Genomic DNA, 72089 nt, shown 5'->3' on the forward strand with positions numbered 1-72089 from the left:
AGAACTCTTTTGTTTATACAGCTCCAACAAGAATTTAGTAGGCTGCCCTTCTATTGTATTTCTAGGCACCCCATGATTTACTAGCCAATGCCACAAATCTCTGCGTGTCATATAATTTTGATGCCTCCTTTGAGTTTGTTGTCTATTATAATACCCACGTCTACCCTGTCTTTGGTGATTAAGTGCTGCCACCTGGCTTCTGCCAACTCGGGATCCTGTCATCCCCATTGTGTTTAAGGATTCCACCTCAGTGACAGCAGTTCCCACAGTAATATCTGACCTACAGAGAAGTGCAACCACAGAGCTCTTGAGGGATGATGGTGCTAGTCTCACAAATTTATTTCTCACTGTTCTGGTAAAAGGTGCATCCTCTGGACATTCCTGGGGTGTAAGAGCAGGCTTTGCATGATAAATCCACTCTAACATCCCAATCTCTCTAAGCCTCTGGATCCCCTCATCTACATTATACCAGGGCAGTTCTGGCATTTCAACCTCAGGTAATGTTGGCCACCTTTTGATCCATGTTTCAACCAACCACCCAAACAAGCTGTTAACACCTTTTCTAACTGCTCTAGCTATAACATTGAATGCAGAATCTCTGCTTAGTGGGCCCATATCAATAAATTCAGCCTGATCCAGCCTTATATTCCTCCCACCATTATCCCACACTCTTAAAATCCATTGCCACACATATTCCCCTGATTTCTGTCTATATAAATTGGAAAACTCACACAGTTCTTTTGGAGTATAACGTACCTCCTCATGTGTGATACTTTGTACCTCACCTTTAGGGGCCTGTTGGGACTTTAGTCTAGTTATAGGTCTAGATGAAATGAGGGGTGGTGGGGGTGGGTCATGAAAAGAATTAGAAATATCTTCCAAGCCATTTGCTTCAGGGCTTTCATTTGCAGTTTCATCTGGTGAAACAGGATTAATAACTCTAGGGCTAATCCCTTCAGGAGGAGGTTGGGTAGCCAATTCCTCAAGGCAGGCTGGAGGTGGGGCGGCTATGTCCTCAGGGCAGACTATTACAGGGTTATCTAAAGAAGGCTCAGCATGGTCTAGGGTTTCAACCTCACCCCCAACATCATTATCAATCCATATGTCGCCATCCCATTTTTCAGGGTCCCACTCCTTTCCAATCAATGCCCTCACTTTAACGGCAGACACCATGCAAGACTGAGATTTCAGTTTACGTTGTAAAGTTGCTACTCTAACAATAAGATTCTGAGTCTGATTTTCAGAGATCTCAAGTCTACGGCTACAGGAAATAAAATTTTCCTTCAGGATACTCATAGAAACCTCTACATCTTTCAGACGGCACTTAAGCTTCTTGTTTGAAGCCTTAAGCCCATCCCTTTCACCCTTTAATGTAGACAGTGTATCTAACAACAACCAACCAACATCTCTATAACTCTTATTTCTACAAAACTCTGTAAAGGTGTCAAAAACATTATCCCCCACTTCCGGAGAAGATGGCGGCTTAGTAAGACGCGCGGGTCTTAGTTCCTCCTCCAGAAAAGCAACTAAAGAAACAGAAACAACACGAAACAGCTCCCGGAGTCATGACAGAGACCAAAAAGACAGCGTACCCCATTCTGGAACAGCTGAACGGGCAGGGAGAATCTGCTGCGGTGAGATACCCGAGGGGCGCGCATTTTCCCGGCCGGGGCGGCTGGCGACTGGGGTCCCCTCCACGCACGTGGCTCCCCGGTCTGACTGGGAACGTTGGATAGCGGGGCCCTCCCGTCACGCTTGGCGTTTCGGGCCAGCTGGGCAATTAGGACCGGCACTCTCCCAAGCTGCGGCGGCCAGCGACCCCCGCCTCCACGCGCGGTTTCCCGGGCCGACTGCCGTGCAGACAGACGAGCGCCACGAGCGCCACCTACTGGGCAGGAAAAGAAAAACAGAGCCCAGAGATTTCACAGAAAAATCTTTCAACCAGCTGGGTCCCACACCCAGGGAAATCTGATCAAATGCCCAGACACCAGCAGAAAATAATGGATGACGCTCGGAAAATTGAAGATATGGCCCAGTCAAAGGAACAAACCAATAGTTCAAATGAGATACAGGAGCTGAGACAACTAATGCTGAATATACGAACAGAAATGGAAAAACTCTTCAAAAACCAAATCAATAAATTGAGGGAGGACATGAAGAAGACATGGGCTGAACAAAAAGAAGGAATAGAAAATCTGAAAAAACAAATCACAGAACTTATGGGAGTGAAGGACAAAGAAGAAAAAATGGAAAAAACAATGGATACCTACAATGGTAGATCTAAAGAGACAGAAGCCACAATTAGTGAACTGGAGGATGGAACATCTGAATTCCAAAAAGAAACAGAAACTATAGGGAACAGAATGGAAAAACTTGAGCAGGGGATCAGGGAACTGAATGACAATATGAAGCGCACAAATATACGTGTTGTGGGTGTCCCAGAAGGAGAAGAAAAGGGAAAAGGAGGAGAAAAACTAATGGAAGAAATTATCACTGAAAATTTCCCAACTCTTATGAAAGACCTAAATATACAGATCCAAGAAGTGCAGCGCACCCCAAAGAGAATAGACCCAAATAGGCGTTCTCCAAGACACTTACTAGTTAGAATGTCAAAGGTCAAAGAGAAAGAGAGGATCTTGAAAGCAGCAAGAGAAAAGCAATCTGTCACATACAAGGGAAACCCAATAAGACTATGTGTAGATTTCTCAGCAGAAACCATGGAAGTTAGAAGACAGTGGGATGATATATTTAAATTACTAAAAGAGAAAAACTGCCAACCAAGACTCCTATATCCAGCAAAATTGTCCTTCAAAAATGAAGGAGAAATTAAAACATTTGTAGACAAAAAGTCACTGAGAGAATTTGTGACCAAGAGACCAGCTCTGCAAGAAATACTAAAGGGAGCACTAGAGTCAGATACGAAAAGACAGAAGAGAGAGGTATGGAGTAAAGTGTAGAAAGAAGGAAAATCAGATATGATATATATAATACAAAAGCCAAAATGGTAGAGGAAAATATTATCCAAACAGTAATAATACTAAAAGTTAATGGACTGAATTTCCCAATCAAAAGACATAGAATGGCAGAATGGATTACGACCCAGCAATACCACTGCTAGGTATCTACTCAAAGAACTTAAGGGCAAAGACACAGACGGACATTTGCACACCAGTGTTTATAGCAGCATTATCTACAATTGCAAAGAGATGGAAACAGCCAAAATGTTCATCAACAGAAGAGTGGCTAAACAAACTGTGGCGTATACCTACGATGGAATATTATGCAGCTTTAAGACAGACTAAACTTATGAAGCATGTAGTAACATGGATGGACCTAGAGAACATTATGCTGAGTGAGTCTAGCCCAAAACTAAAGGACAAATACTGTAAGGTCCCACTGATGTGAACCGACATTCGAGAATCAGCTTGGAATATATCATTGGTAACAGAGACCAGCAGGAGTTAGAAACAGGGTAAGATAATGGGTAATTGGAGCTGAATGGATACAGACTGTGCAACAGGACTAGATACAAAAACTCAAAAATGGACAGCACAATAATACCTAAGTGTAATGTAACTAGGTTGGAACACTGAATGAAGCTGCACCTGAAATATGGTTTTTTGTTTGTTTGTTTGTGTATTTGTATCTTTTGTTTTTGTTTTTTTCTTTTTCCTTTATATATATATATATATTTTATTAGTATTATTATTTTAATTCTCTTCTCTATATTAACATTCTATATCTTTTTCTGCTGTTTTGCTAGTTCTTTTCCTAAATCGATGCAAATGTACTAAGAAATGATGATCATACATCTATGTGATGATACTAAGAATTACTGAGTGCATTTGTAGAATGGAATGATTTCTAAATGTTGTGTTAATTTCTTTTCTTTTTTTTGATTAATAAAAAAAATTTTTTAAAAAAAATGAAAAAAAAAAGAATACAAAAAAAAAAAAACAAAACATTATCCCCCAGAGTCTGGCTTCATACAAGCGAAGCATTAGGAGAATCGAATGATGATATTTTGACTATCTCCTTTGCCAACTCAGTCCATGGATTGGGAGTGTCATTCTGATTACGGGAATCAGAGTCCTTAGTGCCTCTGAGCCCAGTCAGAGTAGAAAACCATTCATAAAAACCCATTTTTAAGATTCTGTTCCTTAAGAACCACTCCCGGTACCAAGATGTATTAGTTAGGGTTCTCTAGAGAAACAGAATCAACAGGGAACACCTGCAAATATAAAATTTATGAAAGTGTCTCACGTGACCGTAGGAACACAGAGTCCAAAATCCACAGGGCAGGCTGCGAAGCCGATGACTCCAATGGATGGCCTGGACGAACTCCACAGGAGAGGCTCACCAGCCAAAGCAGGAATGGAACCTGTCTCCTCTGAGTCCTCCTTAAAAGACTTCCCATGATTGCATTTAGCATCACTAATTGCAGAAGACACTCCCCTTTGGCTGATTACAAATGGAATCAGCTGTGGATGTAGCTGACGTGATCATGACCTAATCCTATGAAATGTCCTCATTGCAACAGACAGGCCAGCACTTGCCCAATCAGATGAACAGGTACCACAACTTGGCCAAGTTGACACCTGTCCCTAACCATGACAGGTTCCTTCTTCATGGAACATCTTCAGAGAAGGGTTGTTTTGAACACACTTTGGAAAACATCGGATTAGATGATTTCTGAGATTCTTTCTGACTCTGACATCTGAAAAAGTTGTGAATTTCGAATGCAGTGATATTTATAACTACTGTCTATTGAATAGTTACCATGTGCCAAGCACTGAATTAAGCAGTTTAGATATTTAATGTCACATAATCCTCACGTCAACCCTATGACATTATTATCCTCTTTTTATAGTTTAGAAAACTGAGACACAGAGATGTTGAACAACTTGCCCAAGGTCATACAGCTAGCAGGTGGTGGAACCAGGCATGTAACCTCATCTGTCCCTTCAAAGCCCTGCTGTTGACCACTGTGCATTACCTTAGCAAGCATGTTGACATGGAAAATCTGGAAAATGGTCTTCTACTCTCAGCTCAGCACAGGCATTCACCAGATAGGTTTGGGCCTGTAACTGGATCAACATCCTGCCCTCTCCTGGAGCTTCAGCCCTCTGAGAGCATGAGCTAGGGGTTCCCTCGTCTTTGTTTCTCTAGCTTCAAACACAACCAAAGATCCAACAGCAACCTATTACTGCCGCTGCAAGAGTGGAAACCTGGGCTTAAGGGGCCCCTGGGGGCACGTGGTGGCATCTGCTGCCCTCTTGTGCCCATCCTGGTGCAGCACTAACAGCAGGACCTTCAAGGCAACTGGAGCCCTTGACAGGGCAGCAGTGGGCGCTGTCAGGGGTTGAGAGTGAGGAGGAGAGACACGGAGCCTCCAGGTGAATACAGCCGTCTTCCTGGGCAGCAGCGGCCCTCAGAGCTCACTTATACGCTTGAAAATTAATGAGGGCCCCAAAGACCCTTAGTTGCACAGGTTACTTCTATCCCATTATAAATCACAGATGAGAAAATATTGAAGTATGTATGTATCACTACCTTTAAAAATAACAATAGTAAATATGTCTTGGAACACTAATATATTTTTATGAAATTAGCTATATTAGGCAAAACAAAAAGAGCTTTAATGAAAAGTGGCATTTGGGGTGAGGTGACATCATGGACTTCCCATCGGCTCCTTTCTGTCCTTCATCAGTGAATGTCAAATTCCTCTCCAAGTATTATATTATACGAGGTCTCGGTACATAGCCAGACTACATGCTCAGCGGAAAAGAAGCCGCCCAATAGGACTTGCCTTTCTTATAAGAGTGGAGTTATAAAGAGAAAAAAAAATTATCAGGTGCATGATACTCTTTTCCCTTAAGGTAGCCTAAAAGGCTTTCTGCTCCTTCTAACCAAATAAACTAAGGCAGAAGCTGGCACGAGGGGTGCTGATGCCTGGCAAAACCCTCCAAGGGCATGTGTCCTGACTATGGCACCATGCCATGCTGGGGGACAGAAGCGGCAGCGAGCAGCTCTCTGTGCTAGGGTTGACACCTAGAGCCCATGACATGTGATTTGATTAAACTGCCACCTATGATTCTGGGGGGATTCAGAAATCGTATCCACCATGAAAGAGTATTTGGAGGACTCTGTTTCCACTGGTTACAAGAACAATTCAAGGTAACAAGGAACCCAAGGGTGGAGAGATGTGTTGTTGCAATAGAAAACGGATGGATTTTGGTCCCAGCTTATCCATCTGGAAATAGATGTAAAATTATTGTATTATCCTGTAGAAAACTTTGTGCCTTGGACCGCGCTGAATCTCAAAATCCTGTTTCAATTCGAAGAAGTTTATGCCTTTTATTTTCTGATATGTACTCTCAGAGTTTCACCTCCCACGTGATGTTTCTTATGGTATCTTCTCAAATAAATACACCTCCATTTTAAAGAAGAATTCTGGGGAAACTACTAAGGCAGACTTCTTTTCAGGGGATAAGCCGATTTGGGGTGCTGGTGGGAGATGAGGAGAGGGCATTGAGATATCAAGTAAGCAGAGATATCTAGCAAAGAAATATATATTTGAAGTTACATCAGGATTGCATTGTAGTCAGTAGTGGTTTAATCCAAAAGGAGTTTCTCTACCAGAAGAAGCCTGGGCTTAGACAGTCCACAGGTGGGACAGCTGCTCCAGGAAGCCACCAATTTCCCAGATTTCCTTTGGCTTCCTTCTCTGCCATGCTTAGCCTGTGGCTCTCATCTTCAGGGTCATAAGGTGGCTGTGGCACCTCAAGAATCACATATCTGTCCCAGGCAAGGAGAACACAGTAAGGAAAAGGGTGATGATGGTTTTTTAAAAATTAGGAAATAGTTTTTCTGAAAGAGCCACCCATTAGACCTGTTTGTCCCTCACTGTTCAGAACCATGTCATGTGCCCACCCCTGAGAGCACAGGCGTCTGGGACACCCGTCATGCCACAGGGCACACGGCCACCCTGAACCAGTCAGGGTTCTATAAGCAGGGAGGATCAGCTGCTGCATGGGGTGACCTTCAAAACCAAGTTAAGGACTGGGTGCCAAGGGGGAGGGGAGGGTGGATGGGATGCCTGAGTTTCTTCCTTCTTTCTTTTTCTGGAGTGATGTGAATGTTCTGAAAAATTGAAAAATGATCATGGTGATGAATACACAACTATGTGATGATATAGTGAGCCACTGTACACCATGTATGGAATATATTCATGTGATTTGTCTATAAAAATACTAAGAAAAAAAAAGTTAAGGGTGATCCTAGGATAAGAGTGGACAGTGAGCAGAGAAGGGGAAGCAAACAGAGCCCTGAAAATCCCCCACATTTGGGAGTTTAGGTATAAGAGAAGGAGTGGAGAAATGACTAAGAAAGGAGGGGCCAAAAGATTAGGGAACCCAGGAGAACAGGGTTTCATAAAGCCAAGAGAAGAAAGTACTTAAAAAAAGACATTGTCAACTGTCAGAATAAGATAGGTTAAGCTAAGGTTAAAAAGGAAACCTATTTAACAACTGGGTGGAGGTGTTTAAAGGTTCTTTCTTTGAGAATAGACCTGGAGTAGACCTGTCCTTTCACCCAATAAATGTTCCTACTGACATTAAACTAGGCATTTTCCTTAATTCCCTGATGGTAATTTCTATATTTTTATTTCCTCTGGTGCCCCTAATATTTGCAGATTGAACTTTAATGATCTATGTTCTCAGTCTTTCCATTTCTCTTGCATCAATTATTCTGTAGATTTAATCTTACTCCCCTTTAGAGTTGATGTGGTTTTTTTTTTTAACTTTCTTATTGTATAATATAACATATACTCAAAGCAGAGAAAGACAAAAGCAATAGTTTTCAAAGCACTCTTCAACAAGTAGTTATAGGATAGATCCCAGAGTTTGTCATGGGCTTGATGTGATTTTGATGCATTTTTTAGAGCTGGTCAGTAGTTTGCCCCACAGTCTCCCACCTGTTTTGAAGTGCTTGGTTGTATTTCCGTGCCAAGAGAAACTTTTGGTATAGACACACCTTACCCAACAGTGTGTGTGAGTGGAGGGGGAGGGGTGCGATCTTTATTACGTTTATTATTTAAAGTTATTAGCACTTGTTACTCAGGCAAAATTACTATGTCCAAATGATAGTACTTTTTTCTGTACATTAATGTCCTTTGATGTTGAAATATTTTTTGGTCTCAGACTTGCTGGTAATTTTTTAAAACTCTTTTTGTTAGTTGTGAGAAATTCTCTTTGCTCCAGCCATTTCCGTTAGCTTTGTCTGGCCTTACCACGAAGGTGCCACCTTGTGCTCCTAATTCCACATGCAGGGAGGCTGCATTGTGTCCTAGTTTAAAGCACATAGGTTTTGGCATCACATGCCCTGTGTTCGTATATCAGGGGCACTACTCATTCCCTGTTTGATCTTGGGCAAATTATCTGTTCTCTGTCTCAGTAAGACAGAAATAAGAATAGCACCTACCTCCTGGCATTGCTGCAGGGACAAAAGGCCTTAATCATGGAACTCATATGGTACAGTGCCTGGCACATGGTTGGCACTGCAATAGTGTTTGCTGGTATCATCACTCCCCAGGAAGCCCACAGCCACTAGTTTAGGGCCTTTTAAGAGGTGTCCCATGCCCTCGATCCCACAGTATCGGCAGCCCCTTCCAACATGAAAAAGGTAGAATGGGCATAGCCCAAATACCCCTAAAGAGTGGGAGAAAGATCAAAGGTGAAGGTGGAGCTATACAGAGAATATAGGGTTTAACAAATGAGTATGAGTGCTGAATCATTATACTGATACTTCTTTTAGCCTCCAATACCTTAGAGCAGTTAGAAGTAAAAACCTAAAGTTGTGGAACTGTAACCCAAACAAACTCTGAAATCTGTTCTACAACTAATTGCTGTGATATACTTTGAAATTTACTGCTTTTGTGCATATATATATTTAAAGAGGAGGAGGAGTATAACAGAGAAGACAGGATTTAACAAATGAGGATGACTGCTGAATCGCTGTATTGATATTTCTGTTGGTCTCCAGTGAATTGAACAGCTAGAAGAAAAAACAAAACTGTGGCACTGCAACCCATACCAGGCTTTAAAATCTGTCCTATAACTACTTGTTAAAATGTACTTGGAAATTTATTGTTTTTTTTGGTATATATGTTATATTTCACACACTCAAAAAATCCACAGAACATGAATCACACAAAAAAACAAAAAACGAGGTGACCCGTGTTCCCCTCCTCAGCCCCAAGCTCCCCTGCCTGCCCCCAAGGCCTGCCCTCCTCGCTAGTTTCCCCAGAGGTTCTGCTCGGCCCTCTGGCCACGTGCCTAGGCTGACCCTACCTCTACGGCCCCTACTCCTTTTGCCCGCACCCCAACTCTAGGCAGCCCAGCAGGCCGAGGACTTTATGCCACCTTTCCTGACTAGCTGAACCAAAGGGGGCAATTTATACAGCTCCTCCCCTCCCCATTCAACTTACAGGAACAGAAAATACATGTCACTGAGCCACAAAATACAGGCGCAGTTCTACATTTTGTAATTTGAGCAGCTCACAATGTACGTAGATGGTAAGGCAGGGAAATGGCCCAAGGGGCAGTGCTATACCCTCCGTAACCAGGAGCTACCAGCAGGCACCTGGCAAACACTACGGGCCATGAGGGTGGCTATGCCACCTCCACCACTCTCTCCCTCACTCTAACTCCAGGATAACAGTTTACCATAACCCCCACTTCTGTCATTTGTTTTCACCCAGGACCCCTTTTCACACTCTTTGAATGCATCAGCTTATGGCTCAAACTATCCGTCATGGCCCCATTTCTCCATTGTTTTGGTGACTTCATCATCTATGCTGGTGAACCAATAGATGCCATGACCACCTAACCTTTACCTTCTTTAGCTGGCACATGGCCACTTGAAATAAAGCTGTTTCTCAGTCTCCCACGTGACTAGGTGGGGTATGTGACTACATGGTCAACTGGATATAAGCAGAAGTGCTTTGTGCAACTTCCAGGAAGTGTCCTTCAAAGGAGGAAGCACCTCCTTTTCTATCTTCCTTTCCTGCTGGGTGGAACGTGGACTTGATGGCAGAGCTTGAACAGCCCACATGAACCACAAGGTGAAAATCACACATTGAAGCCTGCCAAATCAACAAATAGGAGCCTGGTCCCTGATATCATGAGCCATCATACTTTCCCTCACTGTCTGTTTGGACTTCTTTTATGTAAGAGAAAAAAGTCATATCTTGTTTAATTTAAACCACTGCTATTTGTGTTATAATGCAGTTGAACCTAATTCTTATTCTTAGGGAGTTTAAAAGGCTTTTTCCAGGTTACAAAGTAAGGAACTGGCACAGCCAGGATGTCAGCAGGCAGTTTCACTCCAGAGCCCATAAGGTCACACAGGGAAATGGCGTCTGCCCCTCTGAGGGGTCCCACCGAGGGGGTCTGCAGCCTCTGTGCTCGGACCTGCATTAAGAAGCCAAGTGACAGCGGGACAGTGGGAGAGAAGGAAGCTGGAGGGGCACCCAACTCAGGGGAGTGGGTAATATGTGTCCATCTGTATGTGTAGTATAGGGGGGCTCCAAAGAGGGAGAAAACGGCACTCGGGTTAAGCTACAGTTATAAGCCTATCATCAGGCTTTTAATCCAGTGGATATGGATGTTGACTCCTACAACAATTTCCAATGTCATAACTTTGTCATTTAATACTATTTTAAGAGACCTGGTATAATTTTAGATTTAATACCTTGTGCCTCTAGGATTCCAGGAACAGAAGCGCTCAGGAGGAGTTTCACTTCTCTTTTCAACACCTAAGTTTCTCTGCATAAGTCATCAGGTGAGCTACTGGCATGAGAGAAGAAAAGTACCAAGGGAATGGATCAGAGGCCCAGAAACCCATCCACCCGCTGATGGAAAGCTGGGGTAGGTCTGGAGAGCTCTAAAACCAGGAGGGAAAGGGGAGGGGGTACTAATCAATAGACATTTGATAATATCAACTAATTGGTAGGGCTTGGGAGAAAGTGGAACTCGCATATCGCTGATGGGAATACAACTGATTCAACTGCTTGGGGAGCAACTGGGAATATCCAGTCTGTTAGGGGTCTAGCAATTATTTTTAAACACACACACACACACACATATATACGTATATACACATATATAAATATATACACACAGAGATAGACAGCATGATAGGATATTCATTGCAGCATAGTTCTAACACAGAAACACTGCAAAAATCCAAAATGCCCATCAATAGCCAAATGGATAAACAATAGAAGATCAAACAATGGAATACTACACAATAGTTACAATGACTGAAACAGAACTACATTTATTCACATGAATGCCCCAGAATGTAGTGTTAAAAAAGCAAAGTGCCAAATATGTTCAGTATGGTGGTGTTACACATTGAATGTATCATTTCCCCCACAAAGGCATGTTCGGCCACAACCCCTGGTCCTGTGGGTGCAAACTCATTTGTAAATAGGGCCTTAGATGATGTCATTATTCAGATGTGCTCAAAGCCAGTGAGGGTGGGCCTCAATCCAACATGGTTGGATTCTTTACAAGCAAAGGAAATTGGACGCAGCAGAGATGCCAAGGGGAGTAAGAGGCTGGAAGTCAGTGGGACCCAGGGGAGAAAGGAGAAGTCAACGCCACGTGTACTGCCAAGTGATGGAAAACCCAAGGGCTGAGGGGTGCAGGCAGGATGCCCCAGATGCCCCTGTCTTTGGGGAGAAAGCATTGCCTTGTGGACGCCTAGATTTTAGACTTTTCCTAGCTTCGAAACCGTGAGCCAATAAATTTCCATTGTTTAAACCAAACCTATTGTATGGTATGTTTTTTAGCAGCTGGGAAACTAAAACAGATGCCACTTCTGTAAAGTTTTAAAAATATCAACATTCAACACTAAATTACAAGTGGATGAGAAGGCAACAGACTGATTCAGAATAGGGCTGGGGTGGGGGGCAAGAGATTGGGGAAGTCTATGAACGGGACTTCAAAAATAGAAGGTTTTATGTCTAAAAGCAAAAAGCAGATATGGAAAACTATTAAGATTCATTGATTGGTTAGATCCAGGGTACATAAGTGTCTGCACACCAGGTCCCTGTTCCAATCAGCACGTTGGGGTTGCATCTGTTTCTGATGCTCTCCCATCCAGCCTCCTTCTGCTGGTGCCCCAATGACAAGCCCCTGCAGGTGGGCTCTCACAAGTGTCCTTGCTCTCTCCCCATTGGCTCTTTTTTTTTTTGGCATGGGCAGGCACCTGGAATTGAACCGGGGTCTCCAGCATGGCAGGTGAGAACTCTGCCACTGAGCCACCGTCACACCGCCCTCCCCATTGGCTGTTACCCCTGTGTTTTCTCACATCAACTTCCCAATCTGAACAGATTTTCCCTTTACCAAGTGGCCCCTACAGCACCACCTCATTCTTCCTTCCCTGTCGATCTACTTAAATTAGGACCTCCTCCTGCTTGGGCCCGACTGTGGCCTCAGCCCAGAACACCCAGGCAGGCCTTTGGCAGACTACATCAAGCCTAACAAGTCCAAACACTCACCCCCTTGTCGTCCTTAGAAACCCCACCCTAAAACTCTTCCAAAGATAAACACTGCCCTAGCTGCCAAACTCAACTGGCTTCTTGCAGTCTTTCTTCCCCTGCACCTCCTCTCGGTGGCCGTTAACCTCAGTGACTAACCCTCATCTTAAAAACACTACCTAAACCTGTGACAGAAGCCCTCTTTCGGCTTTCCTGTGACACCCCCTCCCCCATACCTGACACCTCCTTAGTCTCGAGCCGGAGCCGGTCGTGGCGCCCACATCTGCAGAGGCCTCCCCTGCTTCACCACAGTTTCCTCTGCTCCCCCACAAAGCCCAGGAAAAAGAAAGCTCCTGTCAAGCATCAAAATGTAGACTTCTCTTATTCCTCTCATAATAAAGAGCCAGGACAGCCTTGTGTTAACTTCTGGAACAAGTAGATAGAGCTACTGGGACGGGCCCAAACACGGTGCCTGGGTCTTCTCAGTTCCATCCTCATCAGAGTGACAGGAGCCTGCTCTGCACTGCTTCAAGGGGCCACGGCACCCCCAAAGGGCATTTCTTTGATCCTCTGTATGTCCTGGGCCTGACTCATGTGCACAGAGAAGGGAAAAAGCCAGCCAGTCCACCCTCCCCAGCTCAAGTGCAGGAGCAAGATCGTGAAAGGAAAGGAGAGGCAGTCTCTGCACGCAGGTCCTCCCCGGCCGTGCGTGCGCTGGCTTCTGAAGACGGACACTTTGCTAAGGAAATCACTGGACATGTCGGCTGCCACCATGGCGTGGCTGACAAAGTATGAGCAGGCCCGCGGGAGAAGCCAGCACACATGGCTGGGCAGCACACCTCGCTGCTCTCTGCAAATGTTTGCTCAGGAAACTTTGTAGGGAAGTAAATTATTCAGAGTCGGGGACAGGTGAACCTCTCTGTCTCTCCCTTCCAGGGCCTGTAGCACACATCATCCCAGGGGCACCTGCACGGATGGATGCGGGAGAGGGGAGGGGTCTGCACTGACAAGCAGGAACAAATGCCAACATTCCAGAGAGTTGATCTATTTATTGGTATTAACACGAGGCCATTTCCCGGCAGTAATGGAGCTGTAACAAGAACAGGACGAGGTTCTAAAGGTGATACAGGACAGTGACATCATAGACAGGGTTCTGGGAACACTCCTTGCAGAGAACATGGGCTTTTCTTGTCTGGTCGGAGGAACCAGGTGCTTCGTCCAGTTTCCCAGGCATGTCCTCCCGGCCCCTGGCCCACGCTGGCCCTGGAGGCCTCCCGATGTGCTGGCCAGGCCACTGCCGCTGCCTCCTCCTCCTCGGGCCGCCCCGCCCAGAGGGCCTGACCACATACCCGCTTCCTCCCTCCCTGCAGAGAGTGCTGGGGGAGGGTGCTGCGAGGTGGAGACAGGACTAGCACCAAAAAGCTGGTTCTGCTTCATCTTCGTGAAGTAAACACAATCCTTTTCGTTATTCTTTCTTTTTTTTTTAAGGAAAGAAGAGTCTTAAAAATACATGGCACTAGAGTGTAAAGCTATCCGACTGCTTTGCTACACCCCCTCTGGCCTCCAGCTGCAGTGCCCCCGCCGCACTTCAGATGCAGAGCTGGTGGGAGGCCAGGGTGTCCATGAAAGGCTGCACCAGATTGTCCGTGGAGAAGTAGAAGATGAGGCCGAAGGTGATGGAGATGGGGAGGGCGGGCAGCGCTTTCCTGAACACGGCCAGCAGCAGGAGGGTCAGACACAAACCCTGCAGGACACAGAAGAGTGTGAAGGTAACGACCCCTGGAGCAGGTGCTGGGGGGCTGTCACTGAAGGACTCATTGATGGCCAAGCCCCTGCGGTCAGGAGCTGGTGAAGGACTCGTCAGGAAACTGCTGAATGCCCCACTGGATTCCCTGACCCTCCTAAGGTGCCTGAGCACAGACGTTCACTCCACTGTTATGGGACAAACCATGTCCCCCTAAAAGGATATGTCCAAACCTCCCAGGCCCATGAAGGTGACATGGTTTGGAAGGAGGGTCTCTGAAGACGCAGTTAGCTAGGAGGAGGCTGAGTAGGACAACATGACTCCTATTACAAGAGGAAAGCTGGACACACACGGGCAGAAGGCCACCTGAAGCCCGAGACAGAGTGGAGGGACGCGAGCCAACAGTCAAGAACTGCCGGCAACCAGCAGAAGCCAGAAGGGGCAGGGAAGGGCTCTCCCCTGCTGCATCAGGGTCAGGTGACCCTGCTGATGTCAGACTGCAGACTTATCAACTCCAGATTCGGAGGCAGCACCTTCCTGTCGTGTTACACCACCCAGTCTGTGGCACCGTGTTACAGCGGCTCTGGGGAGCTAACACACACTCGTCGCCCTGCACGCTGGAGGATGGGCCTGAAAGCAGACCTCGTGCACGCACCCTCCACTGTGTGGGGACTGTGTCACGTGGCGGGCAGGGTGCCTCCCCTCGCAATACGTGCATTCAGACGACAACGGGCTCAGCAGAAAGGCCAGTGAGGTTCTCAGAGCTCACACCAAGGAACCCCCGAGCCCTGCCCATCTGCCCGCTGGCCAAGGCCGACAGTGGTCAGGGTAGAGACAAGGACCAGAGGGCCTGCCCTGTCCTGGGGGAGCAGCAGGGCTCTGGGCCGGAGAGGTGGCAGTGGAAGGGCCTGGAGGTCCACCCTCTGTCCCTGACACACACTTGTGTGCTGACATGCAGTCTTCACATAAAAGGAAGCACCCACTTTAATGGGCCCTGCCCTGTAACGGCCAGGGTTTCCAGCAAGGAGCACTGAGTGTGGACTTCTCTGCAGCTCCACCTCCTCTAGTCCTAAAAGGAAAAAATTTCTGGACTGAAGTCCTAAGAGAATGTTTCCCCCCTCATGTGCACCTGGCCACGTTAAACACCCCTAGGGGACTGCAAATTTCACTGTTGGGGCTCAGGTGTCCAGGCAGCATGGAGAGGGCAGAAAAGGCACAGCGCCAGAGTAGGAGTCCAAGCCTTTAGTTTTGTGCCCAGGGACAGGGCCCCAAATCTAGCTCCTCCATCAACCTGGAGGACCCACCCCCACCTGGGACCCACCCCTACCTGGGACCCAACCTACCTGGGACCCACCCCACCTGGGACCCACCCCACCTGGGACCCACCTCACCTGGGACCCACCCCACCTGGGGGCCCACCTCACCTGGGACCCACCCCACCTGGGGGCCCACCCCACCTGGGACCCACCCCCACCTGGGAGCTCCCCCACCCACAGCACCATGAGACAAGCACCCACATCCGCCGCAGCCTGCGCTATCCGGGGAGGGCCCTCTGACAACCAGCCCTGCAGCCGCAGTGTGTCTGGAGAGTCCCCGGCCCTGCTGCCGTTCCTAGGGGAAGGCAGATCTATGGGTTCCTGGGGGACCCCGAGCCCACCGCACTCACGATGAGGATGGCAACGAAACAGGCCAGTGTGGTGTTCCAGTCCCCGCTGCCTGTGGCCGCCGCCTTGCCCACCAGCACGCTGTAGAAGATGAAGTCTCCGAGGCCGAGCTTCACGCCCCCTGCATGGGACAGACAGAGTGGAGCCCTCAGGGACCGCGGAGGTGGCGGGGAGGGGGCCGGAGCCCTGGGTGACCACGGAGTGGGAGTCCCCACCAGGCCCAGACGCTGGGCAGGGGAAGGGCTGCCCCCGCCAGCAGCTCCAGGGAAACGGGGTGGGGGTGGGGGTGGGGGGGTGGGAGGGGAGGGAGACCTCAGCTTTGGGTGGTATACGACCTGGACACTCAAAAGCTGGCATTTCTCATACCCAGGTAAAACCAGTGCTCCGCACTTAGGTGAGTAAAGAGGAAAAACAAGAGCAATGCGGGGGGCTGGGGCTGTTGCTGTAAAATCTAGCACCAAGCCTGAACTGTGATTAAGTTGAGGATATTACACCTTACTCCCCTTGAGAACAGGGATAATGCCTGGGGGGAGGTCTTCAGGAGACCCTGTCCTTCATGATAGGGAAACTTAATCTGTAAATAACGTGTTCAGTAGCGATAAAGACTCTTTAAATGCTTTCAAGTTCATTTGCCTCTGTACTCTACTCTATAGGATTATTTTGTTAACTGCAAACAGTAACAGTGTAAAACATGCCATTGCCAGGGCACCTGCCCTGTGCTGTCCCTCCCTCCCCCGCCAGGGCCCATTCCTCCCTCCAGCAGGCCCCCCCACCTGCGCCACCCTCCCCCCACCTGCTCCACCCTCCCCCCACCTGCACCTCCCTGTCAGCAGCTCAGTCCTCTGCACCTAATAAACATGTTCAAGTCTTGCTCGTTTTAAAAACAATTTTTCTCCTCCTGGTCCCTCTCTCACTACTAACCCTAACTCCTGCTTTCTTGCCCCCCCACCCCGCTTCCCTGTCTTCACTTTCAATTGGGAGTCTTAGGAAGTCCCTGGACCACTGCCCCCACCCCTTGCCCAGTGGGCGTCCAGGCCTCCCCCCCACTCCTGGCTCCCCTGCCCCACCTGGTCGCATGTGTGCGCCCACAGTGAGCCACCAGCTCCTCCAGGGAACGCCCTGCAGGCCCCACACGCCTGGGCTAGCCAGGCCATGCCCCCCGCCTGCGGGCGACCCCCAGGCCACCACCTCATTTAGCCAGTTGACCTGCTCCATGCCCGCTGCCCTCCCCCTGGCCCCCCACCCTCACCCCCACCTCCCACGCAGTCTGTGGCTGTGGCTCCAGAGGCTCCTAGCACTCCAGCCCCCAACTGCTCCCCACCGGCTGTTATCTGTCTAGAATGCAAATCTGCTCCTTTTAATTTCCAGCTTAAAACCCATACTGAATCCCCCACCATAGGACAAACCCAAGCTCTTCCCTGGGGGGCTGTGCCCTTTGACTCCAGACTCACCGTGGGCCTGGCCCGCCCCTCCCCTGGCTGAGGGCGCCCGCGGCACCCTCGGGTTACTTTATGCCTAACCGTTTCTCATCTGGGCGGACACCCCCCTGCAGCTGCTCCTGGGAGGAGACACATCCTTACACCATGGCACCCCCTTACACCGCGGCACCCCCTTATACCCCCTTACACTGCAGCACCCCCTTACACCGCAGCACCCCCTTACACCGCAGCACCCCCTTACACAGTGGCACCCCCTTACACCGCGGCACCCCCTTACACAGTGGCACCCCCTTATACCGCGGCACCCCCTTACACAGTGGCACCCCCTTACACTGCAGCACCCCCTTACACCGCGGCACCCCCTTACACCCCCTTACACTGCAGCACCCCCTTACACCGCGGCACCCCCTTACACCGCAGCACCCCCTTACACAGTGGCACCACCTTACACCGCGGCACCCCCTTACACAGCGGCACCCCCTTACACTGCAGCACCCCCTTATACCACGGCACCCCCTTATACCGCAGCACCCCCTTACACTGCAGCACCCCCTTACACCGCGGCACCCCCTTATACCGCAGCACCCCCTTACACCGCAGCACCCCCTTACACCGCAGCACCCCCTTATACCCCCTTACACTGCAGCACCCCCTTACACCGCGGCACCCCCTTATACCACAGCACCCCCTTATACCCCCTTACACCGCAGCACCCCCTTACACCGCGGCACCCCCTTATACCGCAGCACCCCCTTACACCGCAGCACCCCCTTACACCGCAGCACCCCCTTACACAGCGGCACCCCCTTACACCGTGGCACCCCCTTACACAGTGGCACCCCCTTACACCGCGGCACCCCCTTACACAGCGGCACCCCCTTACACCGCGGCACCCCCTTATACCGCGGCACCCCCTTACACTGCGGCACCCCCTTACACCGCGGCACCCCCTTACACCGCGGCACCCCCTTACACCGCGGCACCCCCTTACACAGCGGCACCCCCTTACACTGCGGCACCCCCTTACACTGCAGCACCCCCTTACACCGCGGCACCCCCTTACACTGCAGCACCCCCTTACACCGCTGTCCCAGTGCCTGCCTGGCATGTGCAGGGCAGCCGCAGATGGGCACTGACTGACTTGGTGTCTGAACCTCCTGGGAAAGAGGCCGCATAGTTCTAGAAGGCCCGGCCTGGACGCAGAGGCCCGCAGCCTGCCCACAGGAGCTGCCCTACAGGTTTCCCGGGATGGGGCAGAGGTCTGTGACACGGGACGGGCAGGCCCCCCCCACTTTCCAACTCCAGGGAGCTCTCCCATTCCAGCCCCCCAAAGCAGGTCCTCTGGACACGGGCACCTTACTTTCCTCCTCTTCCTCCAGCTCCTCCCCCGGGTAGCCAGGCAGTTGGGGCTCGAAGACATCTGGGAACGAGGGCTCCCCAAAACTGTCGTAGGAGTCCTCCTCTGGCGTCCAGAAAGAGGCGACCACACGGCCGTGGGGAGGGGCGAGAAGAGAAATGGAAGCGTGTTCAGAGGGCGCCCTGGTCTCTGGGGAACAGAATTCCAGGAGGGGTCCCTGAGCATCTCTCCTGGACCCCGCCCCCCCCACCTTGCCCACCACTACCCATGTGCAGCCCTCAATGCAGAGGGAATGCCTGCCCACTCCTCCCCGAGGAGGGCACCACGGTGGAGGCAGGGGGCAGCTGTCCAGGCCTCACCCAGGCCCTAGGAGGTGGGTGCAGGAGTCTGGGGTCCCTCCTCGCCTTCTCCGAGGCCAGGCCAAGCTGGGGCGCCGTGGAGAAGCACAGCTCCCAGGCGGGGCCGGCGTCAGGGCCCTCACAGGCCCCCAGACACTCACCCATCTCAGGGTCGTAGGGCAGCTGCAGGGCTCCCTGGGAGGAGGGATCCGGCTTGGCCATACCCACTGTCCAAACCATGGCCGCTGCGGGAGGGAGAAGAGGGTCCCAGCTCAGGAGGGGCGGCTGGGCCGGCCTCGGCCCCAGGAAGCAGGCCCGGGACCCCCGCCTGCCTTGGGGCCCTTGGGGGAGGGTCTGGGCTGGGCAGGCTCAGACAGACGGTGTCTCTCCTTTCTCTGTTCTGCCAAAGGCAATATCAACACAGTTCTGGAAGTAGTTCTCTGGTCTGGGACTTGCTCCCGAACTCACTGCCCTGGGAAGTTCTGACTCTCAGTTCGCACGGCCAGCGAGCATCTCAAACGGAAGAGGCCCAGGAGACACGCCCCCGCCCGCCCCCAGCCCGCCCCGGGGCTTCTCCCGGCGAGAATGAATGGGAGCGAAAGGAGTGAAAGGAACTCCTGCCCTTCAGTGGCTCAGATCATCAGCACAGAAGACATCTTGCCTCCTCTTTTTCTCACAACCCATCCTCTGGTCCTCCACAAATGCTGCCAATTCTGCCACCAGCACATCCCCAGCAGGCGCCCCTTCTTGCTGTTGGTACCGCCGCCAGGTCTCAACACCGTCTTCTCCCTCCCGGGTTCGTCTCCAACTGCCCTCCTGCCTCCACTCTTGTCGCCAGGCATTTTTGTCTGCACTCGGGCACCCAGGTGAGCTTCCTAAAGCATAATTCAGGTGGCCCATCTCCCCACGGCCTCCTGCCCTCTCAGGAGCAAGAGCCGATGTCCCACTGTAGCGGGCAGGGCTGAGCCTGGACTGGCCCTCACTTCCCCCGGGGCTCCAGCCTCACCACCTCAGGGCCTGCGAGCTTCCTGCTGTTCCTTCTGGCTGCAATGCTGTTGTTCCCCCAGCTCTCTCCCTTACCCGAGTCAGGCGTCAGGCCGAAGGACAACGTGTTACCAAGGCTTCCCTGACCTCCCTACACAGATGGCACTGCCCACTTCCCTCGGTTCCCAGGTCCTCAGCCTGCTTTATCTCTCCACACAGCACCTGCTGCCTCCTGACCTCATCTGCGTTTGCTTCCTATCTACCCCCCGCGTGGGACAGGAGCTCAAGTGAGGCCCTCATGTTGTTCACAGTGGCTCCAAGCTGCGGGCACTCCGCAGACGGTGAAGGCACATGCTAGGCACACTCACTCTAACTGTGAGGCAAGCCTGGTAGCCAAGCCTGGCTCTTTATTTGGATAGGAATCATCTAGCACTCTGCAGCCCTGTCACAAGCTATTTCAGACACCCGCTGAAATGGGTGGATACCAGAGTCCCCAGAGACTCAGGGCTGCTATCTAACCAGATTCCACCAACTTCACACCCACAGGGCAGGACTGGGAGCCACGAGGGAGGGCAGCAGCCACACAGGTACATGTCCCACGGTAGCCCCAATGCCCAGGCAGCACCTGCTGTGCAGCGGGGACTTGACCCCTATATAAATCCAAATCCCTGCATGTGGACATCCAGCCCAGGGCGGCCCTGCAGCCTTCCCTTCAGGGATGATTAACTTCCATCAGTCATGCTGCTGCCCACGGGGCCCAGCGAGAAACAGGAGAACCTGGACCCTGAGCCCAAGAGCCCCTCTCCAGAGAACCACCCAGGGGTCCCACGGGGGAAGGGAGGTGCGTGGGGCTCCACAGGCTGCAGGCGCAGGGTGCACAGTCCGCACCCACTGGTGGGTGGCCGGGGGCCCCTGCTGGCTCTACAGTCCCAATTTTCTTCCTACATAACAGCCGGAGCCAGGCTGCCTCTTCTCCAGAAGGGGGAAACCCCTATGGGGTCACCAAGGCCAGCTATTCCCCTTGGATACTGTCCTTAGTCAACCCCAAAAGCCAGGGGCAGTCCCCAGTTCCAGGAAGGCATGGAACCACTCACAGGAGTAGATCAGGGCAGGAAATATGGGCTCGTTTCTCTCCTGGGCAGTTTCCACCAGCATTCTCAGTGGCCCTTTGGGGCACAGTACAGCCACGAGATCTGCGAAGACAAAGAAGTCCTTGCCATGTTAAAAAAGACATTTACATTCCTCAAAAAGCTCAAGAGAATTACCATACAGCCTGGCCACCCCACTCCTAGGTATATATCCAAAAGAACTGAAGGCTAGGGCTCAACGGGTATTTTCGCCCCACTGCTCGCAGCTGCATTATTCATGATTGCCCAAAGATGGAAGCAAGCTGAGTGTCCACCAACTGAGGAACAAACAAATGTGGTACAGACACACCGTGGGATATTCATCAGCTGCATAAAGGAAGGAAGCCCTGATACATGCTACAACATGGATGCGCCTCAAAGATACCACGGCGAGTGAAATGAGCCAGACACGAAAAGACAGATATTGTATAATTCTACTTCAACGAAACACCTAGAACAAGCAAAGTCACAGAAACAGAAACTAGACCAGGGGCTACCAGCGGCTGGGACGAGGGTAGGGAGTGGGCATTTAGAACGCTTGCAGGGTATGGCTTCTGTTTGGAGTGACAGAAACGTCTTGGTAACAGATGGCGGTGAGGGTAGCACAACACCGCAAATGCGACTGAGCCCACTGAAGCGCACACTTAAAATGGTTAGAGTGGGGAACTCCGTGTCATATATATGTCAGCCTTGGTTTTCTAACTATCAAGTGAGGCTGTTAAGCCTGACTCTGCCTCACCTGACGGAGGAAAAGGGCAGGGTGAGGTGCGAAATGCCACAATAAAGATAAGGAGAGAAACTAGAAATGGGCATTTTGGGTGATATCTAGTGGCCTCTTCAGAGAACCATTTCAGTGCAGCAATGGGGCCAAAACCCAGACTGCAGAGGGCTGAGAAAAGAAAGGAGGAGGGACAGAAAGTAAAGGACGCTGCTGGGAAGCTAAACCCAGGAAGCTGGCGCGAGTGTAAACTGGTAAAGCCTGAGTGGTGGCAGGTCAGCCTCAGAGTGTGCTGCCTCTGCAATCCAGCAGTCCCACTCGTGGGACTTTTTTCTGAGGCAACAATTACAAATTCACAGGGGCCCTGAGCCCCAGATCTCGAGCAGCACATCGTCCTCTGTAACTGCACCGCTCCTACAGCACTAGGACGCTGCGCCAGCATCGACACAGGTGGCACAGCAGAGGCCCGGCCGACCTGCACATGTGAGCAGGAGCCAACCGCAGGCGTTCGGCTGCGTGGTTCCAATACATGGCACAGAATCTCAAGCCACAATTAAAAACATTCTTTTATAAATAAGTTCTTGCAAGAACTAACTCAAAGGTATGATTTGTGTACAAGGTGTGTTTAAGCCCAGGGTACGGGGGAAAACTACTATTGCAGGCCATGGGTGGCGTCTGTCCGTCGGCACTAACACAGCAACAGCAGAGGTAAATGATGGGGGGAGGGACAAGAGCTAAGGGGAGGGTTAGGTTTCCTATTTGAGGAGGGTGTGTTTTTTGGTTTTCTTTCTCTTGGAAACAATGAAATTATCTAAAATCGGGAGGGTTGATGGACTGTGGACTTGGGGCATTACACATGATGCCTAATGAATGCAGGTGGCTGAAGGATGCACTGAACGAGTAGACTGGCAAACGATGGTGTATACGTATGATCGAGTATTGTGCTGCTACAAAATGAACGAAGTCACAAGGCAAGCAATGATGTGACTGAACCTGTGGGACATTTGGTGAGAAAAATAAGCTAGAAACAAAGAACAATCATTGTACGGTCTCCTTTAGAAAATGTTTATAAAAAACAGGGGCCTAGATTGTAAGCTCTTATAGCAGACACATTTAGTCCAGAGTGGTAGTTATTATTTCTGGATTTTGAGAGGCTGATTTATATATATAACCTGATATTCAGGTCAGGATTAAGGTAATTCAGAACATAGGGGTAAGGAAGACGGTATCCATATTTTAGAAACACACCTACTCTATGAGACCAAAAGAAGAAAAGTCTATTTTGTCTGGAACCTAAATTTTCTATAGCACATAATCTAATTTTCAGCCTGTCTGGATAGTTCATTGAACAACTGAAACAGAGGGAGCTGAGAATAAGAATGAAGGCCTTTAATCCTGTATAGCTTAATGTAATGCCTGGATACATCCTAGAATATATTATGTAGATAATCAAAAAGTATTGGCAAAGTCCCTTGAGGGATGGGAGAAAAAATATGGAACTATTAAACTTTACTTCTGTGGAAACCTTGGATACTGTGTCAAACATTAGGGACACCCAAATCAATAGACCAAGACCTTGATCTTGAGGCTTGCTCTTGTGAAGCTTATGTAGGTAGCGGAGAAGCTTAGCCTTCCTATAGGTATGCCTAAGAGTTACTTCTGGAGGACCTCTGTTGTTGCTCAGATGTGGCCTCGCTCTCTCTAAATCCAACTCTTCAGGAGAAATCATTGCCCTCCCCCCTACATGAGCCGTGACATCCAGGGGTGAAAGTCTCCCTGGCGGCATGGGAGAGGACTTCCAGAGATGAGTCTGGTCCTTGGCACCATGGGATCAACAATTTCACCCTGACCAAAAGGGGGAAAAGAAGTGTAACTAATAAAGTAACAGTGGCTGGGAGAGTTCAAATAGATTCGAGAGGCCACTCTGGAGGTCGCTCTTACACCAGCTTCAGTTAGACACTACTACTTATCATAACTTGCCAAACCCCAACCAAAACCATTCCAGCCAATCCTAAAGAACACCTAAGGCAATATATAAGATTCTACAAAGGTTCCATGCACTAGGGTAACTTTCCAGAAACCTTCAACCTACAAATGGACCCCTAGACCAGGTAAGTCCTGAAACCTAGAGGGCCCAGCCTCTCCAGAACATCAGCTAGTTCCATCTCCCTACTCCATATTACTGACAGCCCTGTCCAACATGAAAAAGTTAGAATTGCCATAGACCAATCATCCCTAAAGAGTGGGACAGAAAGATCAAAGGTGATGGTGGAGTTATACAGAGAAGGTAAGGTTTAACAAATGAGTATGAGTGCTGAATTATTAAATTGATATCTCTTTTAGTCTCCAGTACCTTAAAGCAGCTAGAAGTAAAAGCTGAAATTGTGGAATTGTAACCCATACCAAATTCTGAAATCTGTTGTACAACTAATCGTTGTCCCATGCTTTGAAATGCAGTGCTTTTATATATATATACACACACATTATTTTTCACAAAAAAATAAAAAAGAAGCCGATCATGATGATAAAAAAAATATTCTTTCTAGCCTCTTATGTTCTGGGGCAGCTAGAAGGAAAATCTGAGAAGATCGTATGGTAGCCCATGACAAACTCTGGTATCTGTCCTATAACTACTTGTTAAAGAGTGCTTTGAAAACGAATGCTTTTTTCTTTCTTTCCTTTATATATATGTTATACTATACAATTAAAAAAAAAGTTTAAAAAAATCACTGTTCTATAGATGCTTAAATGTGGCAAAATCTGTGATTTGAGTTCTACTTTTCTGTGTCTCTAATTCCTTGTCTCTGTAATGGAAGTAATAGCTCTGGTAGTCATGCTATTATTAATCAAACAGTGAGCACTGTGGGTGCTCATCACTGCGAGCAGTGAATTCAGGTGGTTCTGAAGAGCAAAGGACTCAGCACGTGTAAGGCTGTACAATGCCTGGCATGAGGGGAATGCCCCGGTAATGCCTGCGTCCTGAGTATGCTGATAAGAGTGAAAAATACAGAGTGCACCACCTGCTGGGTTTTCTTTCTAGAATGGCCTGCATTTATGGGGCCCCATATGTTTTACCAAGGTGGTCCCCCAGAAGGGAGCCCACTGAGGCAGCCTCAGGCAGGGGTGACCCTCTCGGCTGGGGCACACCTGCACAGCAGCGAGCTGCCCCCTGCGCCTGCGCCCCTGCCCCCTGCACCCCTGCTCCTGCGCCCCTGCCCCCTGCACCCCTGCTCCTGCGCCTGCGCCCCTGCACCCCTGCTCCTGCGCCTGCGCCCCTGCCCCCTGCACCCCTGCTCCTGCGCCTGCGCCCCTGCCCCCTGCTCCTGCGCCCCTGCCCCCTGCTCCTGCGCCTGCGCCCCTGCCCCCTGCACCCCTGATCCTGCGCCCCTGCGCCCCTGCCCCCTGCACCCCTGCTCCTGCTCCTGTGCCCCTGCGCCCCTGCCCCCCTGCTCCTGCGCCCCTGCCCCCTGCACCCCTGCTCCTGCGCCTGCGCCCCTGCCCCCTGCACCCCTGCTCCTGCGCCCCTGCCCCCTGCACCCCTGCTCCTGCGCCCCTGCCCCCTGCACCCCTGCTCCTGCGCCCCTGCCCCCTGCACCCCTGCTCCTGCGCCTGCGCCCCTGCCCCCTGCACCCCTGATCCTGCGCCCCTGCGCCCCTGCCCCCTGCACCCCTGCTCCTGCGCCCCTGCCCCCTGCACCCCTGCTCCTGTGCCCCTGCGCCCCTGCCCCCTGCTCCCGTGCCCCTGCACCCCTGTCCCCTGCACCCCTGCTCCTGCGCCCCTGCGCCCCTGCCCCCCCGCCCCCTGTGCCCGCTCCCATGGGCCTGCCTACCATACACAGAGATGGCGCCCAGGATGACCCAGGCGGACCACTCCGGGAGGTATTTGATGAACACCAGGGCCATGAGTGCGCTGACCATGATGAGGTAGGCCTGCTGCAGCACCAGGGGCCCCTTCCAGTGGATGCACACCATGCCTACGGCGCCGAAGTTCCAGACGGCCAGCAGCAGGGTCGGGTAGTCCATGGCCACGTTGTAGGTCTTGAGCACTTCCCTGCAGGGCCGAGAGGGAGATGCGAGCGGGGAGCCGCTGAGAGGCCACCCCACACAGTCCAGCCAACCCCGGGGTCTGCTAGCCTCCGGCAGTATCCACTGAAATCCCTTTCCGCTTCCGCTGGCCCTATAACAACCACCGGAAGGGGGCCATGCTGGTGTGAAAGCGCTTTCCCTCCTCCCTCCTGGCTCTTTAGGCCCCTGGGTCAGGCTGAAATCCCCATCAAGAGATAACAGAACAGGTAATTTCTGCATGAGCTAAAGAAGTAAATGTAATTGATGCCACTGAATTGTCCAAAATTTCACTGATTTGTCCCCAAATTAGCATGTAAATCCTGAGGGGCACCCACTCCCTTTGGGTGCACAAAGCACCTCCGCCATGGTGGCTGTGTCTGCTTGTTTTAAACAAGGAACCAAACACACAGAGCCCCGCAGCACCCCAGAGGCCAGGAGGCCTGAGGAAGAGGGACCGGGGGTGGCCACGGCCAGGGGTGCAGGGTGGGGTGTTGGGGTCGGCCGAGGCCAGGGGACTGGGGACAGGCGAGGCCGGGAGTCAGCCGCCACTCACCCGAGATAGATGTACGTAAAGAGAAACAGCAGCATCAGCGAGGACAGGATCAACCAGCCGTGGATGAACTGGACGGAGGGACACAGAAGGTCACCAGGCAGCCCGAGCAACGGATGCGGGGGGTCTGGGCTCCTGATGCCGAGGCCAAGGCCAGACAGCTCTCTCAGTTCTGCTCCTTTACAACTAAGGCAGCTGCTTATGGAGGAGAGGAGGGAAGGCAGGAAACCTCTAGGACACCCAGCAAGCGTGTGAAGGTGAGGAGACCAGACTACGTCTGCTGACACCCAGACCAGTGCCCCCACCCCGAGTCTGCTGGTGCTGAGAAGGACATTCTGGGTGCCCGCCGCACGCCTGTGGCATGCCAGCCTCATCCCTGCAGATAAAACCAGCAGAGTCTCTGCCCACGTACACTGCATTCCAGTGTGGGGGGAGAGAGGGAATAAATGTATAAACAAATCTGTAACACATTAGCAGGTGGAGTAAGCGCTATGAAGAGGGAAAAACAGACAGGATAACTGACAGCGACTCACTGAGGATGCTCAGTTACAGAGTGGTCAGAATGGGCTCGAGACCTCCCAGGGAGCCTCTCCCTGCCTGGGGACCCACCAAGACATGGTCTCCGACCCCAAGCAAGGGAGGAACAATGGCATGGAGGGGCCGGTCCTTGGACAGTCACCAGAACGCTGATGTCCCCTCCACCAGCCCCACCCTGGGGACAGACCCACTGAGCACTCAGGCCACGAGGTGCCAGCCAGGACCTGGTTTACCTGACATGATGGTGGTGGCTAAGACCATGCTGTGAGCACAGTGACAGGCAAAGGGCTGCCTCTGGAACACGCTGGCCCTCTCCATTCCCCCCCAAGCACCCAGAGAGGGAGCTGGCACAGAATGGGTTCAATGAACTTACTAAACAGCCAGCCGGGCAGTACCAGGTTCCCACACATTCCATCCTATTTCTACCTTGTGTTCGTGCAAGCTGCATCCTCTGCCCAAACAAAACATCTTTCTACCTTGCTTCCCACCCCATGCCACCCCCAAAATCCTGAACACCCTGCCTCATTTACACAGTCACTTGTCATTTACTGGCGAGCTTCTGCTGAGGGCACCTTCTGGCAGCTCCTGCCCCGCTGGCCACCCTTACCCAGCTGGGGGGGTGGGGGGACTCCCCTCTCCACCAACTGCTTCTCATTTCCATCCACCTGCTCAGTGTACGATGGTCCTGAATAAGAAGTGTCGAGCATCTAAAGAGCTTTGGATTAGGTAATGCCTACCTTAACTTCCCTTCAGGCTTTAGTGTTTCAAAGCCCTCCTTGGGAGAAAAGCCTGGAAACCAACATCTAAAGCTTATGGCCTCCTTGGAGACAGGAACCACATGTGGTTTGGGCCAGAGGGGCCTCAGCTCAGCTACAGGAGGGTCGAACCCCAATGCCCCCAGGCCCGTTAGTCCAAAAGGGAGATAGGAGAATAAAAATAAATCTGGAGCAGAAGTATCAGAATGAAGAAAGCCCAAAATAGAACTTCTTGCTTCTTGTGAAGGAGGAGCAAAATTAAATTAACATCTGAATATGAGAAATGACAATGCAAAAAAGGAACTCAATTAAGTGGGGTTATGCGTACATTTAAAAAACAATAGTATTGGGTAATCCATGGCAGAGCACAGGGGTGGGGTGGGAAAGAGGTCCAGAAATCATGCCTATTTTGCAGAAAAAAGGAACTCTGAAAACGATTTTTTTTAAAAAGCCACTGCTCGCAGGCCGGGGCCTGGGGGTGGCAGTGGCGGTGGCGGGGGCCGGGCCTCACCTTGTAGCAGCGGTACTTGTAGAGCGCCACCAGGAAGATGGTCATGACCACGATGACGCTGATCATGATGAGGGTGTTGAGCACGGAGTTGAGGAGGCGCTGGCCCACCGACGGTGTGTCCTCAGTGAAGGGCGTGTAGATACTGAGGGGGAGGGACAGGCGGTGGTGCAGGCCACCCACCGCCCGCCTCCGTCAAAAGCCCCGGCCTCTGACCTGTCCCTCGACCCCCTGATGGCTGAGCCCTAGGCAGCAGGGCTCACTGAGCACCTCTGCCCTTGCCCACCCTCCCCTTCCCTGGACCACAGACAATGGAGAAACAGAACGTGGCCTGGCCTGCGGTGGCGGAGTGGGGCTCTGGTCAATGCTACAACGTGGAAGAACCTTGAAAACCAACGCTAAATGGAAACAGCCAGACTCAAAAGGACAAATAGTGTATGCTTCCACTGATACGAAATGTCCAGAATAGGCAAATTCAGAGGCAGAAAGTAGACTAGAGGTTAGGAGAGAGGGGTAATGGGGAGGGACTGCTTAATGCGTAGAGTCTCTGTTTGGGGTAAAAAATTTTGGCAATAAATAGTGGTGTAATTAATGCCACTGCATTGTACACTTAAATGTGGTTAAAATACTTTATCATCAGGGAACCCTGATACTGTGTCAAACATTAGGGACACCCAAATCAACAGGCCAAGCCCTTGATCTTGAGGCTTGCTCTTCTGAAGCTTATGTAGGTAGCGGAGAAGCTTAGCCTACCTATAGGCATGCCTCAGAGTTACTTCTGGAGGACCTCTGTTGTTGCTCAGATGTGGCCTCACTCTTTCTAAGCCCAGCTCTTCAGGAGAAATCATTGCCCTCCCCCTACGTGGGACATGACATCAAGGGGTGAAAGTCTCCCTGGCAACGTGAGAGAGTCAAACTCCCAGGGATGAATCCAGCCCTGGCACCATGGGATCAACAATTCCATCCTGACCAAAAGGGGGAAAAGAAGTGTAACTAATAAAGTATCAGTGGCTGAGAGTTCAAATAGAGTCAAGAGGCTACTGTGGAGGTCACTCTTATGCTACCTTCAGTTAGACCTTGCTACCTATCATAACTTGCCAAACCCCAACCAGGACCATTTCTGCCTATCCTAAAGAACACCTAGGAGAACATATAAGATTCTACAAAAGTTCCATGCATTAGAGGAACTTTCCAGAAACCCACAATCTCCAGATGGGTCCCTGGATCATTTAAGTCCTGAAACCTAGAGGGCCCAGTCTCTCTAGAATATCAAGTAGTTCCATCTCCCTACCCCATATTACTGACAGCCCTGTTCAACATGAAAAAGTCAGAATGGCCATAGCCCAAATACCCATAAAGAGTGGGGAAGAAAGATCAAAGTTAATGGTGGAGTTATACACAGAAGGTAGGGTTTAACAAATGAATATGATTGCTGAATCATTAAATTGATACTTCCTTTAGTCTCTAGCATTTTAGAGCAGCTAGAAGTAAAAGCTGAAATTGTGGAATTGTAACCCATACCAAACTCTGAACTCTGTTCTACAACTAATTGTTGTCCTGTGCTTTGAAATGTAATGCTTTTTTGTATATACGTTATTTTTCATAAAAAAAGAAAAAAAAGTGGATTGTAATGATAAAGAAATATTTATTCCTTCTAGTCTCCTATGTTCTGGAGAGCTAGAAAGAAAAATTTGGGAGCATGGTACGGTAGCCCATAACAAACTCTGGGATCTGTCCTATAACTACTTGTTGAAGAGTGCTTTGAAAACTTGCTTTTTTCTTTCTTTGTTCTGTATATGTTATATTATACAATAGAAAAGCTTTAAAAATATGGTTAAAATGGCAAATTTTATGTTGTATTTTACCAAAACAAAGCTGTTTTTCTAAAACCTTATCATCCTATACACCTTCTGAGACTTGCACTTTTCCCCGGGGTTCTTAATAAAACAAATAACAAGCAAGGCTGGATAATATTTTACACCAAAGAATGTCATTTCTGTATAGTGCCTCTATTGGATGTGCCAGCAAAGACGGTAAACTAAGCAGTCTGTTTTATAAACAAGCCATCTTTGAAAATAAAAAGTTACAAGAACAACCCTTACAGACTCTACTTCTCTGCTCTGTTCTGCAGACCCAGCAGCCCCCACCCACCCAGGTAGCCCACTCGCTGTACTTGCTGCTTATAAACTCAAGACACAAGAGCAGGAAGCAATCTACTGATGCCTCACTCTCCAGTGGGAGCTGCCAGAAGCGAACCCGTGCCCAGGTTCTCCTAGTGCTTTTCCCTGCGCTGTTCTGAGTTCCCCACCAGACCATAAGCTTCCCGAGCACGGGGCCTTTTCTCTCCTTTCCTCAAACATCACAGAGGTGACTGGAACTCGGAACGTGTCCAAACCTGTGCCCTGTGTTACAAAAGCCAGGCTGCCCGAGCACTTTCTCCGTGGTGGGAACTGGCCTTTATGGTACTAACTCAGTTCTCTCGACAGCCCATAAACCCACTATACAGACAAGGAAACTGAGGCAGAGAGGGGTTGAGGAAGGAGCCAGATGGGCCGCACAGCTCAGCGGCAGGGGAGCAGGGGAGCAGGGGACCGTGGGCCACCCACCCTCCCCCTCGAGCTGCCCAGGTGGTTAGTGGGGCCCACTCACAGCTGCCCGCTCTTCTCCGTGTAGAAGCGCACGGACTTGATGGTGGCCACCACCACGGCCATGCACAGCGTGACCGGCACGAACAGCATGATCACGTGCTTCGCCCCGTACTTGAGGGCCAGCTCCTCGTCAGGGCCCGGCGGCAGTCCCGGGAGCCCACTGCACACCGGCTGGTCGGGGTCCTCGGCGCCGTCCTCCTCCCCGTCCAGGCTTCTCTACGGGAAGCCACATGGTGAAGGCCGCAGGACACCCGGGGGGCTGCCCAGGGGGTGAAGGGACGCGCGCTTTCTGGTGCTTTCTGGGCTGAGAGCCAGTCACTGAGCTGTTGTTCAGGTAGGCAGGGGCCTAAGTTTTGAGGACAGTTCCTGGGTTCGTGAGGGGGTTTGGGACTGGGGACAGAGAGGCTGTAGCACCCATGGGAGGCGCCCACGGGTGGAGGCACCCTGAGGAGGCACCCACAGGAGGAGGCACCCATGGGAGGCACGTGCTGTTCCGCAGGGGAGGCTAAGGACTCTGGAGAACATCAAAGGAGCCTTCCCCTTCCCAGGTGCAAACTCCTCAGATGTCACTCAATTCTGCTCACGCATCCGCAGGGGTAGGGAGGCGGGCTGGGTGACAAGAAGTGAAGAGACATGGGACATTTCTGGCCGATAAATCACAAACTAGGAGAGTGAGTATGTGAGGGGATGGGCCTTGACTATGGATGAGGACACAGAAAATTTGCAGAGGAAGAAAGTTCCTTGAATTATTGGCCCCACAAAGCCAAGCATACAAATTTGGCAGCTCTAGGCTGGACAGGCTGAGTGGACATTAGGCATCTGGGGGGTGGGCTATTGGAAGGGAGGGGGTACAGAGCAGAAGCCAGGGGGCAGGAGTGGGGAGCCTGCCAGCTCATCTGTGAGAATTTCTGGTTTGGAATTGTGGCAATTGAGGGTCACTGGCTGTCTTAATTAGATTCAGAGCCAAAGAAAAGCCAAATTAAAACAAACACTTAAAATGTCACTTCAGCAGCAGTTCTTTGCAGAGACAATTCCAATCTAAACATTTAGCTAAGAAAGGAAAGGAAAATGGTTAATGAATAGGAGTTGAAGCAAATAAAACTGTACAAAAATTCCAGGCAGTAGAAGATTAAGATGCCAGCAAGAAAAGGCTAAGGAGTGCCTTTGCAGTGGCTTGAGCTGGTGAGATTTTATCCCATGCATAAGGGAGAAGGGGTTTCTGCTTCTGCGGAGAACAGGTGAAGAAATGAACTCATATTTCAGCAAAGGAGGGTGGCTGTGGTTAAGGCTGGCCAGAAGCAAAAATGCCAACAGGAAAGGTTTTTCAATACTATGATGGCCAAAACAGAGACTAGGGTTCAGGCAAATTCAGGAGTTCCTTTGCCCTGATGCGGGGGAGGAGGCAGGCTCAGCGACTGCCCAGGTCCCTTACTTTTCACAATGTCACAGCCTGCCCTGGGACTGCGGAAATCAGGCTCCAGTGCAGCCCATCCACCTCCAGCCCAAAACCCAAACACCAGTGAGATACACTCATCTTTTGGTGGTCGTGTCTGGCTATCTCCCCAAAATCATCCCCCCCAGCAGCTTTCCACCCTCCATCCCCCAATGTCTGTGCTACCCACCCATGGCGCTCCCTGTGAGCTGCGCCCGGAACAGTGAAGCTGGGGGCGGGACAGGGCAGGAAGACACTGACCCCTTCCAGGGCCAACGGAGACGGTCACCAGGACGGTCACGAGGACGGCCACCGTGAGGCCTCCTGGATGCGTCCTGGCACACCCCCACCCTGTTGGTCAACCCCCCTCCCTCTCACATCAAGGAGTACCTGCCGCCACCCCCCACCCCCAGCCATGGGAACCTACCCATGGGGCGGTGTCCTCAGCACCCTCCTGGCGGGTGCGGGCCGTGGGGCTCTCAGCCGACATCAGGGACGTCCGCTCGGTGCAGGCTTCCTCCTCACTGTCAGAGGCCATGAACGCAAGCATGGCGCTGACTCAGAGCGCTGGAGAGGAGAGCACAGGGCCTCGGTCAGCTTCCCTCCAAGGGGAAAGGCCGCGGGGGCTGAGGCGGGGCTCAGGGACCTAGAAACAGGTCCCAGCCCTGGTCCCAGAGACACCCACCGACCTGAGAAAGTCCAAACCCACACTGACTGTGCACCGCTGTGACATAAAGACGGATAAGACACGCCCTTCTCCTTAAACAAAATAATAGCAAAACACATCCAACGTGACGCATTGTATATGACCAGCATTCGCCAAGAGGGAGAGAAGCACAAAGGAGAGACTAAATCTCAGGGATCAGGTACATGTTCTGGGGAAGATGACAGGCGATGGAGACATCTCTGTGGTGGGAGGAAGAGCAGCGAGCCTGTGGGACTGCAGGTGCGACGGGCGTCCTGTGCCGTGCTGGGGAGGAGCCCTTCACCCCAAGGACAATGGGGAAAGGTAAGATCAGACGGCTGCTCAGAAGTGTCCATCTGGTCAATGACCAAAGAGGGGAGTAAAGTAAAGTGACCACCCCAGAGACTTCTGCACGGTTGAGGTCAGAATGAACAGGTTCTGAACCAAAGGGGCAGCTGGACGGATGGAAGTGAGAGGACAGGTTCCAGAAAGGATTGGGAGATACCTGGACAGAACTCGATGCTGGGGGTCAAATAAAGACAGAGGCTTGGACGACCACTGGCATGAACAGAAGAAAGTTGCAGGGTAAAGTCTGTGACTGTGACTCAGGAACCCGAGGGGGATTTATGGGTTAAAGGGGAAGCTGTCCGGGGGGCATCTGAATGCTGGCCGTGAGTTCAGGAATGAGGGCTGAAGCTATTGAGGTGTGTGTGGGGGGGTCTGTGCAGGGCGAGCAGGCACTTGAGGTGGGGAAAGTCCACCCCAGAGCAGGATCCAAGGAGACCAATGCTGAGGAGGGGAGCTCTGCCCCCCAAACCGCCATGCTGTCCTGAACGGGGTTTTCCGGAACATGAGGCACCCAAAAAGCCACACTCAGAGAAGGCTGCAGAGCTGATAGGAGCTGCAGGCACCCCCTGAAGAAAATTACTGCTCAGCTCACCATCCTGGAGAAGGACAGAGCTGTCAGCAGGGCCAGTTCTGCCCTCACTCACCCTCTTGAGACCACGGGGCTGAGCTCCACGTCTCTAGGGATACACCACAAGATCTGCTCTCAGCTGGAAATTTGCCTCCAGGCAATCCAGCACTTAGGTGGATTTCAAACAAAGCGGACAGGTTCCTTTCACCCCCAAAGGCTCTGGGGCTGCCCCTCTTTTTTTTAATTAAAAAAAATTTTTTTAAACATAACGTACAAACACGAACATTCTTAACATATGACCATTCCATTCTTGTTATATAAACAATAACTCACAATAGCATCACATAGTTGTACATTTAACACCATGATCAGCTCTCAGATCATTTGCTGCCCCTCTTTTTTTTCTTTTTTTTGGCTTTTAATAAAAGGGGATTTATTAAATTAAAAACTTAAATAGGTCTTCAAAGGAAAGGCAGCTAACTTTCATCTGAGGTTCTCTCTTACACGGGGAAGGCACAGGGCAATGTCTGCTGGCCTCTCCCGGCTTCTGGGTTCCAACAGCTTTCCCTGGGGCAATTTCTTTCTGCATCTCCAAATGTCTGGACTGAACAGCGAGCGCTGAGATGAGGTATGCTGAGCTGCTGGATGCCGCCCCTCTTTTTGAAGACAGCACACCCGGTTGTGGCCAGGATTATTCCCAAGCGGGCTCTCGGCTCCACCCCTCAAGTACAGCACCCTGCAGGCCTCGCCGACTCAGGCCTGCTAATGGGCTCCCGATGGTCTCACAAGGGATGTCAAAATAAGTAATGCTCCCCACCCTCAAGAACCTTCCATTTAGGACAGACAAGACAAGCAGAGTGTTATCAGTTATCAGCACAGAGCAGAGAGAGATGCGAGGAGGAGGAGGACAGTGCACTGCTGGAGGCAAAGGCAGGGGACAGCCCATCTAGATGCCCGCATTAGGGGTCCCCCAGAGAGAGAGGAAACTGGAATGGGCCTCAAGACTAGGTATATTTTGTAAAGCAGAGAATGAAGGAGGTGAGGGATGGAGGAGGTAGATGCTTACATAAATGGATGGGGCAGGGAACACAGCACAGCCTATTCTGAAAACATCTGGTAATGACATGGCTGAAGTGGGGGTGCCCAGAAAGCAGCATGGGGAGGGGGGCAGTAGGCTGGGACCACCCTAGCAGGGGTCTGGCGGCCTGACTGAAGGTGAGACCTGAGACCGGCTGTGGAGAGTCCAAGGAGGGATGTGGCTGCAGGGCAGCGTATGCCACCGAGGAGCACCCTCTAGGGTCCCTCTGACACTAGGCTCAACCCTCCCCAGGTCGGGAAGGAGCACGCTTATAGGCAGTGAGCCCATGAGGGTCTGGGCAGAGCCCCGCTGGGGGAAGGACACAGTGCACGGCCCAGTACAGGTGAGACCTTCCCCACCGCGAAGCTCTGAGCTTTAATCCCTTCACCTACACCGATGAGAGACACTACTTAGTGGAGTTTAAGGTTTTCCTCCGTGAGACTCAATGTCACTAGTGCAAAAAATAAAATAAAATAGTCACTGTGGCTAAGGGATTTAAAATGAAGTCAGGAGGCCATTCTGGTCATTATGCAAATCTCAGCAAGATGTCACAAATTGCCCAGCAACAATGCTCCCCAAAACCCTAAGGGCACCATAAACAAACCAGAAGAACAGACCTCAATAAATTATCTAGCCTGAAGGACAACTGGAGCACCCCCAAAAATCCACCAACTATAAACAACTTATCTATATGTTGTTTTCTTTAAAAACCCTTGCCTGGAAGTGCCAACATGGGACATTTGTGCTGCTACCTGAATTAATGCTCCCCGAATTTCAATTCTAAGACCCCAAATAAACACCTTTGTGGCCGTGCATCTTAGTTGGTTATTTCTCTATGGATACCAGATAAACCCTAAGTAGACCTATTAGAACCCAGAGGTTCTCATTACCTCCTCTCACAGGATAGCTGGCTGCACTGCCTCAAGTAAAATTAACATTCCTCTGAAGCAGCCTTAGCTGGGACATGAAACTACTACGGAACTTTGCTTTCTAGCCTGTCAGTTGTGCGTTGTTTTAGGTGTGAATTAGTTCTTCCCGCTTCTCTGGAGCACCTGTCACTCTGCAGTGACTGCAGCAGGAGAAGAGGGGGTTCCCCCACCCCCAAAACATCACAGGGGTAGAGGGTGAGCTCACCCCGCAGAAGCCTGGCAGCAGGTGGCTTAAGAAGTGGCCTCTTCTCCTAGATGCCCAAACAGCAAAGCAAAAGGGAAATGGACAAACAGGCAGTGAAGACGCTTCTTTAGAGGAGAAAGGGAGCCACAGGTAGAGGAGACACAGAAAGACCAACCAGGATCAAGTCCTCCCAATTCCCATTTCTGCAGCAGCCAGCCAGAGTCTCCCAGACCTCTACAAAGGACGCACTGGGGGAGGCTAAGGCCCAAGGCGGTAAGTCTTCAAAAAAAGCAGGCACAAGGGGGCCTAATTAAAGAGAACTCAGGGACCAGCTGTGCCTGGGGTGGCAGTGCAGGGGCCCATCTAATCCCAGCCCCCAGCGGGAGGCACCCCGAGGGCTCCTAGCAGGTTGGTCAGACTGGATCCCAGTTTCTTGGTGTGGCCAGGTCACCTGAGGGGTGGGGAAACCACCTGCTAAGCACCCCCAGCACCAGAGGCTGGACTGTGGACGCCTTACGATCCCACAGTGATCCTGGGAGTCAGGCATGTCCACTTTTCCCCATTTTACAGATGAGAAAATGAGGGTGTAAAAAGCGATAGAAGACAGATATTCTATGAATTCTCTTATATGAAATGCTTGGAATAAGCAAATCAAAGAGACAGAAAGAAGGGTGGCCACAACAGGTGGCAGGGCAGGGAGTTACTGCTAAATGAGCATGAGCTTTTGCATTAGGATTTTGAAAACAGACTGGAATTAGACAGTGGTGAACATACATGGCATTGCCAGTGTACTTAATGTCAAAGAAGTGTCCACTTAAAAGGGTTAAAATGTTTCTCTATTTTGCTACAATTAAAAATAATTTTTTTTTAAAGTAACTTGTTTAAGGGCAGTGCAACGGTGGCTCAGGGGCAAGAATTCTCACCTGCCGACCCGGAGACCCAGGTTCGATTCCCAGAGGCTGCCCATGCAAAAAAAAAAAAAGTACCTTGTTCCAGATCCCCCTTGAGTCAGGCTCCCTGCTCTCAGACACTCATTCCAATTCGCAGACTGCCAAGCTCCCTCTTGCCTGAATGTCCTGGGATGTGCATTCTGAGCTGGTGCTGGGTGCTGCAGACACCGAGCCTCCACCCAGCAGCCAGCCCCAGCTCCGCACTGTCCGTCCCACGCCCCACCACTGAGAGAGGGAGAAGGACAGGCAGTCCTTTCAGACCTGGCCACTGTGGGGGGAGCGGGAGAAACTGGTACAAACTGGACTGACTTCCCTGCAAGGCCAGCGGGCGGCAAAACGCACAGGCTTTAAATATATTCATACCTTTTTGGTCCTGAAGCGTTACGTCTCTGGATTTATCCTGAGAAAATAATAAAAGACTTAGGTTAAAAACACGCTTATTGCAGTCATTTACAATTGTTTTGTTTTTCTTTTAAAGTGACGATGACTGAAATGTCTGACTCTTGAAAGGGCAAGTACAAATTTAAAATAATAATAAAGGGTTAATTTTCCCCACTGGACATAAGGGAAGACAGTTCCTTCTTACTCCCATCTCTCTTTGCATTTATTTTGGAAAACCTGACATTTTAAGTTCACTTTTTTCTTTGTATATAAATTTAAGATGCAAAGGTTGAATGAGCCTTTTGCAACATTCACACGCAAGGTTTCCATTTCTTTGTGATGGAAAGAAGGAAGGAAGATATGGCTGCTACCTTCCAGTTTCCTAGGAAAAGATTAGCAAACCCCGGGGGAGAGGGAGAGAAGGGAGCCCCTGGCCCCAAACCGTAACTCTCCCTCTGAAGTGTCCTGAGAACACGCATGTAGCGCTCTAAATCAGGGATTATTAGCCACATGCAAAGGATGAGCTCTCTTTGCAACCTCTCTGGGCACTGCCTGTGATGCATCACACTGATTTAATGTCGAATATTTTTTTTTCTTTTTCTTCTGCCTTTGTGGAAAGGTTTTCTGGGTTGAGAGATTTTGTTTCTGATTGTATTTCTCCAACGCTCTACTATACGGTTTCTAAAAATCCTATTTCAAAGGATGTTCAATGATGTGAAAAAACATATGATGATAAATTCAATAAAATAAAAAACTTCACATATGCTATGCCACCCGAATGTTCTTATAAAATGTGTGTCTGAGAACTGGCAAGACATATACCAAAACGCTGAAGGTGGTTAACTTTGGATTGTGGGACTGTGGGTGATTATTACTTTCTTCTTTATATTTTTCTGCATTTCTCAAATTCTAATAACAGACATGGATGACTGCAGTAGTTCTTTTTAAGTTTTTCATTTTTAAAAGGGAGACAAAAAACGTCAACTTTGAGACAGATTTGCTTCCACTCCAGCGTTCTCCTAAGTCCCCTTCACTGGCCTGGAGGGAAAAGATGAGGCTCCAGGAAGACGCTTACATTGTCCCCTTGCTCCCCTAGCCCACCCGCTCCTAGAGTCTCCCAGACCGCTTCCTTCATGAATTCCTAAGAGTCTTGCTTTGTGAAGCATTTAAGTTGACATGTAAGCCTGATGGGGCTTTGAAATCCTTGGAGGGAAAAGTCACCACCCAAACGGATAAACAACCTTCCCCATAGCCGACAATTCTGCAAACAGCTCCCGCGGGGGCCAGAGGCGGCGGGGGTTGGGGGGGGGGGGGAGTGGGAAGGTGGGGAGTCCCCAGCCACTGATGCAAAACCCTATCAGCAGCATGGAAACCGGCTCTCTCCTGTCCCTCTGGTTCCCCACTCCCTCTGAGGAAGCAGCAGGAAGATACAGGGGTGTTGGTGGGGAGAGGGGCAGGGGGAGTGGCCAGGGCATGGTACCATATTCTGGAAACCCTCCTCAGAACTAAGCACTGGGGCTGAAAAAAGCCCCCTGATTAGTATGCAAGATCAACCATCCCAAGGAGCCACTGCTCATTCCCATTAATCAGCTAAACTGGAACAAAATGCTGAATTGGCCAAACCAACAGACTCTGACCCAGAGAATTTCCCAAACTGTGCCTGTGTCAGCAGCAGTTCCCGCAACTGTTATGGAAACCCAGTGACCCAGTTTCCTCAACCTTCCCTTCGTTTTCAGAGAAATGTAAAGGTTTTGACCTTTAAGGCTGATGGACCTGAGGTAGGCAACAGTAAACACCGGTGTCTCACGGAAAAAGACGGAAATCACTGCTCTAAAAGCAAACTGGAACGATTGCAATTAACACACACATTTGGGGTGCAGAGAGAGGTTTTAGATTCAGAGTACCTGGTTAATGTTCTGCAACCTAAATGAACAAAGCTCCCTGGCTTTGAAAGGGGAAGGCCTTGGTTTTAAACCACTCACAACCTAGGAAGAGTCTAGAGTTTTCTCTTATCCTAAGGAAGGGTGTGTACCTATTAAGGTCAGGCCGTACCTTTAGAAATCCCTGCCTGCCTCTGTCCCTCAGCTCTGGGCATCTGACTGCGTGTTTGGCCCTGGCTGACCGTCACCCACCCACCCACCCACCTCAGCCAACTGTGCAGGGTAGCTCTCAGCCAGAGCGGGGCAAAGACCCAAAGGGAGGCCCGGCGGGTTGCTGTGCCCCGAGGCCACTGCCCTAGGGCACCCAAATGGCTCTAGATTTGACTCCATTCTGGCCTTTCCTGGCAGAAGTGCCAGGACCCAGGCAGACTGCTCTCATCTCAGGCAAGCCTCAAAGTCAGGCCCCCAGGCCAGGCACTGGGACTCCGCCCTCCAGGAAGGTCCAGAGGTTTTGTTATTTTTTTTTCCAAGTGAGAAGTAAGAAGCCAGCGGTCAAAAGCCAAGGCCCTGGAGGTCAACAGGGCTGGACTCTCTCAGCTGTGTTATTTTAAACACATATTCCTTTGCTACATGGCTCTGGACAATTTATTTATCTTCTCTAGGTCCATTTCCTCTTCTGTAAAAAGAGGAAGAGACATATACTTCATAATATCGTAAAAACCAGAGATGACGTGTGCAGTGCCTGACTTCCTACATGTTCAGTAAACGGCAGTTAGGGTGCAGGAGGGAGGAGGGCTACAGCGAGAGGCGGTGGGGGAGTCTGGGTCGCCCCTCTCAGAGAGTGGGGATGCTGCTAAGCCACCAGACGCAGGAGCCTGCCCGGGCCACAGGAGACCCCACTTCCGTCTGCACCCCAGCCCCACACACTGCAGCAGGGGATGCATTCAGTCCAGTGCAGGGCACCTGCTCAGGAGGCCAGCTCCAGGGAGGACTTTAAAGGCCCCTTGTCCAGCCCGTATTTCACAGTTAAGGAAACTGAAGCCCAGAGGGGCTAAAGAAATCAGTTCAGGGTGCAGGACCAAGAGCCACAGTTCAACTCGGGTGTCCGGATCCCCAGTCCCCAGAGGCTCTCCCCTGCCGCTCGGACAGACACACAGCCTGCCACGTGGGTGCGCTGGACCACATGCATGTTAACCAGGTGAGTCTGTGCCTGTGAATACATGAGTTCTCCGCAACACACGTCAGAGGCAAGTCAGTCACAAACGCTCCAAACCACCACCTTCCACAGTAAGAGCTCCCAGTAGAGCCTCTCTCCCGCCCCCATCCCACCCAGAACTCCAGCCCCAGGCCTGCTCTGCCTCCCTCAGCTACAAGGACCTGAGGATCCCACCGGGGAGGGGTTGCTGGAACACAAGTGTCGGCAACAGGGGACACCAGGGCAGGAGACAGGGCACTGCTTCCCTGGGTCAACGCAAAAGGGAGGGTGGGAAAATGCCCAGCAGGGTGAGTGGCAAGATAAATATGCAGCCATCAAATCCAGTTTTCAAGGAATATTCAATGAAGAAAAATGCTGAAGGTATAACATTAACAGGAAAAAAAAACAGGATATAAAACTTCATCTACCATAAGAGGTAGTTTACTCCCTCCTATGTTCTAATAGATGAATATAAGTATATGCATAAAGTAAAATAATGCATACAGCATGTTAAGAGTGGTTATCTGGACTGAAGGCTCATGTATGACTTCTTAAAAATACTTCCTAAATTTTTTAGAACAAACGTGGTTAAGATAGAGCAGAAAGATGACTATCCTTTTGAATTTTCCTAAAAACGGTATTTCAGCAAAGATGAATAAGCACTACATTCTCCCAGTCAATTAATACGTTAAAAAGTAATGGTCTACTTATGAACCATGTAATAACATGGATGGACCTAGAGAATATTATGCTGAGTGAATCCAGCCAAAAACTAAAGGACAAATACTCTATGGTCCCACTGATGTGAACGGACATTCGAGAATAAACTTGAAATATGTCATTGGTAACAGAGTTCAGCAGAAGTTAGAAACAGGGTAAGACAATGGGTAATTGAAGCTGAAGGGATACAGACTGTGCAACAGGACTAGATACAAAAACTCAAAAATGGACAGCACAATAATACCTAATTGTAAAGTAATCATGTTAAAACACTGAATGAAGCTGCATCTGAGCTATAGGGTTTTTTTTGTTTTTGTTTGCTTGTTTGTTTGTTTGTTGTTGTTGTTTTTTACTATTATTACTACTTTTATTTCTTTTCTTTATATTAACATTTTATATCTTTTTCTGTTGTGTTGCTAGTTCCTCTAAACCGATGCAAATGTACTAAGAAACGATGATCATGCATCTATGTGATGATGTTAAGAATTACTAAGTGCATATGTAGAACAGTATGATTTCTAAATGTTGTGTTAATTTCTTTTTTTTTTCTTTCCGTTAATAAAAAAATAAAAAAAATAAAAAAAAGTAATGGTCTGCCTTGATGACGTCTGTTTTTCTGAGGACAGACTTGAAATGACTCTGTTTTCCAGCCCTGAGCGTGGCAGCCACAGGGAGGAGCACCCGATCTGACCTGCTGGAGGGGACAGCACACCCGGGCTCCTCAGCCCCTCCCTCAGCTGCTGCAGTCCAGGAAACAGGTGGCAATTCTCATAGAAACATCTGTGGCTTGTCAATCCCCAACTAAACAATGTCTAAAAGGCAAACCAAAAGCTGAAAAACAGCCAAAGATGTTTCCAGTAGAAACAAACACATGCCACCTATGCACACTGCTTTGGCTTCTTAAAAGGGGGAAAAAAAAAGCACTTGCCAAAGGATACCCCACAGAAGCATTCCAGGCAGTGGTGCGGGGATGTGGGCAGGGGCAAAGGTTCGAACTCTGCGCAAAAACTCAAAAGAAAAATATGGTCAGTTGTGGCAAGGAGGGCTCAAGGCCAGAGCTCACCATCTGGGTGCAACACAGCTGGACAAGTTGCTAATTCCCAGAGCCTGCTTCCTTTCTGCCAAAGGGTAATACAAGCACACCAGTGTTATTGGAAGCTCCCAGGACAATTGTGACAACTACTGCACAAAACAGCTTTTTACTGTGGATGACGTACTTGTAAGGTAAGATCTCTGTCATTACTGTCACCAATAATTTAAAAAGAAAAAAGGCCAAGGCAGGTGACCTCTGTGCATGGGAACAGAGGAACTGAGGGCGGGGTGACAGATGCAACAACCTGCCCCTCGCCTCCAGGGCGCCCCTGAGCAGTGATCTCTAGCCAGGCCCTTCCTCACCGGACAGGTCCCAAGTGCTTGTCTCCCACACATGAGCACGTCAGGCTCCAGCACACAGGCACGTCCACATAGGATGCAGGACTTGCCCCCACCCCAAACCAACATGCACCCACTATGCAGCAGCACCCCACAATGCTCCCACCTCCTGCCTTAAGCACCCCTTCATTAGCCCAACGCATGAGCCCGGACAACCTGCCATACAACAGGTAGCTGAGGGCCTGGCTAAGCTGGAGCCAGGGCCCTGGTCCCTCCATCATCTGGGCCCAGAAAACACAGTGCTGACACATGTCCCCCCCACCCCCACCCCACCCACAGGGGGCCCGAGTCCCACACACCTGAAGCAGCTTATCCAGAGCCTTTAATTATTACTGAGTGTCTTGGCGGAAAGCCTTGGAGGCTCAGGTGTCTACAGAATGGACCATGCACACCTCAGGGGCATCGGGGCATCCGCACTGGAAGCAGGGATTTGTCCTGACCGAGTCACCCCTGGGTGAGGCTTGGGAGCCCAGGCTGTCAACTCTGAGTTAAGTTGGTTCTGCATTGGCTCAGGTTCTCCATCTGTAAACAGGATGGTGGAACAGCAAGCAGTTACTAAACCAATCAGCAATCCATAACTTCAGAAGGGAGCACAGCTTAAGTCATTAGACAGGGATGACATTTCATTTCATGGGCCAAAATGGCTGAGGTCTGGACTGTGACTGAGAAATTAAGATTTAACAAATAATCACGATGACTGAGTCATTACATAGACACCTTTTTTCTTTCTTTCCAGTATATGGTAGAATAGCGAAAAGGAAATACCTGAAATGACTGAAACCCACTGCAGGGCAAATTATAAGAACCTGAGGGCTGGCCCTGGCCTTGCCCCCCTTAGGTCTTTTAATCACAAAGGCAGCCCCCTGACGTTAATGAGGGAACCTGAGTCAGCTCAGACCTAACCAAGGACTTGCTCTTCTAATGGTAAGCTCAGTTCTTGCCTCACTCCAGTCCTTTACATTTGTAAATTGTAGCTGCTTGAACTTAGTATAATGGGAACAATTTCATCTTCTCTTGTTTGAATCCATAAAAACCCTATAGATTCAGGGAGCTGATTTTTAGGCAAAGAGGCTATCTGCTGTCCTGCTTCAGGCCTAGCAGTAAATTCTTTCTCTTCCTGAAACCCCAATGCCATGGACCCCACCTTTGCTGGATGGACATAACCTGATCTCTGGGTTCTAAAGCCTGGTTCTGCTAGATCCCACTGGGTGACCTTGGACAAAGCCACTTCAGCTCTGTGGGTGGTTTCCTCATTGATAAAATTCACAGTGGGCAGAGGGACCAGTCCCCAAGGTTGTCAACTAATTACATCCCCCATCCCTTTCTGTTGACACCTTTTATCACCATGGAAAACTTGGAATGGGCATTGCCCCCCAAATCCCTGTAAATTGGGTAAAGATCAAAGGAGGACTTGTAACAGAGAAAACAGGATTAAACAAATGAGTATGACTGCTGAATCGCTATATTGATATCTCTTTTAGCCCCCAGTGTTTTGAAGCAGCTGGAAGGAAAAATCTGAAACAGTGGAATAGTAACCCATAACAAACTCTGAAATCTGCTCACTAACCACTTGTCAAAATGTAACTTGAAAATTAAAAAATAAAAATAAAAAATTGGGGGTGGAGAATAGCTTGTGTCAGCTTCCCTCGGCTTCAGAAGCTTCGTTGGTGGACCTTCCCTAGAGCCGGACATGCCTGTCAAAGCAGCCACCCCGCTGACCACAACAGCGCCGGCCGGCCGAGCCAGCACCGCAGACCTGGGCATGCATCTGCTGAGAGCTTCTCGCGACCCTGCTCCGGCCAAGCGGGAGACCCCTCACGCCCCCAACCCCTCTCCCCGCAGAGAAGCGCCCAGAGGCGGAGCTGCCGGTCAAGAGGGCAGCCGCCAACCGGGCCAGGACGAGCGACCAGCACGCCCTAGACCCGGGCGCTATCCCTTTAGCGCTATCCCCTTAACCAGCCGGCCGGCGGCGGGGACGCGGGGACCGCGGTGGCCAGGGCTGGAGGCCCGAGGCCCCGGACCCCTCCCCGCGCCCCCCAGGTCCCGCCCCCCCCCCTCAGCGGCAGCGGCGGCCCCGGCCCCTCCCTCCGCTCCCCTCCGCCCCGCGCCGGCCATGGAGGCTGCGGCCGCGCGCGCAGGGACACGCAGCCCCGGAGCCGGCGACCGGGTCCCACCCGCCAAGGCGAGGGCCGTGCGGAGGGCCAGGCCCGGCCGGCGGCCCCGCCCCGACCCCGGGCCCCAGCCCGCCCGCCCGCTCACCTGCTCGGCGCCGCGCTCCAGCCGGGTCTACGCGGCTGGCCGAGCGCCCGCTGACCCAGCGCCGACGCAGCTCCGCCCCGGGCCCGCCCCGCTGGGGTGGCGGCGCCGCGTCCCCTCCGCTCGCCCACGCTACCCACCCGGGTCGGGGCGCGGCGGGAGGGGCCGGGCCGCCCCTCGGCCTCGGCCTCGGCGGTAAGCGCCGCTCCGGGACATGAGGGCTGGGCAGTCCGCGATGCGGGAAGTGACCTTAAAAGGAGCGGAGGCCGGATCTGATATCTTCCAAGGGACCTTGCAGCGGGGTGGGGGCGGTAGGGCGTTTGCCTCATTGCTTGTACGTTTAGGTCTCGTTCCCCCCACCCGGCAGGTTTTACTCACAGTGAGGAGCGCTCGTAGCTGCTGTGAACTGACAGGATGAGAATTTTTCTGATGTGTTTTCTAGCGATTTTCAGAGCCACTAGCAGCTCTGGGTAAAACTGAACAGGGGGAAGTGGCTACTGATGACCTAAGGATTGGTTGTGAGTCTAGGATTTGGAGTCTGTGGGGTGGGATGAGATGGTCATCAATTTGGCATTGTTTGAATCGCCTCACTTTGAACACTGGGCACTGTTGATTCCATTTTTTCTCCTTGATGACAGACTATACTTTCCTTGTTTTCCTCTTTCGTCATGGATTTCATTTCTGCTTGCCCAGCCTTGTTTCCAGGGTTCCAGCCTCAGGGGGATTCTACCCTCACTGTGCACACTCTGCCTGGGAAATCCAGCCATGCCCAGAGCTGCTGCCTCTTTGCTGATGAAGCCCAATGCCGAATCTCCAACTTAATCCACTGCCCTGAACTCCAGACACATGGACAACTACCCATGGACCAGTTCATTCAAAAATAACCCAGACAACTCTAGGTGAAGTCCTGATTAAGTTCTGGGTAATAAGATGGGAGGATAAGAGGCATTTTCTTACTTTCATTCTCCCTGATGTTCAGAATGTGGAGGTGATGGTTGAAGATCAAGCAGCCAACTTAGATAATGAAATCATGAGGTTAGTGAAGCAATGGAATGGAATGTCCTCGATGATTGTGGAGTCACTGGCTTGGAATTACTTACCTCCTGACTTTGTTTCAGGAAAAACAGCGCTCATCTTGTTTAGGCCATTGTTATTTTGTGATTTCATTGCATGCAGCTAAACCAAAGCTTTCTTAACACACAAAAACTTTCCATCTCCAGTCCCACCATACCATGTGTTCCTCCTGCTATACTAAACTACGTTCAGCTCTCTCTCCCTTTTTGCATAGCATTTACTACAAGGCATTATAAGGAGTGTTATAAGGATAGATCTACTCATCTCCCTTGCTATCCTCTGAAAGTTACAGAGGTTCTGTGTCTTTCTAGGCATTCCTGTCATAGGATAAACTTTTAGGCAAGAGATGGAGTGTTAGGGAATGGACATTTATTGTGCCCTCATTATATGTGCCATATATTTGTCTTATTTTAATTCTTGGGATAATTTTGTGTGTGGGGGGGCATTGTTATTACTCCTTTAAACAATGAGAATTGGCAAAGATGAAGTTGTTTCTCAAATGTGTACAGATAATGAGTGGCAGAACCAACTGTGAAACTCAGCTCTTTCTGATGCAAGAGCCCTCTCTATTCCACTTTGAAGGTTCCCTGTCAGTGCATGGGCCAGGCTGTGGCTGTGATCTTTGATGAATTAATTCCCTTTGCAGTTCTCCTTTGAGGTTGTCATTCTCAGCTGCTTTTCACATGATGGCTTGTGAGGGATAAGTGCCTCCCTCCCTGAGGGAGGACTCAGAGAAGGAATAGCCTCTGTTTCAGGTTTTGGTGTTCATGGGTTTTTTTGTTTTTTTTCTTTTAACACACTTTAGAAACCAAACACTGAACTTTAGAACCAGATGGACCTCGGTTTGAAATCCAGCTTTTCTACTTATTTGCTGCATGACCCAAGACAGTTCTTTAACCTCTCTGGGTGCCAGTTTTCTCATGTGTGAAGGGATATAATGACATCCCTGAGGATCCTAAGAGGACTAAACGAGAAATAGAAATAAAAGTGGCAGGAGCACAGCACTCAACTCATGTTATCTTCCTTCTTCACCTCTCTCCTTTATTGAAGGTGGGGGGTTTGCTTTGTTTTCTTTGACACTGTATTATTCACAATTACTCAACACTCCGCACCGCAGGGGGATCATAACTCTGTTCCCTGTTGAACACAGGACCAGCCACAGGATTTTGAGGAATGCCAACAACTGCCAGTAGTTCTGGGCAGAAGCTTTCAGATCTTGGGCATGGTTCACTCTTTTCTTTTTGCCAGGAGTTCAGCTGCTCTATTAAATTGGATCCACAGCCAGCATGTAAAGGACTTGTTGTACGAGCAGTAAATAAACCTTTGTTGTTGTAAATCATAGAAACTTGGGAGTCATTTGTTGCTGCAGCATAACCTAGTCTCATCTGACACATTTGACATTTAGCATCTTATAGGTCTGTGCAATATTTTCCTTTCTAAACTTTTCTAAAAGATTTGTTTACTGCATTTATATATTTTGGTGTTGGGTACTGTTTCAATTTGAATCTTCATGTACCTCAGAAAAGCCATGTCCTTTAATCCTCATTCAATATTGCTGGGTGGGATCTTTCTTATCGTTTCCATGGAGATGTGACCCACCCAATTGTGGGTGGTAACTTTTGATTAGATGGTTTCCATGGTGATGTGTCACCACCCATTCAAGGTGGGGTTGCTTACTGGAGTCCTTTAAGAGGGAGCCATTTTGGAAAAAGCTTTAGAGCCTACGCAGCCAGAGACCTTTGGAGATACAGAAGGAAAACGCCCCCAGGGGAGCCTTATGAAATGAGGAGAGAAGGCTAGCAGACATCACCACGTGCCTTTCCAACTGACAGAGGTATTCTGCACCCATCGGCCATGTTTTTTAATTGTGAAATTATATGCTGTATTCATTTTTAATGCAATATTGCAATAAATACACATACCAATAATCAAAGTGTACAATCAGTGGTTCACAGTAACATTATATAGTTGTATATTCATCATTACAACCAATTTTTGAACATTTTCATTACACTGGAAAAACAATGAAGATAAAAATAAAAAAGAACACCCAAAACATCCCATATCCCTTATCCCCCCCTTATTATTTATTTATTGTCCTTAATTTTTTACTCATCCGCCCATACATTGGATAAAGGGAGTGCCAGCCGTAAGTTTCACACTCACACAGTGTGCCTGTTTGAAAGAACTATGTACCCCAGAAAAGTGATGTGGAAGCAGCCATTTCTTTTCATCTTGATTCAGTACCGTAGGTTGGAATCTTTTGATTAGATTATCTCCACAGAGGTGTGACACACCCAATTGTGGGTGTGACTTTTGATTACATGGAGATGTGACTCTACCCATTCCAGGTGGCTCTTGATTAGTTTACTGGAATCCTTTACAAGAGGACACATTTCGGAGAGAGAGAGAAATAACAGAAATGACAGAAGCTTCAGAGCCAACAGAGAGAGTAGATGTAGATGCTTGGAGAACAGAAACCTCAGAGAACAGAGACATGGATGTTTGGAGATGCTTGGAGTCCAGCAGACATCACCATGAGATGTGAAACAAGCCAGAACCTGGAGAGAGCTAAGGCAAGCCAGGAGATGAAAGCCAGCCCTAGAGAAGCAAATGGAGGAACCCCCACTGGAACAGAGGCTGAAAGCAGCAGAGCCCAGGACCTGCAGCTGTCAGCCATGGGACTTCCTAGCTGACACAGGTGTTCCTGGCCCATTGACCTTTCTTGAGTGGAGGTAACCTCTTGTTGGGGCCTCAGTTTGGACCCTTTCACTTCCTTAGAACTGTAAACTTGAAACTTATTAAATTCCCTTTTTAAAAGCTGTTCTAGTTCTGGTATATTGCATTCTGGCAGCTTGCAAACTAGAACACATGGTCATATATAAGTTATATAGTTATGGAATTGTATTCAAGAATCAAGGCTATTCTATATTCTGGAGCAGCTAAAAGGGAAAATCTGAGATGATGGTATGGTAGCCCATGACAAACTCTGGCGTCTGTCCTGTAACTATTTGTTGAAGAGTGCTTTGAAAACTATTACTTTTTTATTTCTTTGCTTTGTATATATGTTATACTATACAATAAAAAAGTTAAAAAAAAAAAAAGGAATCAAAGCTGCTGGATTACAGTTCAACAGTTTCAGGTATTTCTTCTAGCTATTCTAATACACTAAAAACTAAAGAGGGATATCTACATAATTCATAAGAATAATTTCCAGAATGACTCTCAACTCTGTTTGAATTCTCTCAGCCCTAAGCCTTTCTTGACTCAAGGTATCTTTCCCTGGTTGGCTTAGTTTGGACATTTTCATGGCCATAGAACTATAAACTGGCAACTGCATAAATTCCCTTTTTAAAAACCATTCTATTTCTGGTATATTGCATTCTGGCAGCTCAAAAAGCAAAACAGGTACTTTAAATATAAGTAATTGCTTCTAATTATAAAACGTATAATTGGAAAGCATAGAAAAGTCATGGGTTGCTAGAGCTAATGAAATGCTATATACCAGAAATGGGTTGGCTTTTACAAGGTGGATTTATTAGATTACAAATTTACAGTTCTGAGACCATCAACAGATTCATACCTTCTCTAAAGACAGGCTGCCAGCATCTGGAACAGCTCTGTCACATAGGAAGGCCAGCACCTGGTGGTTCTTCTCTCCTGGGTTTCTTTGCTTTCATCTTCTGGCTTCAGTGGCTTCCTCTCTTTTCTGTGGGTCCTCTCTTGGCTTCTCTGGGGTCTTTCTCTCTAAACTTTTCTGTGGCTTTTTTTTTTCTATCTTTTATCCTCGTATAAAGGACTCCAGTAAGAGGATTAAGACCCACCTTGAATGAGGTGGGTTACTTCTCAGTTGAAATGACCCAATCAAAAGATCCCGCCACGGTAGGTCTACACCCACAGGAATGGATTAACAGAACGTGATCTTTTCTGGGGTATGTAACAGTCAACCACGAACATTTTCATCCACTGTCTTAAGTTTTTCTCTAGTATAATTTTTGACAATTTTCTTAAATAAGATTTGGTAGAAAAATTTAGAAATTGGAAGCCTCGCTTATCATGAGATGATTAGAAGAATAGATGAATGCTAGTGGCATTAGACCTTCCTGATGGCACACCATGGAGTATGTGAGAAGTCATTTCTTTGCCTCCCTTATGGACCATACAGAGTCATGTTTCAATGTCAAGAGTCTCACCAGTTAGAGCCAGTCTACCAGGCAAGAAACCCAGGTACAACCCAGGTGCTGGCAACAGATCTCCAGGTATGGCCAGTGACTCCTGACACTGGACAGAAAGGCTGCTTGAAAGGAGCAGCTCTTCTGTTGACAGGGCTTTGCCACAATGCTGGGGAATTATCAGCGATGGCCTGAAAGATTCTGGTGAGTTCACCTAATGACACATCACATTTACACATTTTCTGTATGATAGATAGGATGGTTTCATCTCTCCTTAGAGGATGTTGTATTATTTTAAAAAGTTCTTCTGCTGTCTACTCTATTTTCTATAATTTAAGCCCGAGTTTTTCAAACTGTTTGGTTTCACAACCCCTTTACTCTTGTAGAACAAATTGAAGTTTCCAAAAGGCTTTTGTTATGTGGCTTATATCTGTCAATTATACTGTATTTGAACTTAAAACTAAGACATTTTTAAAACATTAACTTATTTAAAGTAATAAATCCATTACATGTTGACATAAATAGCATTTTTAGAAAAAATATATTTCACGCACACACACACAAAATAGTGAGAACAAGTAAAATTGTTTTGCGCATGTGGTAGGCTGAAAAAATGGACCCCAAAGAGATCCACACCCCTACTCCTCAGAACCTGGGAAGGGGGACTTTGCAGATGTGATTAAGGTTAAGAATCTTGAGTTGTATTATCTAATCATATAAGTCCTAAAAGTGGAGAACATTTCCTGGCTGTGGTTGGAGGGAGATGTGGCTGCTGAAGAAAAGTCAGAGGGAGAGAGGCAGTGCTGCTGGCTTTGAAGATGGAGTGGGTGGGCTTGACGTTGGAAACTGGAAAAGGCAAGCAAACGGATGCTCCCCTAGAGCCTTGAAAAGTAGCGTAGCCCTGATTTTGTTTTAGGCCAGTGAGAGCTGCGTCAGCATCTGACCTACAGAACTGTAAAATAATAAATTTGTATTGTTAAACCATAAGATGTGTTGTAATTTGTCCTTGTAATTTGTGACAGCAACAATAGAAAACTAGTAACATTTTTGCAAATCTCTTTAATGTCTGGTAACAGAAGACCGCTGGAATATCACATCTACTTCTGTAAAGTTTATTTGCAATGTGGGACTCAAAACCATATCAGTGAAGTTTTAATACTCTATTATATTAAAATCCATTGGTCTATCCTGCCCTTTGAAGGGCTCTTTTACACATGCATGGTTTTGTAACATCATGTATTGGCCATTTGGAAAACATTGGTACACTAAGTTATGCACATCTTCCAAATTTTGACACATTTCATTATACAATGTTTACTTTTTATTTGTTAATATCACCACCAATCTCATCCAAAAAATCTTTAAGTATTAGGAAGCTATCAAACTCTCAATGGCAGATACGAGTTTATCAGAATTTTCATTTTTCGTTTGAAAGCTAAAGTTTTTATCATTGACAACAAATACCGGCACTTGTTTCTCTTGAAATGACAGACTCACTTTGTTCAACTTCATCTGCCAAAGACCCAAGTCTGAATAACTAGGTTGTCTGTAATTTTTTCCAAAAAAGAAGGTGCTCAGTGGAAAAAGCAGTTGGTAGAGCTTACAGCTCACAAAATCCGTTACGTGTTTTTCTTAGAGACAACCAGGGTACCTGAGTATGTCACAAAAGTGCCTTGTGCCCACTTCCTATTTTACCACACAGAATATTAAAATGAGTCCTTTAGCAAGGGTAGAGATTTAATAAAATTAGTACTTTTTATGCTTTATTGAGACTATTCTCTATTGAAACTGGCTTTTTTTAAAAAACCACTAATTAGTGGCAATAAAGAATAGCAACGCTACTGGAACTATTTGGTGCCACTGGATTGGCACCAGCGGCTTTACCCACCGTTACCTTCATCCCATCAGTATATGTCAATGGAGGGAAAAGAATAGCAACGTCTCTTAGTATCATTATGAAAACCAGCTTGTCCACACAGATCCCAGAGGGCTGCAGAACGCACTAGGCCATCTCATCTAAAGGCCTCTCCATCTCATCCTATTTTTCTATCAGATATAATAGATGGACTTAGCATTTTGGTGTTATTTCTTTAAACCATTTCAAGGATTCACTTTGTTGACATGCTTCTAGCAAGATTTATGACATTCACAGCACATAGTTTGTATAAAATTCAGCAAATATTTTTCTTTTTAAAGAGGGTGGCTTCTTCTCAGTTATTTTCTTTGGTTTTGTGAATCCATGTTATTTATGAAGGGAATTAGTAGCTATCAAATGGCTATCCCCATTTAGTGAGGAATCATTTCATTGATGGTGGGGAGATATAATATATATGTTTGGACAATATTTAGTTTCATTATACTTTGCTTTCTTCCACATCTAAATCACAAGGCAATATTGGATTATGCTATACTAATCAATACTCATCATTTACTCTGGCTTTATAAAGTTTGTTTCCATTTGGAAATACATGAATATCAAGGAAAAATTAAAAAATTCTAAGTAGTAAAAAAAGAGATGATAACGTATATTCACCTCCCAAAGATGGCCAACAGTAACATGGTGGTATATTTCCTTCCAGTCTGTCTTTAAGCACGATGTATAAACTCTTATGTAGCCTTCTTGCCCCCCTTAACGTTGAGTTTTGTGCACATATTCTTGTATAGTCTTCATAAACATTAGTTGAAATAGTGGGACAAAATTCCAGTGAATGGATGCATCACACCTTATTTAACCAATCATTTACTGCTGTATTTTTTATATGATTTCCAATTTTTAAATGCTAGGGCATGGATTTTCCCCCTTGTATTTAAAATTATTCCTTAGTATAAATTTCCATAAATGAAATTACTGTGACTCTCTTAAGGCATATTATCAAATTGTTTACTTAATTAGAGTATACTTCCCCCCAAACAGGGAACGGGAGTGCCTCTTTCAATCTATCCTATTATTATATATTTCCATTAAAAAAAAACTTTGCTAACTTGATAGATGGAAAAGCTCTATGTTGTTTAAATTTACACTGATTACTAGGAAGCATGACTCTTTTATTCCATGTTTGTTTACCATTTATAGTTCCTTCTTTATGAATAGCCTGAATCCTTTACCTATGTATCTTTTGGTTTCTTAAATGCTTTTTTCTAAATAATTTATACACACTTTTCATAATAAAGCTATCGGTCCATTGTAATAAATACTTCCTGAGCAAACACATAGGGTCAGGTCAAATCATACTCTTCTGAGCCAGACAGGTAGCCAGTATAAAATTTTACTAAGACAAGTCATAAGGAGCACGGACAAAGTAGGGGAGTTCTGAGCCATCAGTGTGGTTCCCAGGTCCTCTCTTCCCACACTGAGCCTGCTTTCTCTAGCCCGGAGGATTAAATGAGGTCTCTAATGAGGCTTGCAGGTCCCTCACCCAGTGGGAGCATTCAGGTTGTAAAACATCTCTCTTTTCTACCCCAGAGAGTTGTAAAACTAATGTGACTTTCTCCAGCCATAAATCCATAGTTCTAGATTTATTTACCATAAGCAATTCTAAACCAGAGACATTGTAGTAAAAGAATTTCACTAATAAGCACTTTGCTCCTAGCAAATATCCTGTTATCAGCATATTTGCAAAGAGATTAAACCAGGTCACCAACCTCTTTCTTTCCCTGGGAGTGTCCTTCCAGTAATCTGGAGAGGAATGGAGGAATGGATACCGGCTGGCTGTTTTAATTTTTTCTTTCCCATTTTCTGATGGTTGGGTGATAGGGAACTCTAGAAGTTTTTAAAACTTTTATATAATTAAGGAGAGATCTCATATGTCAATAATGGCAGAGTAGCTTGTCTAATCCTTCCACATATAGCAATTATACATTCTAGACAAAATATTTTTAAAATATGTTATTTTAAAGTACTAAAGGGCATCCAAAAGCAGAGAAACTGGAGGGAATTTGACTCTTGAGGAAAGGAATTATACTGGGTTAGATCTTTTATATGGCTTTCCCCTGGGAGCACCACCAGTCCATGAGAGCTTGGGGGGCTAGAACTCAAGCACAGTCATATTGACTTGAGTTGCGGAAACTGGAAATTCGAAGCTGGCAGAGCAGCTGGAAATTGAGAGAACATTCTCCAAAATATTTCCTGTTTTAAAGGATTCCAATAAACTAGTCAAGACCCACCTTGAATGGGTGGAGTCACATCTCCATCTAATCAAACTGGGTGTGTCATATCTCCATGGAAACAATCCAAGCAAGATTTCCACCCTACAATATTAAATCAGGTTTAAAGAATATGGCTTTTCTGGGGTACACAACAGTTTCAAAATGGCACAGGGAAAAATAGAAAAATACGCAATAATGGTTAGAAAGCTTAATAGTCCTCTCTCAGGAATTGATAAAATGAGATAAAACACACACACACACACAATAAGTAAAGACAGAAGATTTGAACAATACTGTATTAGTTTTCTGTGGCTGCTGTAACAAATCACCATAAACTTAGTGGCTTAAAACAAAAAAATTTATTCTTTTACCCTTCTGGAGGCCAGAAGTCTGAAATGGGTTTCACTGGGCTGAAATCGAGGTGTTGGCAGGCTGGCACCTCCTCTGGAGGCTCTAGGGCAGTTCCCCGCCTTTCCCAGCTTCTGCAGCTGCATTCCTTGCATTGCTTGGCTCATGACCCCTGCCTCCATCTTCTCCAAAGCCAGAAATGTAGCATCTTGCTTCAATTTCCACATTGCCTTCTTCCTTATAGTCAATTTTCCCTCTGCCTCCCTCTTATATAAGGACACTTGTTGTTACATTTAGGATCTACATGGGTAAACCAACTCATGATCTTTTATTTAATTGCTTTAAGCCTCTTTGGCCATATTCACAGGTTCCAGGGATTAGGGCCACGATATCTTTGGAAGCTATTAGGCAGTTTACCATACTCCACTCTCCAGCCCCCAAAGACTCACATTAATCCGACAGGCAAGCTACATTTATCCCCTCCCAATATCCCCCAAAGTCTCAATCCATTATAAGCTCAAATCAAGTATCAATAGAAAATCTCATCATCTAAGTCAGGAACAAGGAAGAAACTGAGTACGAGCCCTCCTGGTGCAAAATTCCATCTGTGGACTTATGAAAACAAAAAACAAGTTATATGCTCCCAAAATACAATGGTGGGTGTCTCAGTTTTCCAGATCTGCTATCATGACTACAACAAAACTGATTTTGCTTAAACAAGAACATTTACTGGCTCATGGTCCTGAGGGCAGAAGTACAAAATCAAGGCATCAGCAAAGCAATGCTTTCTCCCCAAAGTCTCACTGGCTGTGGGTACAAGTGATCCTTGGGGTTCCTTGGTTTGTAGCCCTTCCTTGTGTCACATGGCAATGTATTCTCCTTTGTCTTCAGGTTTATGTTGACTTTCAGCTCTGCCTCATAGCTTTCCCTTTAAAAGCCTCTGGTAATCCAGATAAGACCAAACTTCGTTCAATTGGACCACACAATAACATTCTCATGAGGGCCTATTTACAATGGGTCCATAGACACAGGAACACAGATTAAGAACGTGTCAAGGCCTTGCAGATGCCTCGCCTGCCAATGCAGTCCCCCCCACCCCTGCAGCCATGGTCAACCCCACTGTGTTCTCTGACATCACCCTCTATGGCAAGCCCTTGGGCCGCGTCTCCTTTGAGCTGTTTGCAGACAAAGTTCCAAAGACAGCTGATAATTTTAGTGTTTTGAGCACTGGGAAAAAAGGATTTGGTTATAAGTTTTCACAGAATTATTCCTGGGTTTATGTGCCAGGGTAGTGACTTCACATGCCATCACGGCACTGGCGCCAAGTCCATCTACAGGGAGAACTTTGATGATGAGAACTTCATCCTGAAACATATGGGTCCTGACGTCTTGTCCACAGACAATGGTGGTCCCAACACGAACAGTTCCCAGTTTTTCATCTGCACTGTTAAGACTCAGTGGTTGGACGGCAAGCACGTGGTCTTTGGCCAGGTGAGAGAGGGCATGGATATTGTGGGGGGCATGGATATTGTGGGAGCCATGGAGCGCTCTGGGTCCAGGAACGGCCAGACCAGCAGGAAGGTCACCAATGCCAACTGCGGACAAGTCTAATACATCTGATTGGTGTTTTGTCTTCACCGCCAGACCACTTCTTCTGTGGCTCAGGAGAGCGTCCCACCTCCACAGGTCTGCCTCAGTATCCTCTCACTATGCTCTCAGTGCAGTTCTTCAGGCTCTACATTATCCTCCCGTCCCAAGTCTGGTTGGATTGCAGAGTTAAGTTTATGATTATGAAATAAAAACTTATACAGGGTGGGCCACGGTGGCTCAGCAGACAGCGTTCTCGCCTGACATGCCAGAGACCTGAATTTAATTCCCAGTGCCTGCCCATGCAAAAAACAAAACAAAAACTTATGAAAAAAGAACCTGTCTAAATTGGGGCACAACATTTAATCTAATGAAGTCTGCCCTCTGGACCCCAAAAAGACATGTTCTTCCAATGTACAAAATACAGTCACTCCATCACCACAACCCAAAAGCCTTAAGCCATTTCAGTAACAATACTAAGTGCAGAGCTCATCAGAATCAGTTATGGATGCGGCCCCTCCTGGGGCAAAATTCCTCTCCATCTAATAGACCTGTGAAACCTAGGAAAAAAGTTATCTGCCTCCAACACACAGTGATAGCACAAGCCTAGGATATACATTCCCATTCCAGAAGTTAGAATTAAGAAAGATAACAGGGATCCTGGGTCCCAAGCAAGACAGACAAGTGCAGGACAAACCCCATTAGATCTCAAGTTCTGAGAGCCATCTGTGGCCTTGACACTTTGTCCTGTGGGCAAAGTAGTGGCCATGCTCTTCCCAAATGGTGGAGCCTAAACCCCATCCTCTCCTAGCACCGAAGAGGTAACCTCTCTCTGCCTGAACATCAGGGTTAGACCCCACTCTCTCTGAGCTTTGGGGTAGCAGCTGAACTCTCCTGAATGGGTGGAAACTCTGTCTCCTCCAAGCACCTGGGCAGATGGCCTCTACCTGTAAGCATAAGACTTGCCCTTTCCATGCACATGGCTGGGTCTACTCTCTTGTCTCAAGGAGCTCTTTTCTTCCAGACCTTTTCTTCCATGGGTCTGCCCTTGAAATCATTCTTTATTCAGTTCATCCTTTCTCTGTTGGGGACAATTAAGGTAGCATGTATAAAATCCACCCTCAGCGATGCCGGAAACATGCAACATGGCCGCCAGGGCTGAAACAAAGAATAGCCTAAACTATAATCAGCCTTCTTCACGGAAGTAATTGTAGTTCGCGCCTAAAGTTCACTATTAGTTAGTACTAAAGTACTAACCGTACATCTGCCCTCTGCCCTAGCAACAGCAGCCACCAATCCCAGATCACCACCGTCCCTACTAGCCACCCCCTCTCCTTCTAGAGTATGTATACCCAGCCTCCTCAATAAAATTTTGCAGCTTAATCAGAATATTTGTCTTGCTGCTGTTCTTCGTGTCTCTTTGTCCCATGCCATTCTTCCCTCACAGGAGTTCGAGCTTTGGTTGATCGTCCCGTGGGCCGGGACATTTCTCTGTCCCTTTCAGTCCCAGCTGAAAATGCTACTGTTCATATAAATTTTGCAAAAATCTCGTTGGCTTTGTCTGCAGTTCAAGGGGATCCCAAGCATCAGACAAAAGTTATTTCTACAGATCCTTCCTGGATAACTGATTTCCAATCTTGACTGCCTCTGAATGCCTGACTGGGTCCATGTCTAGCCACACCTTCTGTATTAGTTAGGGTTCTCTAGAGAAACAGAATCAACAGGGAACACTCGCAAATATAAAATTTATAAAAGTGTCTCACGTGACCGCGGGAATGCAGAGTCCAAAATCCGCAGGGCAGGCTGTGAAGCCGACGACTCCGATGGAGGGTCTGGATGAATTCCACAGGAGAGGCTCACCAGCGAAGCAGGAATAGAATCTGTCTCTTCTGAATCCTCCTTAAAAGGCTTCCCATGATTAGATTAAGCATCACTCATTGCAGAAGACACTCCCCTTTGGCTGATTACAAATGGAATCAGCTGTGGATGCAGCTGATGTGATCATGACCTAATCCTATGAAATGTCCTCATTGCAACAGACAGGCCAGCACTTGCCCAACCAGACAAACAGGTACCACGACTTGGCCAAGTTGACACATGTCCCCGACCATGACACCTTCTTTAGCAAAGGGCTGTACAGTTATACCCTCACGTGGAGCCCTGTTCTCTGGGGACTCATTTCCCAGAAGCTCACAGAGGTCCCCAACAGAGATGCTTCTGGCCCTAGTCTCACAGCACGCTATCTGGACAGGCTGAGAATTTTGCAGTCATTACTTAATAGCTCAGTTCTCAGCTTATCCCTTTCCACTCATTTTACTGTAAGTAGCAAGGAGAAACCAGGCTGTACCTTCCACATCTAGCTTGGAAATCTCCTCAGTTAATTTCCAAGTTCACTGTTTACAAGTTCTCTGCTACGTTGTAACAAGGATCACTTTTTTTCCATTTTCTAACAAAATATTCATTATTACCTTCTAAAGCTCACCAGACGCACCCTGATAATCCATCTCTACCAACAGTCTCTTCAAAGCAATCTAAGCTTTTTTTTGCCAAGCATCTCAACTCTTCCAGCCCCACCCATGACCCAATTGCCAAGCCAATTCCATACTTTCAGGCATTTGTAATATCAGCACCCCACATTCTGGTACCAAAAACTGTCTTAGTTTTCCAAATCGTCTAGCATAAATACTACTGATTTGGTTTAAACAAGCATTTCTTGGCCCATGGTTTCAAGACTAGGTGAAGTTCAAAACTGAGGCATCAGCAAGTCAATGCTTTCTCCCCCAAAGTCTGTAACAGGGGGACAGGCATAGGGTAACAAGTTTAGACATTCCCGTTCCAAAAGAGAATACAGGAAGAAATACAGGTGTCACCAGCTCCAAGCAATTTTTTTTTAACATATGATCATTTTGTCCTACATATATAATCAGTAATTCACAATCCCAGCAATTTTAAAATCCAACCGGGCAAATTCCATTAAGTCCCAAGCCTGGGAAGACTCTTCTGTGCCTTGAGACTTCGTCCTTTGGATGCCAGGCTCCCCATTCAGAGTCTATCCTTCACACGTTTGCAGTCCAGTAGTGTTATTAGCCTGTTTCCAGCCTGTAGAATTTTTGGAATCTGACAGCCTCCTTTCATTTCACCTCTCTTTGTCCCTTTCAGTTCAAACTGATCATGTTCTGTTGATATAACATTTGCAAAAACCATACGGGTCCCCTGTGTACGTCATAGGGAATCACACCATTAAACTAGAGGATTCCCCACACACATTTCCTGAATTATCTCATCTCTATTCCTGGCTTCTGATAAAATAGTTGAGGGGATCCAAGAGTCACACATCTAGTCTTCTCTGTACTAGCAAAAGATTATCCAACCACACTGTTGGTCTTTTATCCAGAGCCAGTTTTCTGAACAGCTAATCTCCTAAATTAAAAATCTTTCTCAATGTGAATAAGTTAAAAATTTCCCAGATCATCAAATCCTGTTTCCTGTTTGCTTAATCGTTCTTCTGTTAACTTATCTCTTACCTCATTTTACTATAAGCAGCACAAAGAAACCAGGCTGAACCTTTAACACTCAGCTTGAAAATCTCATTAACTAAATATCCAGGTTCATCACTCATGCTTTCAGTTTTCTTCATCAATACAGTACAAAATTCAGTAGGCTTTCTGCTACTATGTGTGCTGGTTTGAATCTGTGATGGACCCCAGGAAAGCCACGGCTTTTAATCCTCATTCAATATTGCTGGCTGGGAGCACTTTTTTTAAAAAAGGAAATATTTTTATTGCCAACACTTAACAAACATACAAACATTCTTGACATACAAACTTTCCATACATGATGTACAATCAGTGGCTCACAATATCATCACATAGTTGTATATTCATCACCATGATCACTTTTTGAACACTTGCATTTCTCCAGCAAAAGAAATAGAAAAGAAAAAAGTCATACATACCATACACCTTACACCTCCCTCTCACTGACCTCTAGTATTTCAGTCTACTCACTTTACTTTTACCTTTGTTCCCCCATTATATATTTTTACCCATATTTTTTACTCATCTGTCCACACCCTAGACAAAAGGAGCATCAGACACAAAGTTTTCACAATTACACAGTCACATTGTAAAAGCTACATCATTATACAATCATCTTCAAGAAACATAGCTACTGGAACACAACTCCACAGTTTTTGGTGCTTCCCTCAAGCCACTCCAATATACCGTAAACTAAAAAGGGGATATCAATATAATGCATTAAGAATAACCTCCAGGATAACCTCTCAACTCTGAAATCTCTCAACCACAGACACTTTATTTTGTCTCATTTCTCTCTTCCCCCTTTTGGTCAAGAAGGTTTCCTCAATCCCTTGATGTTGAGTCCCAGCTCATTCTAGGATTTCTGCCCCAGGTTTACACCCCTGGGAGTCATGTCCCATGTAGAGGGGGAAGGCAGTTAGTTTACTTGCCATGTCGGCTTAGAGAGAGAGGCCACATCTGAGCAAAAAAAGAGGTTCTCTGGGGGTGACTCTTTTTAATTTTTTAAAAACTTTTTAAATTGTATAATATAACATATATACAAAGCAAAGAAAGAAAAAAGTAGTTTTCAAAGCACTCATCAACAAGCAGTTATAGGACAGAGCCCAGAGTTTGTCATAGGCTACCATACCATCATCTCAGATTTTTCCTTCTAGCTGCTCCACCATAGAAAGCTGGAAGGAATAAACATTTTTTTATCATCATATTTAATCACTTTTTTTCTTTTTTTGAAAAATAATATGTATACAAAAAAAGCAATAAATTTCAAAGCACAGCACAACAATTAGTTGTAGAACAAATTTCAGAGTTTGGTATGGATTATAATTCTACAATTTTACTTGTAGCTGCTATAAGATACTAGAGACTAAAAGAAATATCCATTTAATGATTCAGCATTTATATTCATTTGCTAAACCCTACCTTCTCTGTATAACTCCACCATCACCTTTGATCTTTCCATCCCACTCTTTAGGGGTGGGCTATGTTGGCTGGGAGCTTTTTGATTATCTCCATGGAGATGTGACTTATCCAGTTGTGGGTTTTGACCTTGGATTAGAGGGAGATGTGACTCTAGGTGAGTCTTGATTCATTTACTGGAATCCTTTAAAAGAGGGAGCATTTTGGAGAACGAGAGAGCCACGAGGCTGAGAGCCCACACAGCCAGAGACCTTTGGAGATAAAGAAGGAAAATGCCCTGGGGGAGCTTCATGAAACAAGAGGCCTGGAGAGGAAGCTAGCAGACATTGCCATGTTTACCATGTACCTTTCCAGTTGAGTGAGAAACCCTGAACTTCATTGGCCTTTCTTGAGTGAAGGTAACCACTTGCTGGTGCCTTAATTTGGACATTTTTACAGACTTGTTTCAAGTGGGACATTTTCATGGCCTTAGAACTGTAATGTAGCAACTTAATAAATTCCCCTTTTTAAAAGCCATTACATTTCTGATTTATCACATTCCGGCAGCTAGCAAACTAGAACACTATGTAAGAAGGATCCTCTTTCCCACAGTTTCCAATAACATGTTCCTAATTTCCTTCTGAACCCTCACCAGTAGCACTTTATTTTTTTTTTAACATTTTAAATTATGAAATACAATTTAAAATGATAATTTTTAAAGTGCATTTTAACAAATAGTTTTAGAACAAGTTTCAAAGAATGGTATGGGTTATAATCCCACCATTTCAGGTATTTCCTTCTAGCTGCTCTAAGAATTGGAAAGTGAAAAAAAAAATTAAAGTAATGATTCACTAGTCACACTAATTTGTTAAATCCAGTCTTCTCTGGTACAACTCCTCCTTCTCCTTTCATCCATCTGCCAGTCTTTAGGGATATTTGGGCAATGACCATTCTAACTTCCTGATATTGAAAAGGGGTGTCGACATTATGGGGTAGGGGGATGCAACTGGTTGATGCTCTTGTGGAGACTGGTAACTCTGGGTTTCAGGGCTTATCTGTCCTAGGAACTATCTGGAGATTTTAGGTTTCTGAGAAATAAACTTAGTGAGTGAAACTTATCGAGTCTCACAGAGAGCCCTGGGTATACTTCAGGGTTTACAGGAATAATGTGGGTTGGGGCTTGGCATACCATGATAATTAGCACTATCTGGTTGAAGCTTGCATAGGAGCAGCCTCCAGAGTAGCCTCTTGACTCTATTTGAACTCTTTGAGCCACTGATACCTTATTTTGTTACACTTCTTTCCCCCCTCAGGAAAGGCACTGTCGATCCCAGTCATCCCTGGGAGTCATGTCCCTCGTTGCCTGGGAGACTCACACCCCTGCATGTCATAACACCCTTAATGTTATGAACAGTGTGTTTATGATAATATGATGATATAGGCTTTCTCTACCACGCGCCTCGCTTCCTCCTGAGCCCAACGGGCAGAGTCTTCTTTAATGGCCGTATCGCTACCAACAGTCTCTTCAAAGTCATCTAGGCTTTTTCTGACAAGCATCTCGGAATTCTTCCAGCCTCTCCCCATTGCCCAATTCCCAAGCCATTTCCATACTTGTGGGTTTTTGTTACAGCCGCATCCATTACCAGGTACCAAAATCTGTGTAATTTTCCCATGGCTGCTGTAACAAATTACTGCAAAGTGGGTTAGCTCAAAACAATGCACATTTTCTCTTATAGCACTGGAGGTCAGAAGTCTAAAGTTAATTTCACTGGGTGAAAACCAAGGTGTTAGCACGGCCACACCCTCTCTGGAGACTGGGGGATGTTGTGTCCTTACCTTTTCCACCTTCGAAGGGCACATCCCTTGCCTGCCTTGGCTCATGGCCCCATCCTCCATCGCCAAGGACAGAAAGCGCAGCATCTTCAAGTTACTCCCTGCTGTGTGGTCACAGCACCGCCTCGTCCTTCTCCCTCTTTTTGTTATGGCCAGGCATTGGGAATCAAACCCGGTTCTCCGGCATGGCAGGTGAGAATTCTGCCTACTGAGCCACCGTCACACCACCCCCCCCTTCGCCTCCCTCTTACAAGAACGCTTTGATTACCTTTAGGGCCCACTTGGATAAACCAGGATAATCTTCCTATCTCAAGACCCTCAACTGAATTGCAACTTCAAAGTCCTTGTTACTATGAGGTAACCTAGCAATGTTATAGTAACATATAGTAACATGAGGAATTGGGGCGTGGATAACCTTGAGGTCAATATTCACTCACCACAAACACTGTCATTTTTTCCAAGCACACATGAATGGTCATCAAAATAGACCATATGCTGGGCCAAAGAAGAGCTTCCAAAACATTTCAAAAAATTGGGATCTTGCAGAGTATGTTACATGACTACAACAGAAAAAAAATAGAAAGTAATGACAATAAGGTAACTAGAAAAGCCCTACATATTTGGCAATAAAATGGCATCCATGAAGCAGGGAAAAAAATCATAAGGGAAATTAGAAATATTTCAAGCAGTAAAAATATAGCATATCCAAATTTGAGGGACAAAGCTAAATATGTGCTTAGAGTAAAAGTCATAGCATTAAATGCTAATAAAATGAAAAAAAAAAGGTTTAAAATTAATTTCACCTCAAGAACTAGAAAAGAAGGGTAGGTTGAATCCAAAGTAAGTCGAAGAAAGGAAATGAAAAAAATAACAGAAATCAATAAAATACAAGCAGACAAATGATGGAGTGAATTAATAAAGGCAAAAAGTGCTTCTCTGAAGAGATTAATAAAATTGATAAGCCCAAGCAAGACTAAGTGAAGAAAAAGAAAAAAGAGAGAAAACAAAGACCATCAATATTAATAATGAAATCGGGGATATTGTCACAGATCCTACAGATATTAAAGAGATAATAAAGGAATATTATTAGTAACCTTATGTCAATAAGTTTAACAACTTAGATGACATGAGAAAATTCCTTGAAAAATCCAATTACCAAAACTGACACAAAAACAAATAAAAAATCTGAATGGTTGCTATATCTATTACAGATATTTAATCATTATTAAAACAGTTTCATGCACACACACAGAAATAGGCTCAGATGATTCTATGTTAAATTATATTGAACAATAAAGACAAAATGATAATACCAATCTCACACAAACTTTCAGAAAAAAGATGAGGCAGAATAATTCGAATCTGTTTTTGAGATCAGCAACCCAAATTTTGAGACCAAAAAGTATGACAAAGAGACCAATATCCCTTTTAAACATAGGTACATAAATCTTTAATAGAACACAAGCAAATTGAATCCAGCAATATGTGCAAAAAATAACTTCAAATGGGGTGTATCCTAAGAGTGCAAGGTTAGTTTCATTTTTTAAAATTAATCGATGTACTTTATTCTATGAACAGAATAAAGAAGAAAACCACATGATCATCTTAGTAGATGTAGAAAAAGCATTTCAAAACTTCAACACTCATTCATAACAAAAATTTTCAGAAAACTGAGGAAACTAGGAATACAAGGAATTGCTTAATCTGACAAAGGCTAGCTATTCAAAACCCTATAGCTAACACCACATGGAAGGGCAAAATATTAAAAAAAAATTTTTTTTGTAAATCGTATAATGGCAAAATATTTGTTTTCCCCCAAGATTGGGAGAAAGCAGAGATGTCTGTACTCACCATTTCTGTTCAATATTGAACTAGAGCTCCTAACCATCACGATCAAGCAAAGGAAAATTAATAAAAGGTATAAAGATTAGAAAAGAAGAAGAAAAACTCATTATTTGCAGCTGACATAACCACCTGTAAGGCAACCAAAAAACAGGCATTAAAACTAATAAGTAAGGACAGTTCCTGAAGATGGCAGCAGAGGATAGGTAAGTTCACCCCTGCTCCATGGAACAGCTAGAGAAGGGACAGGAAGGCGACCGGACAGCAATTCCAGGGTGTAAGTGACCTGGGAGGGTCTTCAACACCACACGGGGAGGCCCTGGTTGCAAAAGCTGAGGAACTAAGGAGCAGAGAACCCGAGACTGTCCAGCCAATGTTAAACAGCCTAACCTGTAGGCTCAGAGCCTGCAGGAGTGTACCGACAGGGAGACTGGAACTAGGAAGGAAGCCAAGCTGTGGCCCTCGAACGTGCTACCCTCACCTGCGCAGCCCCACTACCCGTGACTCATCCCATAGCCCGTCACCTGCCCCACTCCTCGGGCTCCAAGCACCCCCACCCCGCCAACCCCCCAGCACGTATACCTGTCCCACACCCCCAATCCAAGTGCAGCCCAATCCACCTCTTCTGTGCCAGTGCAGTCTCACCCCACCCCTGCTGAGCTCTACCAGTCCCTGCGCCCTGCTGGTAGTAGCCAGTGCAAAAAGGCTGCGGGCACTTCCTCCATACCCAGGCTACCCCCGAAAACCCACACAGTCACGCAGCCTCATCCCGCCCCTCCCCCCAGCTCTGCGCACGCGTACATCAAATTACGGCCCTCCCAGATGCACACAAGGCCCCCAGCCACGACCCCCAGCTCTGGGCAAGCGCTGACCTGTGTAGCTGGGCCACATTTACACCCAGCCTAGGCAGGTGCACCGCAGACCCGCTGCCTTGAATTCTGCGCATGCGCACAAAGGACACTGAGCCCTAGACCAGTGCCTACCAGGGCCCCACCCCCCAGACCCGTGCACTCGTGCAGTCACATCCTCCCTCACTGCTGGGTGCCCACACTCACAGGCAGCAGCATAGCATCCCCATCCTAAGCCTATACCTGCGCTGAAATGTATCACTGCACTGTCGTGCACCACCCTACATCCTGCTCCACATCCACCCTGCAAATAAGACTTTAGACAACTAAAGGAAATCACCTTCCAAAGAAAACCAGTCAAGATATTTACATGCCTGGAAGACAATAGAAGATCGCTAAGCATATCATGATGTACACAAATGCCTAATGACCAAATTAAGATACCAGAGGAGATGCAGACATTGGAACAACTAATCAAAGATGTTCATATAACTCTACTAAATAAAATTAATGGGATGGCTAATGACATAAAGGAGATCAAGAAGACACTAGAAGAGCATAAAGAGGAATTTGAAAGAATAAATAGAAAAATAGCAGATATCACAGAATTTAAAGACACTGTAGACCGAATAAAAAACATACTAGAAACACACAACAGCAGATGTGAAGAGGCAGAAGAAAGAATAAGTGAACTAGAGGACAGGACAACTGACTTTGAACACTCAAAACAGCAAATGGCAAAAAAGGATGGAAATATTTTATTTGGATCTCAGGGAAATGATGGACAAAATAAAGCACACAACTATAAGAATCTTTGGTGTCCCAGAAGGAGAAGAGAAGAATAAAGGGCTAGGAAGAGTAATTGAGGATATAATGGGGAAAAACATCCCAACTCTCATAAAGGACATAAATATGCAACTCTAAGAAGTCCAATGCACTCCAAATAGAATAAACCCAAATAGGCCTTCCCAAGACACATACTAATCAGTCTGTCAAATGTTGAACAGAAGTAGAAAATCCTGAAAGCAGCAAGAGAACAACAATCTACTACATACAAGGGAAGCCACACAAGACTGAATTCAGACTACTCAACTGGCACTATGGAGGCAAGAAGGCAGTGGTATCATATATTTAAGATCCTAGAAGAAAATGACTACTAGCCAAGAATTCTGTACCCAGCCAAATTGTCCTTCAAAAACTGAGGGAGAAATTAAAATTTTCACAGACAAACAAATCCTGAAAGAATTCGTCAACAGGAGACTGGCCCTACAAGAAATACTAAAGAGAGTTCTCCCAGTTGAAAAAAAAAGACAGGAGAAGGGGGTCTGGAGGAGGGCACAGAATTGAAGAGTATCAGTAAGGGTAACTTAAAGTATAAAAAGGGAAAGAGGGAAAAGAATATATAGATCTGACAAGTAAAATCCAAAAGATAAGATGGTGAATTCAAGAAATGTCTTTTCAGTAATAACTTTGAATATTAATGGACTAAACTTACCAATTAAAAGATATAGATTGGCAGAATGGATTAAGAAATATAATCCAGATATATGCTGCTCACAAGAGACTCACTCATCTTAGACACAAGGATACAAATAGATTGAAAATGAAAGGATGGAAAAAGATGTTCCACACAATTTATAACCAAAAGAAAATAGGAGTAGCTATAATAATATTAGACAAAATAGACTTTAAATGTAAAGATATCAGGGTGCACAGGTAGTTCAGTGGTAGAATGCTTGCCTTCCATCTGTGAGACCAGGGTTCGATTCCTGGACCATGCACCTGAAAAAACAAAAAACAAAAAAGCAGACATTATAAGAGACAAAGAAGAACACTATATATTAATAAAAGGGACAATTCACTAAGAAGAAATAATAATGATAAATGTTTATGCTCCCAATCCAGGAGCTCCAAAGTACATGAGACAGACAATGGCAAAACTGAAGGGAGCAATAGATGTTTCAACAATAATAGGTGGAGACTTGAATACACCACTCTCCTCTATAGATAGAACAACCAGACAGAAGATCAACAAGGAAATAGAAAAGTTAAACAACTTGATAAATGAATTAGACCTAACAGACATATCTAGGTCATTACATCCCAAAACACCAGGATTTACATTCTTCTCCAGTCCTCATGGAATATTCTTAGGATAGATCATATGCTGGGGCACAAAACAGGTCTTTATAAATTTAAAAACATTGAAATTATTCAAAGCACTTTTTCTGATCACAATGGAATGAAGCTGGATATCAATGACCACCAAAGAACGACAACTTTCATAAATATGTGGAGATTAAATAACACACTCTTAGGCAACCAATGAGTCAAGGAAGAAATCACTAGAGAAATCAGTAGCTATCTGGAGACTAATGAAAATGAGAATACACCATATCAGAACTTATGGGATGCAGCAAAGGTGATGCTGACAGGGAAATTTATTGCCCTAAATGTCTATATTAAAAAACAAGATAGAGCAAAAATCAAGGACTTAACTGCTCACTGGGAGAAACTTGAGAAAGAACAGCAAACTATCCCCAAAATAAATAGAAGAAGAGAAATAACAAAGATTAAAGCAGATTTAAATGAATGGGGGACAAAAAAAAAACAATAGAAAGAATCAATAAAATCAAAAGTTGGTTCTTTGAGAAAATCAGTAAAATTGATGGGCCACTACCAAGACTGAAAAAGGAAAAAAGAGAGAGGATCAAATAAACAAAATCAGAACTGGGAAGGGGTGTGTTACCAGATCCTGAAGAAATAAAAGAAACCTTAAGAGGATACTATGAACAACTGTATGCCAGCAAACTAGACAACTTAGATGAAATGTACAAATTCCTGGAACATACAAACAAGCTACACTGACTCAGGAAGAAATAGAAGATCTCAACAAACCAATCACACGTAAAGATGTTAAATCAGTCATTAAAAATCTTCCTACTAAGAAAAGCCCAGGGCCAGATGGCTTCACAGGGGAATTTTATCAAACATTCCAAAAAGAACTAACATCAATCCTGCTTGAACTTTTCCAAAAAATTGAGGAAAAGGGAATGCTAATATTATTTTAATAAAAAACTGGGTAAAGATGCTATAAGAAAGGAAAACAACACACCAATCTCCCTAATGAACATAGAAGCAAAAATCCTCAACAAAATACTAGCAAATTGAATCCAACAACTCATTAAAAGAATTATGCACCATGAGCAAGTGGGGTTTATACCAGGAATGCAAGGATTTTTCAACACAAGAAAATCAATTCATGTAATACAGCACATAACAAATTGAAAGGAAAAATCACATGATCATCTCGATTGATGCTGAAAAATCATTTGACAAAATTCAACATCCTTTTTCTGATAAAAACGCTGCAAAAAATAGGAATCAAAGGTAACTTCTTCAATTTGGTAAAGGGCATATATGAAAAACACATAGCCTGCATTGTACTCAATGGAGAGAGATTGAAAGCTTTCCCCCTAAGATCAGGAATGAGACAAGGATACCCACTGTCACCTTGTTATTCAACATTGTACTAGAAGTTCTAGCTAAAGTAATTAGGCAGGAAAAAGAAATAGAAGGCATCCAAATTGGAAAGGAAGAGGTAAAACTTCATTATTTGCAAATGATATGATACTATACTTGGAAAATCCTGAGAAATCTAGAATGATGTTACTTGAGCTAATAAACAAATTCAACAAGGTGGTGAGTATAAAATTAAAGTGCAAAAATCAGTAATGTTTCTATACACAGGTAATGACCTAACTGAGAAGTCAGTTAAGGAAAAAATTACATTCAAAATAGCAACTAAAATAATCAGGTACCCAAGAATGAACTTAACTAGGGATGTAAAGGACTTGTACACAGAAAGCTAAATAACATTGCTAAAAGAAATTGAAGAAGATCAAATAGATGGAAAGGCCTTCCCTGCTCATGGACAGGAAGGTTAAATGTAGTTGAGATGTCAATTCTCCCCAAATTGATCTACAGGTTCAACACATTACCAGTCAAATTCCAACAACCTACTTTGAAGACTAGGAAAAGCTAGTCACCAAATTCATCTGGAAGAGAAAGAGACCCCGAATAGCTAAAAGCATCCTAAAAAAAAAAAAAGAAAGAAGTGGGAGGATTAACACTTTTTGACTTTAAAACTTATTATGAAGCCACAGTGGTCAAAAACAAGATAGTATTGGCACAAAGATAGAACTATTGACCAATGGAATCAAATCGAGAGTGCAGAAATAAACCACCAAATCTATGGTCAACTGTTTTTTGTTTTGTTTTGCTTTTTAAACTTTTTTTTATTGTATAGTATAACAAATACACAAAGCAAAGAAATAAAAAAGCAATAGCTTCCAAAGCACTCTTCAACAAGTGGTTACAGGACAGATCCCAGAGTTTGTCATGGGCTAACATACGATCCTCTCATATTTTTCCTTCTAACTCCTCCAGAATATAGGAGGCTAGAGGGTTTAAATACATTCTTATCATCACAATCGATGTTTTTTCCAAAAATAACATGTATACAAAAAAGCTATAAAGTTCAAAGCACAACACCACAATTAGTTGTAGAACATATTTCAGATTTTGACATGGGTTACAATTTCACAATTTTAGGTTTTACCTTCTAGCTGCTCTAAAATACTGGAAACTAAAAGAATGTCAATTTAATGATTCAGCATTCATATTCATTTGTTAAGTCCTATCTTCTATGTATAATTCCACCATCACCTTTGATCTTTCCATATCTTCCATTGGGGTTGTTTGGGCTATGGCAATTCTAAATTTTTCATATCAGAAGGGTCTGTCACTAGTGTGGGGTAGGGAGATGGAACTATCTGATGTTCTGGAGAGGCTGGGCTAGGTTTCAGGACTTATCTGCACCAGGGACCCATCTGGAGGTTGTAGGTTCCTGGAAAGTTACTCTAGTGCATGGAACCCTTGTGGAATCTTATATATTGCCCTGGAATGGACCTGGTTGGGGGTTGGCAGGCTATGATAGGTAGCAAGGTCTACCTGAATCTTGCATAAGAGCAACCTACAGAGTAGCCTCTCAACTCCATTTGAACTCTCTCTGCCACTAATACTTTATTAATTACACTTCTTTTCCCTCTTTTGGTCAGGATGTAATTGTTGATCTCACAGTGCCAGGTCTGGATTCATCCCTGGGAGTCCTCTCCATGTCGCTAGGACCTTTCACCCTTAGATGTCATGCCCACGTAGTGGGGAGGGCAATGATTTCACTTGCAGAGTTGGGCTTAGAGAGACTGAGGCCACATCTGAGCAACAACAGAGGTCCTCCAGAAGTAACTCTTAGGCATGCCTGTAGGTAGTCTAAGCTTCTCTGCTACCTACATAAGTTTCACAAGAGTAGGCCTCATGATCAAGGGCATGGCCTATTGATTTGGGTATCCCTAAAGTTTGACACAGTATCAGGGGATTCCCTGATGGTAAGGTGTAATAGTCCATATTCTTTCTCCCCTTCCTCAGGGAACTTTGCCAATACTTTTTGATTATCTGCTTAATATACTCTAGGATTCAACTGATTTTTGACAAGGCCCTCAAATCACTGAACTGGGATAAAATAGTCCTTTCAATAAACGGGCATGGGAGAACTGGATATTAACAGTCGAAAGTATGAAAGAGGATCCTTACCTTACACCCTATACAAAAATTAACTCAAAGTGGATCAAATACCTAAATGTAAGAACTAACACCATAAAGAAGAAAATGTAGGTAAACATCTTCAAGACCTAGTAATAGGAAGTAGCTTCCTAAACTTTACACCCAAAGCACAAGCAACAAAAGAAAAAATAGATAAATGGGAACTCCTCAAAATCAAATGCTTCTGTACCTCAACAGACTTGTCAAAAAGGTGAAAAGGCAGCCAACTCAATGGGAGAAAATATTTGGAAATCATACATTGGACAAAGGTTTGATATCTGTGTACATAAAGAAATCATACAACTCAACATTGAAAGAACAAATAACCCAACTGTAAAATGGCCTAAAGATATGAATAGGCATTTTTCTGAAGCGCAAATACAGATGGCTCAAGAACACATAAAGAGATGCTCATTTTCATTAGCTATGAGGAAAATGCAGATCTAAATTACAATGAGATACCACCTCACACCTGTAAGAATGGCTACTGTTAAACAAACAGGAAACTACCAATGTTGGTGAGGATGTGGAGAAATTGAGACACTTATGCACTGCTGGTGGGAATGTATAATGGTACAGCTGCTATGGAAGACAGTTTGACAGTTCCTTAGGAACTATCAAGTTACC

General features: G+C 46.7%; 1 protein-coding gene and 1 pseudogene across 4 annotated transcripts; one reads left to right on the forward strand and one right to left on the reverse strand.

Moving 5' to 3' along the window:
- Positions 1-13581: 13581 nt before the first annotated feature.
- On the reverse strand, positions 13582-45103 carry PSEN2 (presenilin 2). Of its 4 annotated transcripts, none has more exons than XM_077168563.1 (13): positions 45021-45103; positions 43061-43283; positions 37518-37554; positions 32840-32979; positions 30982-31196; positions 28336-28477; positions 26536-26603; positions 25748-25968; positions 21168-21266; positions 19251-19334; positions 18755-18856; positions 15958-16076; positions 13582-14291 (listed from the first exon to the last, which is right to left on the reverse strand). In XM_077168563.1, the coding sequence occupies exons 4-13, from the start codon at positions 32960-32962 to the stop codon at positions 14136-14138; spliced, it is 1329 nt and encodes a 442-aa protein (XP_077024678.1). In that variant the 5' UTR covers positions 32963-32979; positions 37518-37554; positions 43061-43283; positions 45021-45103; the 3' UTR covers positions 13582-14135. The 4 variants fall into 4 exon arrangements, with proteins under 4 accessions (XP_077024678.1, XP_077024676.1, XP_077024677.1 ...); XM_077168561.1 differs by having other exon boundaries at positions 18755-18940; XM_077168562.1 differs by lacking the exon at positions 43061-43283 and having other exon boundaries at positions 18755-18940; positions 45021-45081.
- A 10760-nt stretch (positions 45104-55863) lies between these two features.
- LOC143689512 (peptidyl-prolyl cis-trans isomerase A pseudogene) lies at positions 55864-56368 on the forward strand (annotated as a pseudogene).
- The last annotated feature ends 15721 nt before the right edge of the window (positions 56369-72089 follow it).

Source organism: Tamandua tetradactyla, chromosome 7 (assembly GCF_023851605.1).
Source record: "Tamandua tetradactyla isolate mTamTet1 chromosome 7, mTamTet1.pri, whole genome shotgun sequence".
Taxonomy (NCBI): Eukaryota; Metazoa; Chordata; class Mammalia; order Pilosa; family Myrmecophagidae; genus Tamandua; species Tamandua tetradactyla.

Coding starts and splice junctions, on each gene's coding strand:
- PSEN2 (XM_077168561.1), bottom strand. CDS start 32,962: ATGCTTGCGTTCATGGCCTCTGACAGTGAGGAGGAAGCCTGCACCGAG. Junction 21,267..25,747: donor GGGCGCCATCTCTGTGTATG/GTAGGCAGGCCC, acceptor TTGTCTTCGCAG/ATCTCGTGGCTGTACTGTGC. Junction 18,941..19,250: donor GCCCTACGACCCTGAGATGG/GTGAGTGTCTGG, acceptor TCTGTTCCCCAG/AGACCAGGGCGCCCTCTGAA.